At 35.7% G+C, this 72,089-nt stretch overlaps 1 pseudogene; it reads left to right on the forward strand.

Moving 5' to 3' along the window:
* Window positions 1–13,670: 13,670 nt before the first annotated feature.
* On the forward strand, window positions 13,671–59,508 carry LOC136363540 (sodium channel protein type 2 subunit alpha-like; annotated as a pseudogene).
* The last annotated feature ends 12,581 nt before the right edge of the window (window positions 59,509–72,089 follow it).

The raw sequence follows: 72,089 nt of genomic DNA on the forward strand, positions 1-72,089 counted from the left end.
AAATAATAAATAATGATAATGTCCAGGTTTTTCTGTTAAAAATCTGTTTTCAGTTAGGTTGAGGACAATATTCCTCCCATCTTTGGACAAATGTGTCTAACGGCAGTAGCTTAGTACTTTGCAAGTAATTTAAGAGATATAAATGTGCTTACCAGCAAATCAACCTGCCACAAATTCCTTTTTCATGGTTTTTGCATCATGTGTGTGCTTGCTGATATCTTTTAGGTGGAGATGGGTGTTTAATTGAAGAGGTCTCTAGTAACTGTTTTTCCAAACATGGTGTTTTAGTGCCGTTCCTCCAGTTTCTTTCACATTGTGAACTTTCTGGCTCTTTTCTAAAAGCTGTAACATTATGTTTATAATGGGTATTTTCTTCTAGCTTTAGAAAACTGTGCGTGAATTTGCAGATACTAATTTCTTTTTTTTCTTAAACTCATAGAGCTGTTTTTTTGGCTAAGCTAAAAAGAATAATGTACGCTTCTGGGAATCTAAGAGATGCGAAATAGTGAGGGGGAAGGAATGCAGGCACAGACTAATAGGATATTCCCCTCTCCTGATGAATACTTGATTAAATTATTTATTCCTACTCTATGACTGGGAAGGAAGAAGCAGAAGGTTTTGAAGCTGAATGTCATTCTACAGTGCTGACAAAGTACAGTGGCTCTGGTGGTCTGGACTTGAAAGAGCTGTTTTTCTTTTTGTCTGAAGTACAAAATGGCAGCGTAATATGAAAAAAAAAAAAAGAAAATTAATTTCTTTAAACCAACTGCTGCACTTTATATCCTACTTTTTAAATGTCTATTTTCTGTGAATGCCTTGCAATTCTGCTTTATATTGCACAACTACAATATCATTAATCTCTGCTTTCTGCAGCAAGGTAGCAGCTGAGGCAAAGCCTGTTGTTATAGGGAGCTGTGTACTCTATTGCAGATGTATTAAGAGCAGTTGTGTGCCTACAGTGAGGAACAAGATTAGAGTTAGTTTTGGTTGGGTTTTATTGGTTTTTGGGGCGGGTGGGGGGAGGGAGGATTTTTTCACTCACTGTCTCTATATGCTCATGACTACTTTTAGTTACTGTTGCTGTAGGTGTATTTTCAAACATCTGTCTTAAGTTGTCCATACTCGTCTGGTGCTTTGTTGTGCAAAATAAATGATTATCAAGCATTACTTTTAAAAGTATTCCTAGTGGCTCTAGATTTTATGGTGAACAAACACTGATAACTATCAGGCCTTCTTTGGATGTTTCCTGTGCTGATCTTGCAGTAGTAATCAAAGTATTCTTACCAAGTGCTTTCATGTGTGGGAAATGGGGCCTTTAGTGGCCAAAAGGATATTTAACTCTCTGTACTGGAGACAGGGGCAGGCCTGTCATCAGGGGCACCCTGATGGGATCTTTCACCTCATCAGGATGAAAGATAGTTCAAAGCCCTGTCCAGCCTGATGTGTTGAGCCACACCAAGGGTCCCTGTGAGTTTGTTCAGAAGGGTTATGAATCACTGAGTTCAAGGCAGGTGATTCCAAGCCAGTAGATGATTCTGTGGCTTCTGAATAAGCATTATTGGTGGACACATTTCTGTGCAGTTCTTTTTCTACTACCAAGTGGCACGCCCTGATAAGGCAGTGTGAATTTGGCAGATTTTTTTTCAGTCCTGCTGCTAACAAAATGATTGTAAGAAATTTGAATATTTCACAATTTACAAAACCTAGGTCAACAAAACTACCAACTTTGTCTTCTTATTCTTAAACATTGTGTTTTTAAGCACTGTTCTGGAAAATACAGATATCTGGCATTCTAACCTGAGGTGAAAAAGAGATTTTTTTCCCAATTCTTTATATGTTGTCAATGACCAAAAAAGGTGATTGAACCAGAACACTACATTTATCTTTGTCTAAAGATTATAATGAAAAAGCTCATAGAAGTCTATTCTTTTCTTTCTGATCTTCAAGAATCTTTCATATGTAATTGCTGAACATTACTTCTCATCGTACAAGCAGTGACATCCTTTAAAATGGATTTTCCATCAGGTAAAATTGGTTGTAGAATGTATTTCCCTGGCTAGATTCTAGTATTTTTAATGGTAATACATCATTAATAATTGTCAACATTCCAGTATTTTTCAATAATCCAATGTGATACAGTGTTTTACTGCCACTTCTTATTAATTTTTCAGCTGGCAATTGGTATCAGCCAGTGCAGTCGTGATTTTGAAACTCTGAATTTAAATGCAGAGGGTAAAACATGTTCAGTGGGGGAAAAAAAAATTATGAAATTAGATTAATAGTAGATTAATATTTCGGCATTGTCTTTCCTTTTTCATTCAGCAGGATTTGTTTTCTTTTAGAGGATACTGTTGTATCTGTTAATTTGTTCATCATTTCCTCTGCAGGCACAAGAGTAGCAATAACTTGGGAGTTTGATTTTATAATAGCTTAATCTAATCCAGTTCACTCTTCTTGTCCATAATTTTTGTTTCCACAGTCTAGAACAGGAGTAATTTTCAAAAGCAAGTAAATATGGAAAATAAATGAGAACACGAGATGTATTTCCAGCTGTCCTTTAGTCTCCAGTGGTGAGGGTTTTATATGAGAAAGTCTCCTGTTATGTTCTTGCCAACTGGATGCAATGTCAGATACATTTGAATGCAGACCTGTCTCACAATATAAAGCCAAGAATAAAAAGGAATGAAGGATGACAAATACTTCAGAAAATGTTAAGACTTTTGGATTCAAGCCCCAGAGAAAACTACTGCCAAATTTGCCTTGAAATTCTTTTGTTCTGGCTTGTGATCACATGAATGTCTGAAAAGGACTGATAAAGACTAAGAGAATTACTACTGTTTATAGCAAGACTCAGTGCTCCTAAGAATTTTTATTTTAAATAATTACACCCCTGAATAAAACTGAGCAAAACAGACAGTGTAGTAAATCCAGGGATTATTTATTTGTAAAAGAGGCCTGTGGTTATCAAACTAGTTTCACCTTGACACTTTCTAGCATTTGAAATTCAGGTAACCTGTTTTCCAAGTTTCTTTCACAGTCTCTTTTCCATTTGTCTTTCACTTGTGATAGGAAGCAATTCTGTATTAAACTAGTTCTGATTGTTAGAACATGGAGAAAAACCAAAGGAAGTGCTCTCTACCTCTTTACTTCAGTCACTGACAGAGATGTAGATTTAGTTTTGTTAACAGTTGGCTTAAAGATGATGATGAGTGTGCCTGGTCTGTTTGGGGTTTTTTGTGATGAACTTGGCATGAGGAAAAAGGCTATCAATGCTTCCCCTAATTCTGTTATGTCCACTCTAAGTGCTGTGCTGTTTGTAATTTTACCATATTCTGCAAGTTCCTACATTGCTGTTAAGATGTACATGTTTTGTATATATATTTTCTGCTTCAGCTCGAGGAGTTCTTTGAACCTCCAAAACATTTTGATTTGTCTATACCCTCCTGGCACTTTTCCTTGATGGGTATTCCAGTGGCTATTCCATAGCTAGTGTGTCAAAGAGAAGACACGATCTTACATTAGTTTTCATATTTATAAAAACTGTGGGTTTTGTAAATTCACAACAATGCACAGCAAGTGAATTTTTAATATTAAGTGAATTTTTAATAATGTAAGTGAAATTTTAATATTAATGTGACATATAATTTGAATTACTTAGGACAGAATATGCAGATGACAATCAACAAGGTACAAACTTGTAACATACTATGGAACACCAATCACAGGAGGTAAGGACCGAAGCAGACATGTAAGAGAAGCTTCATTCTGTGACAAAGGACTTCCATTTAAAAGTTATCTCCACAGGAATGAGATATTTTGGTGTTTTGCTAAGGCCACTGTTTATACTGCACCCAATCACAGAATCACAGAATGAGTCAGGTTGGAAGGGGCCACAGTGGGTCAACTGGTCCCACCTCCCTGTTTAAGCAGGGTCATCCCAGAGCACATGGCAATATGTACAAAAAACCCCTTCACTTCTGAATAATTGAAGCTCCACTAAAAGAAAAAAAAACAACCAACCAAAAGTGAACAAATGCAGTTCTAAATGCTATCATGGTGTCAGGTGTTCTAGGATATTCTCTCTTTCTCATGCTCACATGTTCATTGGGAAGCAGACAGTGAACTTTGTCAGTGAGGCTGACAGCCTGAAAGTCTCTTGTACAAACACAGCATTGTGTTTTAGGCTGTACTGAACTGAACTGAATAATTGGTATTGAACTCTCATTTCAGTTTTACAGGCTTATTCTGCTTCTGTGGCTTTTTAAATGGATGTCATTAGTAAACAATTTTTTTCTGATACATACCAAAATTCAGTAATATACTGGAAGGAGCAAAATCCTTTTTGAACCTAACAGGTGAACCTTTTCAAGAACATCCTGCCATACATCTCTGTGTTGATTTATGCTGATGCCATTTTCCACTTTGAGTGTGTTTGCAGGAAGCTGTAGAATGGATGTGGGAATTTTGTCCCCATATTGCTATAAATTGAGCCAGGTTTTACCAGACATCCAAGCCTGCATCCATTTGCACAACAGTAGCTGAGTCTTTCTAGGAAATTAGACCAGCACAGAAAGTAGACTCGGATTACACTAATGAGACCATTAAATGAGATATAGGGAGCCTGTCTGGCAGAAAGAAGAATGGAAATGGCTGTACTCCCTGCTTTATGTCTTTTACATTCTGCAGCAGTTTTCACATTCTCTGCGTTTACTTTGGTGGGAGAGTTGCTTTCTTCCTTCCCCTGGCCCCTCTCTTTCTTTTTTCCTATGTTCTCTTATTTGCCAAAAGGAAAAAAATATTTTCAAAAATTTGAGGGAGAAGACCTGACATAAGTGGTGTTTGCAAGCTAAAAGGTTAATGACAAAGCACTAACAAAGCACACTGACTTTCTAAGGTCTTCCAAATTATATGTCTGTTCAGTCATGCTCTCTGACCATTTTAAAGATGTCTTCATTTTCTTCATGGAAAATCAAGGTGCAATGAAATGGCTAAGTTTTAAAATAGTTGTTAGAAATATCTAATAAAATTCCATCATGTTTATTAGGTCATAATACTAATGTTACCCATAACAGCAAATAAAGACTGCTTCATAATTTTAGCAGTTTTCAGTTAATAGAAAAATTATTTTCTATTTTAGGTAGGTATGTTCTTTTCTGCTGTGCTCTAAATGATGATTTTTGGAGCCTTCTGGTAAATAAAAAAGCAGACAGTGTACATTTTACAGATTCAAGAACATTTTTTACTGTTTCAAATCTAGTGAAACATAGGTTTCTGTTCTTTATGTACTAATTTTTTGTCTTTTTAGTTTATTTTTATTCAATAGGACTTTTCTAATATAAAAAATCTTCAGCTTATTAAACTTTGATTTGTGGAAGCTTAAAAAGCTCCTTCAATTGAAGTTCCTTATTCACCTTTGTTGTATGAAGGGAAACTTTCAGCTGCATTTTTTTGGAGGTGTACTGCTTTTACATCGTTCATCACTGTTGCTTTGCAGTGGTGACTTGTGTTAGTGGTGGCCCAGTACTGAAGCTGAACACAGAAAGGAGAATGAAATTTTGATAACAGGCAAGCAATAAAATAACCTGCAGCAGTTATTCCAGAGCTCCAGCTGTGAGCTGGAATGTTGGAGCCTGCCGCTGGTGCTGAGGGCTGATAGCTGGTGTAAAAGCCCTGGGCTCCTCAATGAGGAGTGGGTTGGAAAACCCAGTGCAAGAGTGTGGGGTAGCAACCTCAAACACATCCCTTGAACATACTTGTACTTATTGTAGATTATGTAAGGTAACCTTAGCATCCTTTTAAGCTGGATTTTCAACTATCTACCTTGAAAAGGTGCCTACCAAGCTATGTTTTCCTCTGATATTTGCATTTTTTTTTTTTAATTTTGCTTTCTTTTTTTCCATTTAGCTGCAGTTGATACAAACGATGCATTTCTACTTCAGACACGACATACACATTCCTTGTGTGGAAAAATCAAACAGGATGTTTTTTTCTAACTTTCATGGAATTGGTCATAAATCAGAATAATACTGCATTAATGAAAACTGTTTCTGTAATCACAGTGTTGATTACTTTAATCTGATAGAGGTAAGGCATCCATGATACATTTAATCTTAAATAAATTTTACAGTGAAGTTATCAGAATGATAACCAAACTCAACCATTTTACAGTCTAGTCTAAAAAAAATTATAACAAGTGGTTCACCTGCTATTTATTAGAATAAATAATTTGGAGGTGGTATCATGTACAAGCTTTGAGTGGTTTACATAGAACCTTCTGATAAAAGTGGCTCGATAGATGACACTTGTAAGAGTAAAAGTGATGAAAAATCCCATGTACATGGATGATGTGGTTTCTTTGCTGTGCACAATGTTTGGGTACTTTGTAACATAATTGCGTTTAATTTATTTAGTACTGTATTAATAATTCATTAATACAAACTTATGAGGTCTGAACAAGTTGTGCAGCAGTTCTGATTTGCTACTGAGGCAGTCACTCTGGGGAGTAAATGAACTTTCAGGAGATATGTTTTAATGGTTCAGCAATGGATTCCCTGAGAAAATTCTAGCACCTAGCTACAAAAAAAGTCATCTTTGTTGTCATAAAAAAGTGTTTTGGAGTAAAGGTCACCAAGCATGTATTATCAGGGCTTTGTGATGGAAACTTTAGAAAGTCTTGTTTTGTATTAAATTTGTTAAATGACACATCATAAATAACAGCAGAAAGTTGAAGAGGGAATCTGGGGAAATGAGGAGGAAAAAAACCAACACGTGGATAATGAAACCTTGTGGGACTGAACACCAGGATTTACAAAACCAAATCTGCCCCACAATATAACATAAACACAAAAAATGTGAAACTAAGTTTCAGTGACTGGTATCATTTATGTGACTCACAGAAAAGATTCACCGAACTCATGTCACCAGATGAAAATTCTGAGAGAATTTTTACTATAAATACATAAAGTAAGAAGCACTGATGGGTTATTGAAGTGAAAAACAGTCTTAGTGCATGAGCAAATCTGATATAAACTTGCCTTTAGATTGTAAGAGAAGTTAACAGGCTGAGGCTTTAAATTAGGCTTGTTATGCAGAGAGTTGGCTGCATGACTTATTTGGACCTAACTAGAAGCAGGGTCTTGATATTTTGAGCTATGTTTCTCTGGTCTGGAAAAATGTCCAAGTAGTCATGCAAATAACAAATATCATCCTTGCTAGAATAAAAATATGTGTATATCATATTTCTGGTGATGTGTCATGTTTTTCACAATTCTTCCATGCCTTGCCAGTAGTAAAAAACTCTTAAAGGTTGGTTGTTTTTGGTTTATTTTCCTGTGTGTTGGCTCTGTTCCAAGTTGGTGGCCTGATACATGGGGATTGAATTGCTTGTTTGTGAGGACTGAATTTCCTAGACCTGCACCCAATGAATGCATTTTCTGACATAAAGGAAAGCCAAACTGATCTGCCTCTAAGTGGTTGAAGATTCTAAAAATGGGTTTGTATTAGAGAATTCTTCTTTTTTTAAGATCAGCTCTAGCATCCTCTATCTTTTAAACATTTTTCATTCCTGCAGTGTTAATATTCTTGATGTCTTCTATGTATTACCGTAAGCTCATAAATTGAAATCAGAGGCTATTGGATTAAAAATAGCTGCTTTAGAATACCTTCAGAACTGATACATTTCATATAAGGAGTAGAATCCATTAAACTGAACAGAAATGCATTTTGTCTTCCATAAGCATTAAGCATAAGCATACCATTTATTTTGGTATTAAGAATTTTTTTCATGGAAAAGCTATAGAGAATGAAATTACTTACAGACAGAAGAATGAGATGGTAAAATATTTTCTTTAAGAATCAGCTGTCCCACTTAGTGTTATTGCATTGGCATAATCTGTTGTTGAGAAGTATCAGGGGTGAAATGTAGCATGAGTCTAATCTACTCAGTCTCAAAGCAATAAATAATTCAGAAACCTTTTAGTTCTTATTGATGTTTAGTAGCAGATACTTTCTAGATTAAACCACTGTCCAAAGAATTTTCTGGATTTGTCATAGCATCCTGCTTGTTTTGCAGACAGTCACAGAATTGTGGAGTTCACAAAGCAGTAATGAACCCAGCTTATTTTCTGTAGAAAACAAAGGCTACATCACTGCTCAATGAAAATGTACTTGTTAATGGAGTAAGTCTTAATTTATGTAGTGGAATTAAATATTAGTGGTAAAAACCACCTTTTTTATATACAGAAATGCACAAAAAAGAGCATAGCAAAGAAAATACTTTTAAATTTGTTTATGACTTGTCAGATTTGATCACTTGCCTAAATGAATTTCACTGAACATCTTCACCTGACTGTCATGATGGTAGCTTCTATTTTTAATGAAATGTCATACATGTGAGACTTAGGTTTTTATGAGACATAGTAATTTCAGAAGTATGGCTTCTTTAGTACACCGAAAGCTTTATTAAAGTTACTCAAATAACACTATGCAATATACCATAGCAGAGAGAACATTGGAAACAATACCGTAAAAATTCATAATTATGTTGAATTATTAATTCAACATTATGTAGAATATATAGTAGGAAGAGCAGATGTGTTATTCTATGTCTGAAAAATGTTAAGACAAAAAATATGTTAGGGAAACACATTTTATCAGTATTGTGGGTTTGTTGCCGACTGGTTTGGGTTTATGCTTGACCATTGTTTTTGCAAATAATATAAGAAATATAGAAACAAATACATATATGTTTATTTTTATATATATGAAAACAATAAAAAAGATATATTTGTGCTTTTTTCCATAGTCCTGTGGACTCAAGCTTAAAGCTTCACAGTTAATATAAATTACCCTGATGCTTTTCTTCGTATGTGTATTAAAAATATTTTCTAAAAGATCCTTTAAAAATTAGTCTTGCTCACTCAACCATACTCCATAAGAATATATTTATGTTAACATTAGTATCAGGTTGTTAACTGTCTCATTTCTCCCCAGGAGTTTTTTCCTAGTATTGTGCTGCTAAAGAGTCTGCTGTATACAGCAGTTTTCTGTAATCTTCCATTTGTAATTTGAATTTTCTGTCCTGCTTGATAGACAGTCTCCAATCAGGCTTACATGCACAGTGTAGCCATGAAATATTAGAATCCTCTTTCTTAACAGTAAGCTGAGAAAATGGGGATTTATATGTTGGGTTTTGTTATTTACTGATGGTTGATTTTTTAATGTTGGGCTTTCAGAAGGACTGTAGTGGGATTTTTTGGATGGAAGGGAAACAGTTTCTTCAGGATTCATATTAAGTATTATCTTCTGGTTTGATTGTTATTACCTCTTAGTTTGTAATACAAGCACCGTCAAAATTGCAGAAAAGAGACACATTTAAGTCATTAAACCAATCCATCCTTTTTTTTTTGTTTTTGGTTTTTTTTCGTATTGTTATTCCATTTCTTTCTTGGGTAAAGTGATTTCCATGAGCTAACAGTATAAGCAGCATCACTTTGTTCCACAGTGTTACATCATTTATATATTTGCAGTACTTTAAAAAAGTCATGAGAAGGAAACAAACAGTCACTGAACTGTAACTCAAGAAATGTTTAATAGGTGTGGGGGTTTTTTCCAAGCATGAGCTGTGATTAGGCTGCTAGCGTAAGACATTCACTGAAGAGATTTGTCATGTAGTGGAAAATAACTTTTTTTTTTTGTCTTGTGTTAACACTGAGAATTGTGCTGCAGTCATTGGCTGTGGTGTCTCCAGAGAGAAATGCTGGAGTTCATCTCAGCCCTAAAGGTGCCACTTAAACCTTGCTGAATAAACCAGTGGAATATGAACATGCCAGCAGAAAGATTGGTTTTCATTCTGATAACAACTGCAATAATTTAGAAAAACTGTCATAAGGCCATAGTGGCATTTGGTAAAATGGACAGTCATGAACTTTTAGTTTTAAGCATTATAGACTTCTGAAGAGTAAATTTAGCCAAAATACATAGACAGACATCACAGTTAGTGACATTTTCAAGCACCTTTGATAAAAAGTACTTTCTGTGGACATCGCATTCATCACTTTCCAAGTCTATATGCCTAACGATGACCAGAAAACTATTTTTAAAGTTTTGTAGTGTCTTTATCCAAGTAATGAGTACGTCCTCTACAAGACTAGCTGAATGTTATGGTAAATATTTGCATTCTCATCCAGTATCTCACTTTTTTTCCCCCTGTTTGTTTGTTTGATTGGTTTTTGTTGTTGACATGCTTGTTTCTGAAGATAATCGTTGAAACACAACGTTTCCTAGCTATTTCTTAGACTGCCACTGTCCTGCTTGTTCATAGGTATATACGGTCATAGGACTGGTCAGTGGTGTGTAGATGTGCTAAAAAGTTTGTATTTTATTCAGTCTGTAAAGAGCAACATTCCTGTGACAAGGCAGCACCGTATGTACAGCTGCTGTTTTATTTGCTTATAAGGTAGAAGTTGGTCTAATAGCTGTAGATCTTGCTTTCTTGTCTCTTCAGACTCTAAAGGACTTTGTGCAACCATCTAACCATTTTAGATAATAACTGAGTGTATGGACAATTTATAATGGCATTAATTGTTTCTATCAATCATGAAATACAAATTGTATTACAAGTGCTAGCCTCAGAATCTGTTACAATACATGTAGTGCTGGTATATAAAAAGTAATTCCTATATGTTACAGACCTTGGTGTAGGAAAAAGCCCCTACTAGTAAGAATTTCCCTTGACTTAAAAAAAAAATAGATAGATAGATTCAGATGCTTGCACTAAGGAAACTCTTGTGAATTTTCAGCTTGCAAATGAAGCCTACCCCTCCATTTTTAAAAAAAAACCAAATTCAGAGTTTTAAACTAAATAAATGACCTAAAGATAGCAAATAATACTTCCATTACCTTAGGTCTTAGGTAAAAATGAAGCTTATGGAAAAAGATCCTGGTGTTCTTTGGAAGACAGATTTCTCTCCCTTTTTTGCTGCTGAAGGCTTCCTGGGTTTTAGAGCCATGGGTGCAATTCTGCTTCTGAAGAAAAAGCACCTTTTGTGACACAACTGGTTCTCAGTCCAGGTATGATTGGGCAGATCTTCAGGTTCACTGGTGCTAAGGGTTTGCCCCAAAAGACTAAACAACAATCAAATCTTGCATTTGAAAATAGTGAATCACTTTAAGATGGAACAGATGAGATTAGGCATTTTTAAATAATAAGGAAAGGCTCTTTATTAAAGCATTCTCAGGCTTTCTTTTCCAGAGAAAAAACCTGTCTGTGTTTCTTAAAGTGCTTAAGAGCTGACATGAAGAATGTCTGATTTCTTTAATTATTTATTAGGAAATTTCTCACCTCTTCACTAGTCAGCCTAAAGGGCTCCCTGTTTTTGAGTCTCTTGTGGTATGTGACAAAGGCTTGGAGCCTGTTGTGGCTCAGCTGAAAAAGCAGGGATTTGAAGCCTGCCCATAACCTCAACTGACTAATTTTGAAAAGAGATGGCTTGAATGATGGATTGTTTGTCCATGGCAATTTAGTTCCTGCTAAATTGTTAAAATTCTAAAAACTAAAATTGTTTAGTTCCTGTAAATTGTTTAAAAATAGAAAATTTCCTCAGCTAACATTAAGTTGACGTAATGGCAGCTATCTGGGATTCACTGTGTCGTGGATTATTTAACTTTGCAGCTGTTGCACTTCATGAAAATGTCTGCCATCAGTATTTTTCCTTCCCGGTGCATCCTCAGTGCACACACTGGGGTCAGGGGAACTGGCTCACTCTGTGGCTTTTGTGGTGGCGGGAGCCTATAGCATTTGCCATCACCCAAACGCGCTTTAAGTGTTTTGCTGCTGACGGTGGGGCTGTGGTCACTCTGAGCAGCGGGGGCTGTTTCAGGGCGGGGGCTGCTGCACAGGCTCCGTGTGGAGAGCCCGGGGCAGCCTGGCGCAGCCCGGCCAGGATGGCAGTGCCTCAGGGAAAACACGCCTGGGAAAGAGCAAACCCCCACAGGTCAGGGTGAGCAGCACTCGGTGAGAGTGTGCGAGAAACAGCTCCGGCTCCAGGGCCAGGGGAACAGGAGCAGGAGGGCTGCAGGCGCTGGAGCAGACGTTCCCTGGCAGCCTTGGGACAGGCCGTGTTGAAGCAGGTATTTCCCTGCAGCCCACGGAGGAGAGTGCTACAGCAAATACCCAACCTGCAGCCTCTGGGGGACTCTGCGCTGGAGAACGAGAATGTTCTTGAGGGAGAGGCACATGCAAAGCCCACACTGGAGCAACCTTATTCTGAAGCTTCACAGCCTGTGTGAGGGACGCACGCTGGAGCACGGGAAAAACCAGAGGAAGGAGTGGCAAAGAACTGCAGTGGTCTGACCTCACCTTCCCCATGCCTCTTGGGGAGGGAGGAGGTGCGGGAGTTAAGAGTGAGTGAAGTGGAACAAAGAGGCAAAGGGAGTATTCTTTTAGGATTTATGTTTTTTACCTTCCATTTCTGTTTTAATTTGTCATAAGTTATTTTTCCCTAAGTGAGTCTGTTTTGTCCATGACAGTAATCTGTAAATTATCTGCTTGTCTTTGATACCTGGGCTTTTTCACTTCATTCTCCCCTGTGCAGTTCCTTTTGTGGAGTATGAGTGGGAGAGCAGCCAGCCAAGGTCAACTCGCCATAATGTAGTGTTGATAAAGGCTAAACACATTAATGACTGTCAACAAATGGGACTGGATTCCATTTTGTGTCTGTTCAAAAATATTGGTTTATTCTGAAGATACTGCACCCTTAGGTGTTAACTGTATGCTCACTTTGGAAAATATCACCTAGAAAGAAAGAATCAATTAATGGTTGTAATTTAATTAATTTATTATTTTTAAGTATTTTGAAAATACCCTTGTCTCAAAGACAGTACTGAAATGTTGGTTATGCTGTGCTTTTGTATAAATCTAAAACACTTCACCATCATAACTTCCTTAATTAGAAAGATAGCACCATCAAAGCTACAGATGAAAATCAAGTAGTACGAATCAGAAAGACTAAACTTCAGGCCAGTTGCCCTGTGCCTGTGAATATGGCTTAAAAATACGATGTTCTTGTGCAATACCTAATAGTTTGGCAATCATAGTATAAGCCAGCAGATGGAGTAATGTTGCTGTCAGAAATTGAGAGTAATAAAAATAGCATGTTTTTTCTTTCTACTTTTAGAATTTAAATGCAAGGGGTTTTAAGGTGGTGTGCCAAAAATGTATAAATCTGTATTTAGAGGTTGTGACCATTGACGGTGGTACTTAGCTCTGCTAAAACATGTTTTACTTTTTCACGATAAAGTAACCTAATGTTAGGCTAGGGAAAGTGAGAATGTTTTCCTTTTTTTTGTTGTGAGGTATTAAGCTGAGTTGAGAAACTGTAGGAAATTTTTATTTCTCTTTTTCTTTCATTATTTTTTTCTTACTTGTTAATTTCTATCTCTTTGCCATGAGTAGCTAATTTTCTATTAAATATCTGATTGTTAATTGAAATACTTCTTGCTACAGGACTTTATAAAGAGGAAAAGAGGCAGATGCTGACTATGCCAAAAGCTTTCATTTGGGGATTTTGTTGGTGGTGTGACCTTCTGTTTCTTCTTTCTTTTTCCTACATGCCCTCCTAGGATCTTCTTGCACAAGAGCCAAAAAACATTTAAATTTGCAGAATGAAAAGATGGCGCGGGCAATGCTGGTACCACAGGACCTGACAGCTTCTTCTATTTCACTGAGGAATCTCTTGCAGCTATTGAAAAACGTATTGCTGATGAGAAATTTCCTTGTGACCAAGATGAGCCTACAGATGATGCTGGTCATGAAGAAGATCACCTAGAGCCACTAATGACTTAGAGGCAGGAAAGACACTGCCATTATTTATGGTGATATTCCTCCAGGAATGGTGTCTGAACCCCTGGAGGACCTGGACCCATACTACATCAATAAAAAGTAAGTGTTTTGTATTAAGACTATAATTAGAGCACTCCTGTTTAACTATAACCTGATACATGTTCTGCTGGGGAGTTGGTCAGAAGAACTGTTTGAAAGCATTATGCAGTAGGTGCTATATGTTTATTATTTTGATTTCACTAGTAAAGACAACTAACTCTTGCTTCAGTTGCCTTTTTTTAAAAAAAATTTGCGCTTTTCTTTTAATGTCTAATGTTACGGTATTTTTGTATTAAATGTCTAATGTTATGGTAATTTTGTAATAAATGTATTAAATATTTTTGTATTAATCTGTAGTCTCTTCAGATCTAATGCTGAACCCTTTGCAAACTTCTCATCTCTGGCTATCTCCAGGTTTTTTTTGAAAAACATCATACTTGAGATCTAGTTCATTACACAAGGCTTTAGACAAAGTGCTCATTCAGTCATATGACAGAACCATCACTGTCAAACATTCCTAAAATACCATAAAACATACTTACAAAATTAAAAAAAAAAAAAAAAAGGTGCAAGGACTAAACCCAGTCTTTGGGTTTTGGTGTATTGGGTCTGTGTTATGGCCCCGTATGGACCTGAACACAAAATCTAAATTGATATATACTGATTCAGTTTCATTTATAGATATTAAAAAAAAGAAGAAAGAGCAAGGTGTTTACTTTGGCAAGTACAGATGAAGAAAAGTTACTTTTATATAGGCGTGTGAAGTTAAATTATATCAAGAAAATGGAACTGAGTTTACATTAAAAGGCAGTACAAAATAAGCAGCAAGTAATTATTTATTGTGTAATCAATAAAATGCTTGTTGAACTAAAAGCATAGAATGAGTTCTTGAAATTAGGTACTCGATGATCAAGAAATAGTATCTTGCAAGATAAGAATTTAACCAAAGACTTGTATTGTTTCTGAAATAAGCAGCCTAATTAAACCAGTGTTTTTTCTAGTATATGTTGAAAACTAATAATCAAACGTAGATTAGTTAGTTGTTTTAGTTTTTGTTCTCTTGACTTCACGAACACTATTGACAAATCACCCATTTGTTTTATGATAAAATGTCACTGGAAAACAGAATTATTCAGTGCTATAACCTGCTTATTTCTGGATATTAGATTTTGGGAGAATAATCATTAAATATGTATTGAATTAAGATTTTATTAGATGATATTTTCATTGCATCTTCTATTCAAAATCAAAAATGGTTACATTGATGGTACTAATGCCAGCCGCACAAACAAGGCAGTAAGGGTGAGGATTTTAAAAGTCAAGAATGTCTCATCCCAAAAGCAGTTTTAACATGCTGAAATGGTTAAATAGTTCCTTGTGAGGTCCCAAAAATGGTTACTTAGGTGCTTTGTTTTGCATTGCCAACTTTGTTCTGAAATGCAAGTAAAGGAGCTGCATTAAACTTAAATTTAAAAAGGTCACATTTTTAGTTACAGTTTTATGTAATTACTTAATCCTAGAAAATGAAACCTGAAGTGCAGATTTTAAGAGCACAGAGACAAAAAAAGTATGGTGTAGTATTTTCATTGCTCGTGTGAAAATTTAGAATCTCTTGCTTCCTTCCATAGTTCTACTGAAAATAAATTTGCCTACTGAGATGTGTGTAGGCAGCCTCTATTATTACAAGGTTATTAAAATGTATCCTTAATTTCTAATCCCACTACCCCCCTGCTGTTTTTATTTTTTAAAGACATTTATAGTACTGGATAAAGCAAAGACAATCTACAGGTTCAGTGCCACACCTGCCTTGTACCTTCTATCTCCTTTCAATATCACTAGAAGACTAGCTATTAAGATTTTGGTTCATTCATATCCTTTTCAACTGGTTTGTTAAAAATTGTTAATGATTTATATTACTAATGTTAACACTAGGAATTTTGATTTAGTGCTTGAATGTTTTCTTCCTTTAATTCTTTCAAAATCAATCTGAGCTAAGATTAGTCAGTTAACCTGCTGATTAATTTCAGAAGAAGATAAGTCGTTAGTGGAGTTCCCTAAGGTGCAGAATTGAACCCAACCTTGTCTAAAGTCCTTATGGATGATCTGAATGAAGGGAGTGAGTGTACTCTTGGTAAGTTTGGGGATATTGCCAAGTTGTGTGGGAGCGTTGATCTGCTGGAGGGTAGGAGAGCCCTGCAGAGGGACCTGGACAGGCTGGATTGATGGGCCAGACCAAGAGCATGAGGTTCAACATGACCAACTGCTGGGTCCTTCTCACTGGCCACAAGAGCCCCATGCAGTGCTACAGGCTGGGGGCAGAGCAGCTGGAAAGTGGCCCAATGGGAAAAGACCTGGGGGTGCTGGGGAACAGCAGCTGAACATGAGGCAGTGTGTGCCCAGGTGGCCAAGAAGGCCAGAGACATCCTGGCCTGTATCAGGAATAATGTGGCTAACAGGGCCAGGATGATGACTGTCCCCTGTACTCGGCACTGGTGAGGTCACAGCTCAAGTTCTGGGTCCTTCAGTTCAGGAAGGACATTGAGGTGCTGGAGTGTGTCCAGAGAGGGGTGGCAAAGTTGGTGAAGAGTCCAGAACATGATTTCTATGAGGAGCAGCTTGAGGGAGTTGAGGGTGTTTAGCCTGGAGAAGAGGAGGCTCAGAGGGACGTTATTGCTCTCTACAACTCCCTGGAAGGAGAGCGTGGCTGGGGTTGGGGCAGGCTGTTATCTCAGGTAATCAGCAACAGGACAAGAGGAAATGGCCTCAAGCTGCACCACAGGGAGTTCAGGTTGGACATCACGAGGACTTTCTTCACAAAAAAGATTGTTGAGCATTGGAATGGACTGCCCAGGGAAGTGGTAGAGTCACTATCCCTCTATCAGTCAATATTCCTCTACCTCGGGAAGTGACTGGATGTGGCACATAGTGCCATGGTCTAGTTGACAAATGAAGAGTCAGAAGTTGGACTTGCTGACCTCAGCAGTCTTTCCCAACCTAAGTGATTCTGTGATAGGTGTATAACCATCATTCTTGTGAAATATTTTGCAGTATTTAATGCTAGGGATAGTAAACTGATTCGTATAGTATGTGTTGTCAGTATTTTAAATCCTGGTCACTTCCTTGTATTTTGTGTTATGCAAATTTGACTTTTAGAACGGGTATTTTCCTTAACTATGGTCAACATTGTTCAACAAGGTCATTATGCTCACTATTTGGCAAATTGTGTGGTTATGACATGGAGGAATCTTCCAGAATGGGCAAAGAATGTAGAGTAAGTATTTGAATAGTCTAATAATTTTTAAAGTGCTTTAAGACTGAAAAGCAGATTAAGAGCTAAACCATGCAGTTTTACTTACTTGTGTAATACCAGTGTTGTTCTTTTTCCTGTTCGGAGTTTGATGCTAGCTGCAACCCAAAGCAGCACAGTCCTGCAAGCTCTGTGAAGGAAAAAAGCTGTGACACTGTTAACCTTTTTCTGAATAAAATGCTGATAAATACTTTTCCTCAGAATGTCCGTACAAGCAATGCTTTCATACATTCTCCCTCTTCAGCTGTTTTTTATCAGTAAAAAAGAAAAAAGAAAATGATCATTTAACCCAAAACTACTGTTTGTCAGTGTGGAAGATACTTTTGACAGCCCACCTAAAACACCTTAATGCAGCAAAATCTAATTATGGATGCACTCACTCTTTAAAGAAAATACCTCTGCTGAGGATTATTGTTTATCATTCTTAAATCTACCTGGTCAGCCATGAAGTACCTTCAGTAAATACTAGGTTTCACTTACCATGGACTTTATTTTTGATGTGGCAATCATGCTCAAATGTTATTTGAACAAAACAAATTTTTCATGTTGTTTATGATTGTTATTATTAGTGCTAAAATTAAAGAATCTTATGTGCTAAAACTGCAGAAATATTTTCAGACAAAATAAAAAAGTATAATCCTATTATTTCACAGAAGAATGGTGGGGAAACAGTTATAGTTCATGTCAGTTTATAACTCCTGTTCAGTGCATGTACTAATTACTGGAGTTGAGTTGTTTCCTCTGTGCTCATGATGTATCACTGAACAACACACAATCTTTAACTTTTCCTTGGATGTTTTCTCACAGGTACACTTTCACTGGGATTTATACTTTTGAATTTCTAGTAAAAGTCCTTGCAAGAGGCTTCTGTATAAATGATTTTACTTGCCTTCGTGACCCTGGAACTGGCTTGATTTTGTTGTCATTTCCTTTGCGTAAGTATTATTTTTTTTTAAGTAAAATAACAGATTTTTTTTTTTTAAATCTGTAATCGTTTATTTGGCTTATATTAGTTTATATGAAATAAGGTGGCTGAATTGTGTTTCAAGTTTTTCCACTTGAATATTTTACACTAATGTAGCACATAGCAGAATTAGTGGACTATTCCACAGTACAGAAGATACCACTGAAGAAACAATTTAAAATAGGATTTTAAAAACAAAAGCAGGTCTATAGGTTTCATTTTAAATTTTTGCAGTTCATGGAAAATCTTAAGGGTGAATTTCTTAGGGAAACCTTAATTGAGAACAGGAAAATATGAATGCAAGTCTTTCAAAACTTACTCCTTTGGAAAAAAAAAAAAAGGATTTCTGGATTCAGGTCCAGGTAAGTAGTATAGCTCTACCTCAGTTCTGAATAACTGTGATTTAATCCTACAGGTATATAACAGAATTTGTAAACCTAGGCAATCTTGCAGCTCTTCGAACTTTCAGAGTATTGAGAGCTTTGAAAATTTCTGTAAGTCCAGGTAAGAAGTAACTGTGTAAAATAGTTGACACTCTACATCACCTCTGTTTAATTTTGTGTGTGCTGTCATTGTGTTGTATGTGGAATCCCTCGCTACAGATATGTGACAGAGTTTGTGGACTGGGCAATGTCTCAGCGTTGAGAACATTCAGAGTTCTCCGAGTTTTGAAAACAGTATCAGTCATTCCAGGTGGGAGAGCGAGGTTCAACACTGAGGCTGACTGAAACTGCCAGAGCTAACGGTGCTTTCACCAGCAGCCTCCCGGTTTTGTCTTACTTTCAATTTAATTTCCTTTTCCTAATTCTTTCAAACAGTCAGCCTCAGAGTTTAATGGCAATTGCATGAATACCATTACATAGCTTATATTCCTCCATTTTGTTATTTTCTCTCCCCCATTAGGGATCATTCGTCTTTTCAATAATGGTTACTTACACGTATTTATGAACAGCAATTTGGATTCCTAGTGTTTTGTGAAGTTGATCTCTGAGAGAGGAATTCAGGGATTATTACTCATGATATGAGTAGCATGGAAATTGCTGTTGTAGTTATTAGCTTGATGCCTATTTACCAAACCCCACCTCCAGCAAAGATGATGCATTAGAATACAGACTAAATTACTACGAAAAAGATGTGGTCTTTTTTTGTTTGCTGGCTCGAACCAATGCTTTGTTATTGGAATAGTACTGGTAAAGGTTGGCGACGAGGCATCGAAAGAAAATGAACTAACTCTTTTTCTTAGATGTACTGTGTAGAGAGGGCATGATTGCGCTTTGATGTGAACAGCGGGCTTTGAAATGTATGCCATTCATATTTTCCAAATTATTTTTCAGAATGATGAAACGTATTTTAGCTTTTCTTTGAAAATGCTTTCGACTTTTTTTTTTTTTTTTTTTTTTTTTTTTTTTTTTTTTAAGCTGTGCATGGTATTTAGTAGTGTGCTGGAGATGTTTACATTGCATTTTAGTTAATTACATATTTATATTATAAAAATCTGCCTCTGTTTGCAGGCTTGAAGACTATTGTTGGAGCCTTAATTCAGTCTGTGAAGAAGCTCAGATGTGATGATCCTGACTGTGTTTTGCCTGAGTGTATTTGCACTGATAGGGCTGCAGCTGTTCATGGGCAACTTGAAGAATAAATGCCTGTTCTGGCCATTAAAAATACAACAGCTTTTGAAAAATATGTATTTCCATACTTTAGTGGTACAGAATTTAACTGGACAGCATACATTAATGAAGAAAGTAAGAAGTACTATTGTACTTGCTAAATTTTTGTCTATAAACCAACCCCCAATCACAAGATAACTGTTTTATTTATACTGCGATAAAGATAAAAACAATTAAATTGATGGCAAAGAATAGGAATTTGTATATTGCATCCCAGACTCCTGCTGATGTGATTCTTCTTTCCGTTAACTGCACTTAGAAATGTATATAGAGACTTATGTTAGTTTCAGAATCACAGAATCGTGCAGGTTGGACAGGATCTCCCACGTCTAGACCACTGCTGCTAGCTGCCGTTCCAGTCAGAGCAGACTGCTCATCCCTTGTTCCGTCATGTTTTTAGTGTCTCTAAGGTTGAGATGCCACAGCTGCTTCTGGGCAGCACATGCCAAGAATGCACAGTCACAGAAATGTTCTTGAGTATCATTTCAGAACTTCCTATACTCAGCTTTCATTAGTTGCCTCTTATCTTTAGGAGTACTCTCGAGATGAGTCAGGCTCCATCTTCATTACAATCTTTCATGTTATACTTTGTGTAGAGTGAAGATCTTTGCAACTCCCTCCCTTCCTGCCTGCTCCCTCTCTACTCTTCTCAAGGCTGAACAAAACACAATCTTTCAGGCTCTTTTTGAGAGCCTAATTAAGATGTGCTTTTATTAGGTACAGTTAACAAACCATTGCTTTCAGTGATATACGCTCCTCAGCAGGCCAAGATCCTAGTAGGAAAAGAAATGGTATTCAGCCTTAGGATTTATTGCTTGAGACTGAAAAAACATTTTTACCCTATTTTCCATGAGTCGTCTGTAAACTGAAGAGACAAGACTGGTTCAGAAACATGCAGATGCTTATGTTTTGTATTTCTGTCTTTTTAAGTGATAGCATCAGTAATGTTATGGTACACAATGTACCATGAGATGTGTATAATACTTCTCTAATTGCCAAAAATCAGTTTTCTGTGTAGGTTTTGTACTAGAAGTGGATTTGCAGGGCATTGCTTAGTGATTAATTGCAAAAGTAGTGTATTTAAGTAAAAACAAATTTGTAGGATATGGATACTAGCATTCTTTCTCAGTGACTCTCACAAAAAGTAAGCAGTTGTTACAGGCTGAGTTTTGATGAACCAGATTTTCTCCCATTTTTAACACTGGACAATAAAGTTGTCTTCTGTTTTCTGCATTTTTGGATTATCTTTCTATAGGTCTGAATGTTGAAATCCTTTTTTTTTTCTGTGAATAGATAATTTTAACTAGTTTATTTATCTAGAAGGGATGGAGTGACAGTGGAGTGGTGATAGTGCTTTTTGGGCAGTTTTGGCTGATCGTTTACATGCTGCAGAACATTTGTGAATTCTCACTTCAGATACAGGTTACACAGTACATAGATTCTCTATTTCCAGTTTGCACTAGGTGGCAATCTCAAAGAAATAAAATTTTCCAGAGTATCAGTTGCTTTCTATGCTGCATGTTTTGTCTTTGCTGGAATCTACAGAGTGCTGATGCAGGCAAGGCTATTTGGTCTGGTTGTGTTTTTATTTCTCCTTTGTCATATAAGTATTCTTAATGATTTGTATAATGCAGTGTCAGTTGCATTATAAGTAATGGTTTTGAATGGTAAATTTTGGCATCACTATATTTAATGCTCAGTTTAGAGTCCTCCTATGTTCATATATTATGAGCTGTTTCTGACTATTTAAGTACAGAAAGTTTTTTTACCCTATGAAAACCAAAACCTTGTCAACTTGAAGGGTACATTGACATCATCATCTGAGAATGACAGTAGATTGATTTAGTTGAGATGAGTGTTTTTCCAGATTTCTGTCTCTTTTCCATATCTCAGTGCCTGCTAGCCTCATGGTGAAAGTTTCTCCTTACATTTAGTCAGAACCTTCTTGTTTGTAATTATGCCTGTTGTCTGTCATTGTTCTGCCATGCACAGTTGAGATGAACCTGTCCCCTTGATAACTTCCTTGTAGTTACTCGATGCTTTCTGCCAACTCCCCTCAGAGCCTTCCCTTTGCCAGGGTGAACATGCATTGCTTCCTTGTCCCTCAGCCCCCTCATGACCTTGGTGACCTTGTGCTCAATTTTATCAACGTCAGTTTGCACTGTGGTGCCAAACCTGTACAGCATCCTCTGGGTATGGTCTAAGGAGTGCAGAGCTGAGGGGGCAGTCACTTCCTCTCTCTGTGTCTTGGCCTTCTGTTCCTGCTGCCCTGGAGGCTGTTGCCCTTCTCAGGTGTCTGCTGACTCAGCCTCTCCTGGCTCTCTGTCCTGCAAAATTCCCAGTACGTTTTCTGCAGAGCTGTTATCACCAGTCACTTCCCAGCCTGTATGACTGCAAGGGGCTCTTCCTTCCCAGATACACAGCTGCATTTGTCTTTGCTGAATTTTATGTGCCTCCTGTCAGCCTGTTTCTCCAGTTTGCCTAGGTCCCACTCTTATAAACGTCTTCACAAATTCATCATTATTTTTCTAACTCTTATTATTTTCTTTTCTTTTAAAGACAGCATAATTTTAATCATTAATAACAGTATATGTTTCTCTTTTTCCGAAGGCTATCATCTTATAATTAAAGAAAAAGTTGTGAAGTTGTTTATAGTACAGCAGCTGTTCAAACATTGTAATTGGAACACCTGTCTTCTTTTAAATGTTGCCTTCATATTTTCCCAGGATGTGAAATAGTCACAGGATTTGTGAGTTAATGCTCTGACTTTAAAACTGCCAGAAAGCCATTATAAATATTCCATTTTAAAGGAGATAGGCTATGTCTGTTTACAATCTTTTTACTGAATAAGAGGATTTTTAAGTTTTATATTTTCTATCTCATGTATTTTGGAAGGGTATTCAGTGTGCAATGACTAAAGAAAAGAATATGCAATTTATGTTCTAATCATTGTTCTAGGATTTTATTTCTGCAATGTGTTTATTTTGTTGCCCAGAGAGGTTTGTGGATGACCCACCTAGAAGTGTTCAAGGCCAGGTTGCATGGGGCCCTGATCTATTAGTGGCATTCCTGCCCATGGCAGGGGTTTTGGAAGCAGATGATCTTTGAGGTCAGTTCCAACGCAAGACATTCTATGATTCTGCCAGTATTTGAACCCACTGTTGGAAAAACATTAATGGGACATTATGAACATTCAAAACAAGATGACTCGAACATAGGTTCATCCTCACTGAAATAAACCCTAGCAAAACTCCTTTCATTTGTAAACATATTACTTTTTTTTTTCTTTAGGTCATTTCTATCGCCTAGAAGGAGCAAATGATTTTCTGCTTGTGGCAATAGCTCAGATGCAGGTAAGGTACACTGAAAATGACATACTATCTGTCTAAACAACATGTAAAAATATCAATCTAAGCTTTAAAAGGTAATTTAGTTACCTAACATCTCAGTCAATGATAACATGGTCATGGTTCCTAGTAGCCAGACGCTTGAATGAGTAAAAGTGTTAAATGACAAAATACTTTGCTGGAAATTTGTTTTAAAACTCATATGAAAGTAGAAAATTCCACTTATGACCAGATTTTAGGACATCTTAAGGCTTCCTCTGTCTGGCACCTGCTGCATGGCAGTGTCTTGCTCTCTTTCTTTGTAGTTTTGTAACAAAATCACATAATTCTGTATGCTTATGAATTATCAGTCAATCCCTTGGTTTTGGTTGGTAATAGCTTTAAAATACACATACTCAATTATTTTTGTAAACCTTTAACTCATATATGTACTATGAGATTATTTTGTATATGTGTATAAATGCACATCAAATAGACATACATACAAAAAGAAATCTGTCCTAATTGAAACAGTGTACTTACACTTGATATCAAGATTGCATCACCTAGTCACAAAACCAGTATGAAAAGTTTCATGAGATAAAGATCCCTATGCTGGTTACACATTCTTGACAAATCAATAGAATTTCTTAATTAGGCTCACAGATGTGAAGAAGCCAAGAATCTGGTAGCCAGCCTCTCTGACAGACAAGTTCAGCAGAAAATATGTATGCTGGCTGAGTTTTTTTCTGCATGGAAGAATCCACTTTTTGAAATCTCTGTTCTATGTACATATATTATTTTCATTTAGGAGATATCTGCAGAGGTAATATCAAACTGTTGATAATAAACTTTATTTTGTTTAAATGGTGAAAGGGATAGAAGGAAATATTACATCATTACTTTTTTGCTCTCTCTAGATTATTCTTTAAAGAACAGACTTCTAATTTCCTCTAATTTTTGAATTGTTTTAAGCCATAAATGGCAGCACCTTCACAGATGAAGCTTCGTAAGAAGCTCAAGAAACAATAAAAAAAGAATAATGTATGAAATTTGAGTATGGAATGTTTTAACCTCTTTTTCCTTTTTTTTTTTCCCTCTCTTCTAGTAATGCCCAGAAGAGTTTATCTGTGTGAAAGCTGGTAGAAACCCCAACTATGGATATACTAGTTTTGATCATTCAGTTGGCTTTCTTGTCACTGTTTCGACTGATGACGCAGGACTATTGGGAAAATCTTTATCAGTTGGTGAGTATATTTCAAAAATTGAGGTAGTGTATTACTGGCCCCAGATCAAGCATGGAAAGGCCACTCTTACTTGTATTACATATCATTGTATGTATTGTTAGCTATTAAAATGTATCAAGGGAAGCAAATTCTGTTACAATACTGGGTAGACAAACACGTCATACAGAATCTCACATCATTTCTGAAGAGGCACATGAGGGGTTTTTTCCTTAATTTAATTTTACAGTGTATGTTTCATTTTGTGCCTCATGCTATTTTCAAAAATGTCAGTATTGAGTTTAAATTGTAAAAAAAAAGGACAGCAAAACCTGAACCTTAATTTCAGTATTTTTAATCCTATTTTTATAACTTAGAATGCATGACTTGATATAAATTAACTTTTCTACAGTAGCTTTTCATTATATGGTGTGTGTGACTATTTTAATTATAATAAATACTACCTTCTAATTATCTAATCAATTGTGCCATTTTTAATTCATTTGGTTATTTCAAAGGGAAAGCATGCTAATACATGGTAAGCATTCTAAGCCTCCAACCTGTGATATGTGACATATTAAAACTCTGATCCCACATACTTTTCAAGATTATTAGGCATTAAAGAGGTTTGTTGCAAAGCAGCATGATCCTTAGGCATGTTTTTCATGGACAAGAATGCTTTTTTTTTTTTTTTTATTACTTTGTAATTCAGAAACTTGTATGATTTTAGTATAGAAGGAAAACCAACTAAGTATTAATTTTGCACTTTTCAAAGTCATTAATGCTTATGAACTCCAGAACTAATGCATTTCTTCACCAGCTGCTTGATTTCTCTTCTCCTCTTATAGACACTACGCGCTGTTGGCAAATCATACATGATATTTTTTGTTGTTGTGATTTTTCTGGGTTCCTTCTATTTGATTAACTTGATTTTGGCTGTGGTTGCCATGGCCTATGAAGAACAAAATCAGGCAACTATTGTTGAAGCAGAGCAGAGGGAGGCAGACTTTAAGCTGAAGCTTGAGCAGCTGCGGAAGCAGCAAGAAGAAGCTCAGGTATTTTCTAACAAGAGTCTGGGCCTTTGTGTATTCCTTTGCATGCTATTTGTTAAAAGAAAATCAATAATTAAATTTGCATATTAACAAAATCCATTCTTTAACATACCTCACAAATACTTTAGACTGCTTTTTCTATGCTTATTTGTTGCTTTTTAAATATATAATATCTAAAGTGTTAATGAGTTTCTGAACTGAGAACAAAGAGTAGTCTCCAAATCAGAAAAATAGTTTTAAATAAATCTCTCTTATCTTGGGATAGTATCTTGTAAACTGTCATGATGATTTTCCAAATTCTCATCTTAGAAGTAATTTCAAGCCTTGATTAGAGAGCAAAGTATTTTCATCTATAAATTTCTGATTCATTTTTGCTACCTGTGCTGCTACCAGTGAATCAAAGACTTGAAGCAGCTTAAGGAAGCTACTTCAGTTAAAAATTATTAGTTTACTAAATTAATACAGACTGAAGTGTAATTCTGTTTAGTTCTTTTGTTTGTTGCACTCTAATGAATAAATTTATTAATTTTCAAATATTTCTAAAGAACTTTGTGGCTGTAGAAGATGTGGGCTGATTCTTTGATATGGATACAAAGTAGAACTTCATTCAAATTCCATTCATACTGCAGAATTTCATTTGTAGTTTTGCACAAATCTTAACTGCTCTGTTTACTAGAAGTAATTTGATGCAAATCTTAGGAAGAGCTATATCCTTCTTTAATAATGGTATGATTTATAAAGTGTCTTGTTAAATAATTGCTGTGGCAGGCAATAGCAGCAGCTGCAATAGAGATGACTGAGTACAGCTGTGAAAGTGGGAATGCTGCACCCTCAGATAGTTCTTCAGATGTATCCAAGCTTAGCTCAAAAAGTGCCAAAGAAAGGAGAAATAGAAGGAAGAAAAGGAGGCAGAGAGCGCTCTCTGGAGAAGAGGATGCCATGAAGGATGAGAAGCTTCCAAAATCTGAATCAGATGGCAGTATCAAGAGGAAAGGTTTCCGTTTTTCTTTTGATGGAAACAGACTATCTTATGGGAAGCCATTAACATCACCCCACCAGGTACTGTGAGTAATGCAATTGCCGTTTTTGGAATTTATGAGATTACTGTCATATCCAACAAACTTCACTGCAACTTTGCAATGTAAGGCAACAAAGGAAAAACAGTGTAGCATTCTCTTAAATACCAGCTTATTGTTGGTATTATTTTCTAGAGTGTACCTTAAAAAAAAGTGGTTTTTTCTCTCTCATTTTATTATTTGATACCTTAACATGCACAGCAGCACTGCATTTTCCTAGTTAATCTGAAATAGAAATACCTTCTTAATTCATAAAAGGAAAATTTAAGTGTAATGTATGAATTTAGAAGACTAAAGGTCTAGATATCTTTTAACATAATGCATGATCTGTGGGGATCATGGAGTTTATGAAATCTGGTCTTTTCTTCTTTAAAGCAAAGATGGACTAATATGGCCTCTATGTGTTTTTTTTTTTTTTTTCTTTTGAGTTATTGTTTTGGTACACTGTAAATCTTACCCATTTAGTGACTTTCATCTGTAATGCATCTTGAAATCAGCCTGAGGCAGTGTATTAAAGATAACACTGAAAAATTCTTGAGGAATATAAATTATTATTGTTTTTCTTATACACAGACATGCATTTTGTATGATGTAATCTTCAGACTGTCATTTTTTGTTTCCTTTGCAGTCTTTTGCTGAGTGTTCATGGCTCCCTGTTTTCTCCCAGGCTAGTAGCAGAACAAGTATTTTCAATTTTAGAGACTACGGAAGAGAGAAAGGATCTGAAAATGAATTTGCAGACGATGAGCACAGCACGTTTGAGGATAGTTCGAGGCAGAAGAGGTTCTCTGTTTTTGCCGCGCAGACACAGCGAACGGCGCAGCAGCAACATTAGCCAGGCCAGTAGGTCATCCAGAAGGCTGACAGTCTTCCCAGTGAATGGGAAGATTGCACAGCACTGTGGATTGCAATGGAGTGGTTTCCTTGGTGGATGGACCTTCAGGTCTGTTGTCCCCTACTGGACAACTTCTGCCAGAGGTGATAATAGATAAACCAACGATTGATGGCAATGTAAGAAAGTTATAAATTACTACAGGTTTTTGTGGCATTTTCTTTGTTGCGTAGACAATGTTTCAATGAAATTATTGCTTTTAAAATGGTCAGGAAGTTGTGAATGCTTTTGCAGATCTTACTGTAATGAATGGGTTTGAAGTGATTAGACAAAAGTGAGAGGCTGAAGCATGAAAGAGAACAAGTAGTGAGGTTTACATACCTGCAAATCAAGGATATGCATACATCTGCTTAATGAGTCAGATTAGTAATGTTCCATTGCTAAATCTGTTCTAGAGCCCAAAATAAGATGTTCAACTCTTAAGCTTCCTGTACATTATTAGATTATTTAAATTTTTTTTTCTTTATGGTTTTAGCCTCCTTTTAAGTGCATTTTCTGATTCTCTGTCAGTAATGTGCTCGTTCTGCTTTCCTCCTATCTTCATACATTTGGTATTGTGCAAATATAGCATAGTCTTCAAGATTATGTTGACATTTTAAAAATTCTGAAAGCATTTTTTCCTCCTGGGTTTCAAAGAGCTTCTCACTGCCTAGGATCAGGGTATAATTAAAAAAAAAAACCAAAACTCCAAACCAGCCAAACATGTTTAATTTGCTTGGTTTTTCCTTTTTCCCTCAGTCTGCTTCAGGAATGGAGCAGAGACATCTGCATGTTTTTTTTCTAAAAATGTTATTTTACTGGAACAGAAATTTCTGTATGGGTCACAGTACCTGAAAGTATATCTGCCAGCTTCCTTGTGGTCATCGGCCAGATGCCTTGCAGTTATAATCTTCTTGCAGTTTATTATACTTTTATTTTCATGCATTTATTTAATGTATTAAGAGAATCTACCTATCCTTATGTATTCAAAACATCTTCGTAACTGAGGTGAGCTCAATACTATTGTTATAACACAATTTTCATTTTTTAAAATAAAATCATGTAAAACAGTATTCATTTTTTGATCAAATAAGTCAGACCTATGCCATTTCTTCACTTGAAATTCATAAACTAAATCAGAGTGATAACAATACGTTTAGGAAAATGTAATTTAAATCAGTTTTGAATGGGTATAGAGATCAAAACTGATCTTTAAAACTTACTTTTATGGGATAGTTGTTGATGCAGAATTTTTCTACCATTAATCACATATTTGAAGTATCTTGTGAATGAACTAGTTTAGAATGGAAATATTGGTAGAGAAAGTATGGAACTGGGAACTCGGAATTTGCTACACAAGTTCTGCAGGTCTTGCTTTGTTTTCTTGGCTTTAGTCCCCTCCAAAATTTCTTGGTGTCTAAAGTGGAGTGGTGTTATTTGAGTATAATGCAGTGGAAATACGGGAACTAAGTATCCGAATGTTTTTTCTTAATGTTTAATAAGTATGAATAGGATTAGAAGGTATATATGAAAAGAGTGATTTAAAAAGCATCACAGAATTTCTAAAGTTGAATTTAATTTACACACCTTTTTTTCTATCTCTCTCTTTTTTTTTTTTTTTTTTTTTTTTTTTTTTTTTTTTAATAGAGCACTACCACAGACATAGAAATAAAAAACAGACGTACAAGTTCGTATCAAATACCATTGGAGTTGCTGGAGGATCCTGATTTAAGGGAAAGGGCCATGAGTTTAGCTGATGTTATCACAATAGAATGGAAGGTGTGTTATAACTGTAGATACTTGAACTTTCTTGATATGGTCTTAGACTTGCTTGAGGTATTATATCACCATGCAAATACAAAAGAGAAAAATATGTAGCCATTGCAAATACATAAACTGAATAACAGGGGAAAAAAGCAAGTACATAGTGAAAAAAGAAAGGAAGGAATCCAATAAGCAGGCTGATGTAAAAAACTCATTCTGATTAAAATAGATAATGTGTATGTGTTTTATGCAGTTATTCATGCTTAGCAATGGAGTCACTGGAAGAAATGCCTCGTGATACATTTTGGACTAACTCTACCATGAAAATATTAGAGAAAATTAAAGTCCAGGCTTTAGTTAATAAGGAGAAGAAAATTTCTACAGGGATTCCTTGGAACTGTGGAATGACTACTAGTGAAAATCATGAAAAAATCTAGAATAATTTTCACAAACCCTATTCAGGCTAAAATTAATGTTATTTTGTCCTGAAAATAAGTACTTAAACATTTAAGAGGGACTTTTAAGTAAAGTTTTACTGGAAGAAGATCTTTAATCCTAAGCATAGTTTTTATGGCTTTTTACACAAAAATGTCATTAAAAATAGACAGTTTTTTAAATTATTTTGTCAGAACACGTGAGGTTTTTCATCTAGTCTTCTAAAACCTTTTGTGTCAGAAACAATAAGTTAAGTTCCTGAAAATCTGAGGTTCCTCCAACTGGCCTTAGTGGTTCCAGGTATAAAGATTAAAGCCTGAAAAAGCAGATAAAAAATAATCTTTTTCTCCAAAACTTGTTCATTATAAATTTTTCTTTTTCTCCAGAACTTGAGGATCCAGACAAAAATGTCCACCTTGTTGGGATAAATTGCCCACACTTTCTAATTTGGGACTGTTGTGATCCCGGTTAAAGTAAAGAGTCTGGTTGAATTGTCGTAATGGATCCATTTGTTGATCTGGCTGTCACTGTTTGCATAGTTTTAAAACACACTGTTTATGGCCATGGAACATTATCCAATGACTGAAAATTTGAGACTGTACTTAAAGTAGGAAATCTGGTAAGTCCTTTGAATGATAACAGTTTATACAGTTGGAACCTGGTTCTCTTTGGAAAGAATTGCTTTTTATTGTTTTTATTGTCATCCTGTAAATAAATGTTAAAGGTTTAATTTTACCAAAAATAGTCTAAAAATACACCATTTGGAATATATTGTATATAAAAAGTATTTGGGAGATGTTGTATCTTCAATTTGATTTCTGTCTTACAACTTCTTCAATAGAGTTTCCAAAAGCCAGAGTTTGAATTACATGAAACTGAAAGAAATCTGACATGCTTTTGTTTAGTATTACAAAATAAGTGGGAACCAGATTAGATTCTTTTAGTGTAGGTACCCATTAATAACACAAAAAGAGCTGAATGCCAATTTAGATTATTATTTTTCACTGCCATTTCTGTGTATTGATTTTGTATTTCCTTGAAGACCATTTATTTGATTGGACCATAACAATTTGAAAGGCAGAGAATGTGTGACTTATTCTAAGAGTATCTGTTGATACAGCTGGGTTTTTTTGCTTAGTAGACACAGTCTGTGGGTCAGATATGGTGAGGTAGCTTTGTTTGGTTATAACAGCAATAATACAAATATGTTATACTTAACCTATGCTTATTCTAAGTGGTTATTCTGGTGATTCTGATGTAGAAATATAATAAAACAATTTGGTTATTAGAATATGCGAAATTTTACTACACGTTGGTAACATACTCAGACTTAAGTGCAGAGTAAATGTATCAGCAACATTTCAATTGTATGCTGATATTTTTAGCCAATACTGAATAGCGTTCAGTGTTTTCACCAGACAAACATCTCATTGCTGCTGTTTAAAATATATATAGGATGTTTTTGAGGAAAAGATAGGAAAGACAAATAGATGAGGATTGGTAGCTGTTTCAGGGGGCTGTCATATGATTGTATCTGTGTTTTACCCAGGAAATTCCCATTTCTACCTTTCCTATGCAATGGAGTCATTTAGTATGTGTGAGTATAAGTGTTCCTTCATGCCAAGAATTTGTGTATGCTCCCAGTCAGCCAATATGCTGTTATGACACTGGTGTAGTTTCAGCAGTTGCTTTTTCCTTTTTGGACTCTGTAGCTCTACATTTTAAAGAATGTAAAATGGTCCTGATTTTTTTGAACTCATTTTCATCTTTCTGATGAAAGACAGTAATTTACGCAGTTTTATAGATACTAGTGATCATACATCTACAATAAATACAATGAATTTATTTCAGAGGTGTTCTTGCCTTCTGCTTCAGAAGATATCAGAGGCATTCAGAGTCAGAAAGGAGTTTTACTTAAAAAGCAAGCCTTAGCACAGTTGACTTTTTTTTGGCAGTTAGAGAAGCTTACTTGTGAGTTCTTATATAGACTTCATTAATAGTACATGACTCCATTTATGTCCAATCATTGTTTTCACACACGCCTTTGCTAAAGCGGCTTCCATTCTGACAAGAGCGAGTGTATTTTCTTGCTGGAGAGAGTTCCTCTAATTAGATGATGGCAGATATGAGGAGCAAATTTGGAGGCATGTTAGGAATAGCTTATTCTTCAGCAGACCCTAAATGTATCTTAGCTTTAACTGACATTACGTATTTATGCTACAGCTCATTTTGATGTTGCCACCTACCTTCTTTTGTGGGGTTCAGCTTGTGATAATTTTACGTAGTGGCATCCTGCTCTAAGAGGGACGTTACTTCTGTTTCTTATCTGCTGGTTCGATTTCTTTATATTTATCCATAAAGTAACAATAAAATTTTTTTTCTTCAGGTTTTTACTGAATTTTTGCAGCAGAAATGGTTCTCAAGATAATTGCCATGCATCCTTTCAATTATTTCCAAGTTGGCTGGAATATTTTTGATAGTTTTATAGTTACTCTTAGTTTGGTGGAGCTTTTTTTGTCAAACGTGGATGGATTATCCGTTCTCCGATCATTCAGATTGGTAATAAAACATCTGCATTAATTAATGAATTATGTTTGTACTTCAGCTCTATTCATATAAATAAGACACCTTTTAGCATTAAGTATATACTTTTTAGTAAGTCACAAAGGATATCTCTGTGGGTATGTTTTTAAAAATTATTTATCATTGAATACTATGTGCCATTTAATTGTTTAGAAGCAATATTTCCCTAAAAAGGGAAAGAGCTGTAATTTTATTGATTAAGCAGGAAGGATAAAACTCAGTGAAATGTACAGTTTGTTCACTGTATTTTGAGAAGTAGAAAACATTTGTAGTCTTGTTGACTTTCATATCTGGAAATAGCAAGAGGGGTAGAGGTGTTCTTTTAAAATGCAGGAATTATAAAATTCATGGGTTTAATAAATTTTAAGAAGATTGATTTTTCTTTTCCCCTTAGCAAAAAAAAATCTTTATTTTATTAGAAAAATATTTTAATTTTAGTTTGTTTCTACATTTAATGTCCATGATGTATAACATGTTCAGAATCCTCTATCTGAACAAATACAACCATTGTGCTGTTCCTTTCATGTGGAAAAGAATAGATATGCTAAACACCCCCCAAAAACAACAAACAAACAAAACCCTAGGAATAAAAAGGGCAAAGTCTACAATTTATTATGTTTTAAAAGTGTGGGTTTCATGAAACCTATGAAAGTTATGGTTGTTGGTATCATGTTGAAGCTGCTTCTTTTTGCTGTCGCTGGGAGTCACTAGTTTGTAATACTCTGTCATGTCTATAGCATTTTTGTAACTACTGCAAATAATGCCTGTATGTTTTTTTTCCAGTTGCGAGTTTTCAAATTGGCGAAATCTTGGCCAACCCTAAATATGCTGATTAAGATTATTGGCAACTCCGTGGGGCTCTGGGGAATCTGACCCTGGTGCTGGCCATCATTGTGTTCATTTTTGCTGTGGTTGGGATGCAGCTATTTGGAGATACTACAAAGAATGTGTCTGCAAGATCTCCAGTGACTGTGTGCTTCCTCGCTGGCACATGCATGACTTTTTCCACTCTTTCCTGATTGTATTCCGAGTGCTGTGTGGAGAATGGATAGAAACCATGTGGGACTGCATGGAGGTTGCTGGCCAAGCCATGTGCCTTACAGTCTTCATGATGGTCATGGTGATTGGAAATCTAGTGGTATGTAACAATTAATTTAGAATATGAAGGCTATGAGAACCACTAATTAATTATAAAGTATTATTATATGATTTTTGAATATAATTTTTGTTATGGTGGATGTATTATGAGTGTGGGTTTTGAAAGGGAGTTTTCTGTTTGTTAGATTTCTGATCCTATCTAGAGTCCTCAGCTTGGAGTGTGACCCCGTCAGGGTCTGGAGTGCAGTTCAGAGGTTGTGGATGAGATTGTGCAGCAGCGGGTGTTCAGGGTATTGTGGACTACTCCTCGTTACCTAGAGAGGGAGAGAAGAGCAAAGGCACTCTCAGTGTTGGACTTCCAGGGTGGAAGTTTTCCATTTGCTAAAGAGGATATAGCAGGGCCTTTTCTCCCTAACCAATTTAGTCATTGCTTCCAGTCACACATAGGCAAGTTATCAGGCCTTTTTTAAAAACTTTTTCTGATCTCTCCTGTCTAAATGACTGCTATTGCATTCTTAAGACTCTGAAAGGTATGCCATTTGAGACCTGCCTGCTGTACAACCAGCATTTTACATAAAATGGAGTAAGGAAACTTGAATTAGAAGGAAGTTGTTATGCAGAAAAAAACCCAGCTTCAATTGGTTCAGGTTTTCTTTTGCTTCTTCACTTTTTTGCTTCCTATTTCATAAGTGCTTTCTACAGATACTTCTGACATGGCCTGTATTATAACTGCTTTTTTTCTTTTTCAGAGGAAAGTGTCAGATTTGCACTAGTTTGTATGAGAGTATATATATATATTAAATTTTTTATATTTTATAACTTTCTGGTATTTAAGACATTCATTGCTCTGCTTATTGATCTGCCTTTTTCATTTCCTCTGTTATTTTATGTCTCTACTTGAAACAACTGTCAGTAGCAGAAGAGATTTTATATTAGCCATCCTAGAAGCATTCCTTAGGAATAAAATTTCTGAGAGGTACAAGATAAGTGTCTTTAAACCAAGCCAGCACTGCTTCTAGTTGCACAGCCACTTCAGGATTTTCTATAAATCTGTTGTCTTATAATGAAGAGAACTGTGAAGTTGTTTGATTAAACTCCATAAGTATTTTTCTAAACCAGAAGTTTGAACTTTGTGCAATGAAGTATCCGCCTATGTGAATATTTCCACGGTGTTTATTATATTCTGATTTTATTCCATAGCTCTAGGAAGACTTTTTACATGAGCAGACATCCCTGCTGTATGTTCAGGGCTGTGTTCACACTGAATTTTTTTTATCTTATCTTCCAAGCTGATAGAAGAGCTGATTTGAAGATTTTAAGAGCTGGTGCTCTGCTACTTTGACATTTGAATTCATGGTAACCTCTGTGATTTTATAACTGATATATGTTTTATGTTTCTTCTTGCTGTGGGAAAAGTATGACTTGGGGGTTAAAAGACAGGGTGCATTCATCATTTTTTATGTCACATACAAAAAATATTTGTGTGAATTTGGACCAGCATGTAGAAAAAATGTTTTCTGCTCAGATCAAAATGCTGCAATTTGCCGGAAAAGTAAACATCTCGAATCTGTTCAGACAGTACTGAAGAATCATTAATTTCTGACCTTCTACAAACACAAGCAATGTAAAGCCACAAAATCCCTTTGTTGAGATATAGGAAGGTATTGTGCTCGAATTGCATTTACTTTTATTTACTGTTTACTTTCAGAACCATATACTGTAAATGAAAACATGATTCATAAGAAGCATGTGAATGAAAAATGAAATAAAGTCACATCTGTTGTCTTGCCTTTTTTTTTTTTTTTTAAATTAGGTATTGAATCTTTTTCTGGCCTTGCTGCTGAGTTCATTTAGTTCAGACAACCTTACTGCTACAGAAGATGATAATGAAATGAACAACTTGCAGATTGCTGTTGCAAGAATTCAGAAGGGAATATCTTATGTGAAGAAAAGAGCAGGTGAATGTGTCCGAAAGTCTTGTTTGGGAAAACAAGCTGCTGTAAATCAAAGAGCAACAACAGATCAGTTGAGTGATGAGAGAAACCGTTGCATTTCCGACTGTCCTGAACGAAGGATAGATACGAAGTATGGCAAAAATGAAAATGGAATGGCCACTGTTATAGGTGGCAAGGATTATATATCATTCGTAAACAACCCCAGCCTTACTGTCACAGTACCAATAGCTGTTGGAGAGTCTGATTTTGAACATCTGAATACAGAAGAGTTTAGCAGTGACTCAGATTTGGATGAAAGCAAGGAGGTAAAAATTAAGTATTTTATATTTTGGATGAACAAATTACACTAACTGTCTTGTTTCATAGTGTAATTCTTCCTGCTTAGAAATGCAAAGCACTTTTAACTCAAGATTCTTGAGCTGTACAGAGAGTGAATAATCTGAAGTGGGAAAGTGGAGTTCCAGAGAGTGGGAGGTCCTGGAAGAACTGTATAAATTTATGTGAACCCATTTATAAAGATATTTGAAAAGCAAACTTTACCAATTGTTAGTTGAATAGAGAAATTAGTATATATGTACTGAATAAACAATGTCAAAAGACTGGGGGGTTTATAATTTTAATGTTTCTGTGAACTATGAATGTAAGTAAACTCTGATTTAAAAATAATAGAGAAGATATTAATAAGAATATTAGTACTCTTTAAGGAAAATCAGCATTACTTCTACTGGATAAACTTGACAGAGGTCCTGACTCAGGCTAATAAGAGCAGTAACAAGTTTTCATGTTCTGAAATCAAAATGATGGGGTAAAGCCAAGGGACCAATGTTTATATTATAAGGTGAATATATCAATTAAATCTCAGGAAAAAAAGAGAATTATTGAATGAAAAAATACTAATTTCTTACTTGTTTTGGGGAGTTTTAAACCAGTCACTTATAAGACAACTGCCTGTTTTTAAACTGGGTCAGCTCTAGGACTGTAGTCGTTTGTCAGCAGCTTCAGTCTGAGGGGAAAAGCAAAATCATGGATTTCAGCAGGATTTTGAAAGACACTAAAAATTCAGATTGCAGTCTGTGGCTCGAGCAGACTGTGTCTGGTATCACCACCTCTGGCACCTGAAGATGTGAGGACATAAATAGAATATCGTCGCTCGTGCAGACAGCTGTACTCCAGTCTGGATTGCTTTGTCTGGATTGCTTTGGTGTTTTTTGGGGGGGAAGGAGGGTTGTGTGTGGTTGGTTTTTGGGCATTCTGTTAATGAGTCTGAGACATTTTTGATTGGTTGTGGGCTCTTTAGGTTTTCAGGTGTTTTGATTTGAACTGACAATTAATTTGCCAGTATTACTTCCAAAGTTTAGAAAATAAGTTCTTTCCAGCGAAGTGTAGTGAAATTAAATTTAGAAAGGTGTAATAAGGTACTCTTTAGGTGTTTCTTTTATTGCAGAGTACAGTGTTCAGTATTACACTTATTTTTGTTGTTTCAGTAGCTTGTTTCCTGCTCCTTGATTTGTCCCGTCTGCTTTTTGAAGATTGTGTTACTGCAGATATTAGTTGAGAAGACCGTAGATTACTTAAGAGGTTTCTTTAAAGCAAAGCAAACAGTATTAATAACCTGTTTAAAATATTAACTGCTCTGTGTAATGAAGCTATAATGTTTGCTGGATAGCTACTACAACTTTTGCATATTATTAATCTGACTGAAGAATACTGGATTTCTTAGTGTTTTAGTAAAATTCGGTTTTGTGGAAGGAACATTTGATGAATCCGGGTAATATATATCTACCACTTGCCTGGAAATTAGCCTTCAAGATGAAGACACCTATTCTTCAGCATTTTATGTTTTAGAATTGAGTGACAAAATCTATGCCTTCTTACCTCTGATATTCAAGATGATACATGAGCACTAGCTGTTTATAAGATACTGTCGTCTAGTATCAATTTGACTTGCTCAGATTTGAAAAACTGGCTAAGAATTGGCAACCACAGGAGATACATAAACTAACACAACCCCCCACCCCGATTTTGTGTACGCTTGTTCAAAGTCAGTTGTAGATTATTTCAGCCCTTTATTTCAGATTTCCCCTTCAAATGGAGCAGTTAATGTTGGAGTTGTTACATAGCTACATTATTGGATAGATCCTTGACAAGTCATTGCTAAGAAGTGAGATCAGACTTTTACCAGAAGACAAATTGAGGAACTTACAGGTTTATTGCTAAGCATGAGGTTTTGTTTTTCATTGCTATATCTGCTACAATCCATAATGCACCTAAAACTATTTGAATTTTTTTTAATTATTCAGCTAAATATTTAAATATTGTGGGAAAATTTTCTTATGCAGAAGTTTCCATGTTTAACATGGTATGATTTATTTTTTGTTTTGCCTGCAGCTTTTTCTGAAAGAAAGGACCTAGATGTATCTTATTTAGCGTCTAGTGAAGACCAGAAATAACCTTGAAAATGGAATGCAGGGAGAAATATATTTCTGTTATTTTAATTGTTTAGTTAATGCCAATTAAAGGATAGCTAAAGCTGAAACACACCTATTGTGGATGTATCTGTATGTATTTTTTGTTTTGGGCCTTTTTTTTTCTTTTTTTTCTGGAGGAGGAGGATTTGAGGGTAAAGGAATTTTTCGTGGTGGTTTGGTTTTTTGTTTGTGGGGTGTTATTTATTTATTCAGGCACAAGTCCAGTATATGTCTATGAACTACAGGTGTTCTGCTGATCTTACCTTTTCCATTATATGTTTGGATATGCATCAAGCACTTATCAACACCTAAAAATTTTATGTTTTGCAAATGTGTGACATATCTAGAAAACATATTAAATAAGAAGGAATCCACACTTCTGTTTCCAGTACTCAAACAACCTCAAGGATACCCTATTTTAATTTCATTGCATACCATTCTTCTCACAGGAGTAAAATCAAGCTGGATCAGTCAAGACTGGTGCTTTTAAACCAGGCAGAGCAACGTGTCAGCATGTTTACACAGGTTACCTAAACCAATCATACATATTTGATCACTTCTGAGATTGATTGGCTGCATGCTACTCAGCTACAGTACCTTCTCCCCCATATGTTGCAATGTAGTGGGAACATACTCAGCCACCCTGAGTCCCATGACTCACATCACAGCATGACTCAGGGCAACACCAACATGTTCTTCTCTCCTTGTTACATCTTTGGTATTTTCTGTACTATTTCTGTGGCATAACCTGCATGCTTTGAAAGTTTTATTATTGTTAACTGGATGATTAGGCATCAGCATTTTTTAAGATTAAAAGAGGTTAACAACCTTAGATTTTATGACGATGGAGAGGTTGTCTTCACTTGATGTTTTCTGTTCATCTGCTGTATCATGTTTTTAGCTGTCCTGTAATTATGAACATTTTCTGATCATGTTCATTTTACCAATGCCTCTGTAATATTACATATATACAGGTACTTGTATGCTAAAATGTTTATATCTTTGATATAAATTGTTTTGTGTTTGTTCACAACATTTTTGTAATTCACATTTCAGTTTTCCCATATGAGAGAAGCTAAAATACAGGATGAAAGACACGCTACTAGGAACAATCAAATGTATTTTTTTTATACATGTGCATAGTTCCTTTGAATATGGATGTAATGATTTAGTTATATTCTAGTCATGAAGTTTATATATGTCTGCAAGGTTGGAATATAGGGAATCATTTATGTAAGTTTTGTTCTTCATCATAAATAATTGTTTTTTACTGAACTTAATCCAGTTGCTTTATTTTTATAAAGACAAATATAAAACATTAATCAAAATTTCTATGCATGTGTCTAAATAAATCTGAATGGTTTAAAACTATATAAATAAGGATGTTCAAACAAAAAAAATTCATATAGGAAAACTCACATAAGGATAAAATTAAGACTTTTTTAAAAAGACAAAATAGAAACTACTACACTCCCACACTTCTAAATATAGAAGCTCTAGAGCCATAAAACTCACAAAGTTTTTTATTTAGCTTAATTGTACCAAGCTATGCATTTCTTATTCCTGATAATCTCTTCTCAATGGTTTGACAGTTCTGCTCTTTACCATTTAGGGATCATTGAGGTAATGCTTTTGCAAATACAAATTTTGTTTGTATGGTTTTGTTGTGCAATCTTGCATTATATTCCATGCATTCTTTTGCACTGTATTATATATTGGAAGTATTTAGGTTTCTCTTTTGTGTCTGAGGGCATGGTAGACTGTTCAGAAGGAATGGAAAAATATCTTTCTAGGGATTTTTTTGAAGCTATTTTCGAAAAGGCACTTCGGTAGGGAGAAGTAGAATGTGGTAATATCCCATCCTAGTGGTCCCAAGTATGAAGGGATGAGACTTCTTTGATGGGTATTGATTATGTGACCCCGCTCTTAACTCAAGTTTCTGCTTGCATGAGTCTTGACAAGCACAGAGCAGCATGCAAACCAGTCAACTGGGAGCTTCCAATCATTTGACTGAAAAATGCACCAGTCTTTTTCATTTGGATGTCACTTTGTCTTACCCTTCCCTACATAATAAGGCAATGCTTTTTTTCAGTAGATATGTGTGCCTTTTTTTTCCCTAAATTCATCTATTTAATCTAGTGCTTAGTATACTTACAGATTGGCCTTCTTACCTTTGTTTAGTAAACTGAATGGCAGCTAATGGCCCTGAAAGTTGAAGGATGAGCATTTCTCTTCCTGGAATGATGCCCCAGATCAGTTAGACTCTTGCAAAGACTTCTGTTGTAAATAGCAAAGAAACTAGCTTGTCAATTTTTAATTAGGGGGAGATACTCTTCTATGCATATTGATTTTTATGATCACTTTTCATGTTGTTGTTGTTTGATACCTGCATCTTCGTGAAAAGTATGAGACTCTCACATAAAAAAAAAGAACCAATGTTTGATTAAATCTATAACTCTTCAAGCAGTAGGATTATGCTCAAGACCATCTGTGGAAGAAAGAGGAAACCAGACTACCTGGTTTATATCAAAATAGTCATGGAATCTCTAGTTTTATTTCTAGAGTAAAGAAAATTGCCTTTTGTAATTAAAAATAAATTTTGAAAAGTTCTAATCTCTGATTCTACTACCATGAATTATATAATTTCATGTTCTAAACACATTGATTCTTTTCAGTTCCTTTTGTGTTTGTGGTTGTTCATCTTTTATTCTTTCATTTGAACTAATGTCATCTGCTCAAACGGTGTACTAACCTTACATTTCAAATTACTCAAGGTACTTCACATTGCTTTAAATTTTTTATTAGTAATTTCACACAAAATTCCTTTATTCTTAAAAAGTATATATTTTAAAACTAATAATTTTACTTATTTAATTAAATATATTGATTTACTCACCACCACTACAACATTTTGCAATATATATGCTATGTCATGGAATGATGAAAGCAGCATAATAATAGAATGGTGGAGGGCATATTGTGCTATCCTTGGGTTCAGTAGAAGTGATTATAGGAAAAGTTGTTTGCTGTGAATATTGCTATTTTGAAATTATGTTGCTAAAAAAGAAAAGACATGTTTGCCATAAACATGAGTAATGTGGAGATTCTATTCCAGATAATCTGTTTGTAAAGTAATAGCAAAGTAGGCAATATAATAAAACCGTTTTAAATAAAAGTTAATGCAGAATACTGGGTTATTTATTGCTGTCATATTGTCTGTCTTTCACAAACAAAAACAAATTCAATACCAAAAATAATCTTGTCCTTTCACGTTTTACAATTGAGGTGTAAATACAACTTGGATAATAACTTCTTTGCATTTATCTCTTAAGTATCTCTTAATCAGAAAAATTAAACTCAATTAGTAAAAATGATGTTGATTTGACAAAACCAAGGTTGTTTTATAAACTATGCTTACATCATTCCCTACAGACATTACTCGTGTGACTTCATTACTGATGTTTGTACTTCTTGATAATACCATTGTAAAATGTCAGAGAATGCTGTGACCAAAACTACTCTGATTTAGTTTGGTACTCATACTTAATTTAAGTGTACAGGACACCACATCTTCCATTAAAATCTCCAGATCTCTGCAATACACAGGCAGATTACAAAATAATACATCAAGGCTTATTCTTGTATTGGATGGGGTGGTTTTGTGTGTGTTTGTGTTTGTTTTTATGTTTGGGGATCAGTTAAATAATGGGAATTATGTAATATTAATTATTTTTTAAACCCCTCCCAAAATTATTTCTGGGTGTTCCCTGTACAGGTATGTGTACCAGAGTAATGGGTAGTTTCAGAATGCACAATGTATTACATATGTGCATTGACAGAATACAACGTGAATTAATGCCAGTTGAAATGTATAAAAAAGGAATAGTAGGAAGCAAAATAAATAGAATATATATCAACAAATCAACTTGCTGACAGTTAACTTTCTAGAAATTCTGAAATTCCATGTTCTGCAATCTCTAGATAGAAAGTGGATGATTTATGCACATTTCAACAGCATTGACTGCTATATGTGGGTGTCTTTTTGTATTTCTGGTGAAAAATATCGTTCTTCTTATTACTGGCACATGGTGTTGCATGCTTAGTGAATTACACTTCTAAAATATAAATAATAACAAAATTAAAATATAATTGAATTTTATTTTCAGAAGCTAGATTTTTCCAGCTCATCAGAAGGAAGTACAGTTAATTTAGCTGCCTTTGGAGAAGAAAAAAGTGAGACTGAATCAGAAAAAGCATCGGAACTACAGGCTTGCTTTACAGAAGGTATGGAAATAAAATCTTGGCCTAGCAATTTAGTTTTGCTTGGTTGCAACAGACATTGGCAGTTCAAGGAAGCTATTTGCTACAGCAGCCCTGGATCCTAGTTCATCAAGTCTAAGGGTATGATAGTTTAGCCTGTTGTAGATAGCAATACTGATATCTATGAAGTACTATTTGTTAAAGTAAAGTTCAAAATGTGTGTATTTGATCATTTATAGTATTTTAAAATAATCACCAGGCCCAATTCTATAAACTTATTCTCAGCAGACAGTAATTCTTTTGATTTAAATTACTTTGCCAGTAGTAAAATCTGCAAGATCAAACCCTACACTAGGCTCACTTTACTGAGAAGTTTAAAATGGAATCATGTGATTATTCATGGTCAATTCCTAGTGCAAGAAAGCAATTGTGTTTGTGATTCAGATCATCCACTGTCCTTCAATGGAAAGTTTGACCCAAACAAAAAGCCTGCTTTGTTGACATTACACCATTAATGAGGGGAGAGGGTGTGTAAATATACTGTGAGTTAAAACTTGCATGTCCTTAACTTTTTTGGGTTATTTTATTTCTGTATAGCTATATCTTCTAGAGGACTACTGAAATTTACTATGTAGGAAAGAATTTCTGGTTTTCTGTGATGTTATAGATCTTAATTTCCTTTCAAATCATGAGTAAAATAACTCAGAAAAAAATATGGTCCAATATTAACTCTCCTATCCTGTCCATACTTTTTAATTTACTGTTTTGGAGACATCTTTGATTTAGGCTAAAACTTTTGTCGTTTGAAGTATTATTTTACTCATCTTAATAAAACAAAAATTGTTTGTCTGTGGAGCTGTATTGACTATTGCAAGATCTTAATTTGAAAAAATTCAACAAACGTACCTTTCTCATGTGATTTGCCAATGTATTACAATTTTTTTCTTATCCTTGTGCTATGTGATACCAGTTCATTCTTGGGCATAAGATTCATTTTTTCATAATGTAAACATTTTGAGTGGTTGAAGGTAAGGTAGTTAATGTTCTTCACAGTGGCAACTGTTTCACATAAGATAATGAAATATAGTGTAACTTATTTGTAACATATGAACTTAATGACACTTAACAGGAAAACTAGAATGCCTTAGGGACCCCTTGAGGTCATGTCACCTTGGTTTTGCTTCTAAGTGATTAATAAGTTTTAAAGAATTAAGGGGAAATAAATTTGGCTAGGCAGATACTGAGGTTCATTGCTAACAATGCCTTGAGGCCCCGTGGTAAAGTAAGGAGGTCTCCAATGTGAGGCAAATTTCTGTGGACAGTTGCCACATACCTATATCACATTGGAAGAGCTCTCATAATCTCCTGTTAAAATATTTGTTTATGTAAAGTAGTATTCTTAGTCAGCCCTTGGACCATTGGTTGTTCCTCAGCATAATAAAAATAGTATTTATGTCTGATTTATTTGAACCTTTTCTAAAAGGCAAAAGCTCTTTCAAAAGAGGAAGCTTTTGTATTCTTAAACAAGTTCATGTGAAAGTTGATATGTATGCTCTTTGTTCCTACTCCCTGACAATTTGCAAATGTTCTTTAATTATCTGCATATAAACTGAATAATACATATTTTAAAATGTATTTGTAAATGAAAATTAGCTCAATTAGATGACTGTCCTTTACTAATAAGCTTGATGTAGCATCAGAGTAGAGAAAAAATTGCAAACACTCAAATGGTCCTATATCCAAAGTATAAAATTGGAACCATAAGTAGCATGAAGTAGCTTGATCTTCATGGAACAGGAGCTAGCTAAGAGTGATTTGATTTTTCAGGATAATGAAAATCCTGCCATATAACAGTTTCTTAATTTTTGTGCTATTAGGCTGTGTACAAAAGTTTAAGTGCTGTAAAGGCAATAGGGAGAGCACACAAGGAAGAATCTGGTGGAACCTTCGAAAAACCTGTTACAAGATAGTAGAGCACAACTGGTTTGAATCATTCATTGTCTTCATGATTCTTCTCAGCAGTGGTGCTCTGGTAAGTAGAGCTCACACCCATAGAAACTGTACCTATAAAATGTTTAATCAAAGTTAATATTTTAACACATGAGTATTCATTTGTAATAAAACACAAAATTGTCTTTGAAGAGAACTTGGAACTAAATTCCCAGAATATTTTGGGTATTACATTTAATTTACTTTACATTAAAATTTTGATGAATTCAAGGTGATGTGTGTGTTTATGAAAAAGATTATGCTAAAAATCTTGTTTAAGAAATTATAAAAATCATGAAAAAGGAAATGTATTCATGAAACAATTATTCTACTTCAGATGAAAATTGTCCCCAAAAGCAGATACTGAATTAATCATGTTCTTAATGAATATTTTGCTACAGTTTTAGTTGCAGTATTTCTGGACTGTTACATAGGAATTCTTGAATTCCTTTATACTATTCCTAGTGACATTTAGTGCTTCACATATTTGGGTTCATTTTGGTTGCTGATTGACATGGGATTTGCTCTGTATTGTCTTGGTGTCAGCTCCAGCACCTAAAGCACCTTCTCTTCCTTCTTCTCTGACCTTGGCATGTACAGAGTAGTTTCTCTCACTTTTTTCCTTTAGTGCTCATACTTGCATGCAGTGTTTTGCCCTTTCTTAAATATGTTTTCCCAGAGGTACTGTCAGCTTCATTGTTGTGCTCTGCGGTTTCCTGTGTGGGATCGATTGTGGAGCTGGCACAAAGCCATCCCCTGGTCTCTTCTAACAGAGGCCATATCCACAGCCTCCCACTACTAAAACCTTGCCATCGGCACCTAAAACTGAAATTCACTAGAGATTATCAATGTAACATCTGCTCTCTTTTGTTACTTGGAGTTGATGTAATGATGAGACGGCCTTCTGACAGAGCCTGGCTGGGTTTTTCAGGCTGAAAATTTTTAATTCTCTGTTGACTATTATTGAAATTTCTAAAAATCTTTTTGGCAACCTCAGACTTTATATTGTAATCCCATTTTCAGATCATAATAAAACTCTAAAATGCAGAAAAGAATCTAATTGTAATTTCTATTATTTTGGTTTCTCAAGGTAAAACATCTAGAGTTGACAGTGGTTTTACTTTGCTGTTTTCATTTTGTTCTGGCTTAATGTGTAATTTTCAAAGATTTTTCAATATCTGACTTATATGTAACCCTTTCGTTACAGGCTTTTGAAGATATATATATTGAACAGCGCAAGACTGTAAAAGTCCTGCTGGACTATGCTGATAAAATCTTTACTTATGTCTTCATTCTGGAAATGGTGCTAAAATGGGTGGCCTATGGTTTTCAGACTTACTTCACTAATGCTTGGTGCTGGCTGGACTTCCTGATTGTTGATGTAAGTACCATGCTTTCTAAGTAGTCTGTTTCTGTTGTTTAGGCAGGTTGTCTTTTGTAACTTTCATCTGATAGAAATATATGCAGTGAATAATAAAAATTTGGTTTAAAGGAACAGAAAATTACATGCTGGTGAATAAGGTCCTGCTGCAATTATCCAGTGTGTAACTAAATCTGCTTTTGTGTTGTCATTGACACGATGTGTTCTGTGTTTTACTGTGTTGGGTCCAGCTGGTGAGGAAGCACTTTTTACTGATTTGACTTCAGTCTGCTGGATGTGGCGACAGGGAACAAGGAGGATGCAGACACAAGATAAGAAAGGGAAATTTAAGTGAGCATAAAGGGTTGGGCATTTGGTTGTGGGCTTAATGAGGCACTGACAAGGACTGCAGGGGAGAATTTTTTCAACAATGACATTAAAAATTAGTGTTGATATTGCACTCCAAAGAAACTAAATTAGTGACATTGCATGATACGTTCATTTAAAGGAACATCTTGCGTTTTTATGAAGATGTTCAACAAATGAACAAAAGAAAACTCTTGATTGGTTTGTATCTGGAATCTAGGACAGAATCTTTGTCCCCTACCAGTAGAATTGAAACTTGCCTAATGCTCTTTTTAAGTAGATTTTTTGAAGGGAAAGACACAAGTGATGTTTGTTATTTGTCTTCCTCATTTACCTGTGCTTCTCTTTCTGTGAATCCCCATTCTTAGCAAACGGACTAACTCAGTGACACGAGAAAATGTGATAGGGCTTTTCTGAGACACGAAGTTTCCTGCTTTTTACTTTCACGCCTCTCCATTTCTCCTGTTGTGAACTCCCGGTTTATACTTAAACCAAGTACAAAGTCAGCACATTCCCAGAACATATGTACTGACTTGTAGGGAACTTAGCAAGTATGAGTCCTCCTCTAAGTTTAAATTTTCCAAGACTTTTTAAGTTTAAATTTAAACAAGATAACCTCAGCACACAAAAGAAAAAAAAGTTAAGACTGTCTTTGAGTAAGGCTGAATGTATAATTTTTGTATATTTGCTGTCTTTGTGGGTGCTATAGCATTCTGATTTTTCTTTATTATAAATTAATGTTAAGTGAAAATTATGACAATTTTATGATTAATGTGAAATTAGCAGCAGTCATCTAGATAGATTCTATCACCTTTGCATAAAAATGTTGATGCCATGTTTTAGATTCTTTTCATATTATGAATAACCAGACAGTATGTTTTCAGAACTTTGTCATACTTAAATTTGTGAATGGTAAATGGTAAAAAAGAAAGAAAATTAAACAGTAATAAATAAATCTATTGCTATTTAAGGAGTATTCAGAATTAGTGTCTCTGTACAAGCCTGTATTGGGAAAAGTTGATTTTGAATTGAGTTTTAAGATCAGTTCTTCTGATTATCAGTTATTCTGATGTATGGCATACCATACATCCATGTGGATAGGTATGGGCTGTAGGTTCTTTCAGTGATTTCAGTGCTTGCATGTAGCCATTTTAATCTTTTGTTTAAAGTGTCTGCATTTTGTGGCCTGGTAGTAGCAAATTATATAACAGTTCCTGTTGGAGGGCACACTGGAGGTGTTAAATTAGCTCTGACCTCAAGGTTGCATTGGACAGCTCAGACTGATAGTCTGTTTTGAATGGAGAATGCCTTACTTAGCAATCCATTTCCAGTGTTTGACCTCCTGTGTTGTAAACCCACTCCTTCCCACCCCTAAAGTCATGGTGATCTGCTTAGGTTTCCTGACATTATTGTTAGATTTACTTGTTATTGTTTTCAGCCAATAATAAGGAATTTTAATGCCTTCCCTTCCTGCTGCTATTTTACCTGCTAGTTAGCATGTGGGTGTTGTCCTCCACTGCTTAAATAGAGATGTTTGTTTTGTCTTTCTGTCCTATGCCTTTATCTAGCTAAACATTGAACAAATTTGCCATACCAATATCAATCAAATTAAATGATCTCCGTGACACATTTTACAGAATCTTTGCAGGCAAACTGTTCTGTACCTGTCAGCCTAAACTCTCCAGCTGTTCCCTGCTTTGGAATGAACTTACGTATACAGAAATTCTAACCCATTGTGACGTTTACAGTTATTTCAGAAACAGATAATAAGCCCTGAAACCAATAAAAATGTTCGTTTTGCTCGGCTTTCCATGTGCAGGTAAAAATGGTATCTCAGAACAGAGCAAAGATGGGATTGTATAGTATTTGGCAGTTTGCTTGAGCTACCTTAGAAGAAAGAAATCTGCAGAAGACTTCCTTATGTGTAAACACAACAGGAAACAGCTGTCTGGAGTGGGAGGCTCAGTGAGGACACAAGTCATTGACTTTCACTGGAAAACAGCAGGAGAATCATCTTCTGAGTTGTTAATCCAGCTGTACTGAGGGTCTCAAAAATTCTTGTGGATTAAACCCTTTTTTCCACAAAAGTAATAATGTTAAAGAGGAACTCTCAAGGCACATTATTTTCCAAAATACAAACAATTAAAAAAATTCAAAGTAAGATTTTTCCAGCTTATTATAACAATGTGCTTTTCTGCAGTTAGACTATTTAGTAGTTATAAGAACAGAAAATTGAAATGAAGCTGAGGTTGGGATTCTGTCTCATGTGCATCATTGCAGGGTGTTTTGTGATACTTCCCGTTCTTTTTTTTGCAATACCTTTTGAATTTTCTAATGTTATATTTAGAATTTCTATATGTTTATGGCTAGTATCACAGGTTGTCCAAACCACAATCAAACATGTGGAGGGAGAGGAAATTACTTTTTTTTTAAATAAAAATGCACATACACATAAATCCACAGATAATATTATGGATTAAGGTATGGTTTTGTTCAAACTGTTCTGAAATCTACATGCAATATTAAACTAATTTTTTTTATTTTTTTTCTTTGTCTTCTTTTTTTTCTTTTTAAATTTATTTTCACTGAAAGATTAGGGATATTGTAAAAATTTTTCCCAATATCCAGATCAAAATTTTACCTGTCAAGACATTTCTATTTTGAAGCTACTTAAAAAAGAAAAGTACTTTTGTTTTGTTTTGTTTCCTCTAGGTCTCGTTGGTTAGTTTAGTAGCTACTGCCCTTGGTTTCTCAGAATTTGGTGCAATTAAATCCCTCCGAACTTTAAGAGCTTTGAGACCTCTAAGAGCTTTGTCACGCTTTGAAGGCATGAGGGTAAGGGAAAAAAAAAAGAGGAAATAATGTGTAAAACAAATCCTTAAAAATATGCCAAATTATAAAATGATGGAAGAAGACTAATTGCATGTCTGTTAACAAGACCAACAGTAGCATGTTTGGTTATATGACATGCATTATTCCTTTTCTATTTGCATTACTTAAATGTAATATAATATTTTACATTAAATCATCTTCTAGATTTATTAAAAAATAACCCTTGTGTTGTTTTTAATTATTTTTTTTCTGTATTTATTGACTAGGTGGTTGTTAATGCTCTTACTGGAGCAATCCCGTCCATTATGAACGTACTTCTGGTTTGTCTTACGTTCTGGCTAATTTTCAGTATTATGGGAGTAAATTTGTTTGCTGGCAAGTTCTATTACTGTGTTAACACCACAAATAATCTGCGGTTCTTATCAGAGGAAGTCAGCAATAAAAGTATGTGTGAAGATATGAACAGGACTGCTGGAAATGTTCGGTGGAAAAATGTGAAAGTAAACTTTGATAATGTTGCAATTGGTTATCTTTCTCTTCTTCAAGTGGTAAGTGCATAAATTTTCCAGCTTTAATTTTAGTAGCAGTGTAATTTAATTCCATAATTTTCAGTGTTACTTTAAAATAAATAAATGGATATGTATTTGACTTTAGAGTTTTGTCCTGTTGAGCTAATTAGTCTTGCTTATGGTAAAAATGCAATACGCTCTCTGCCCATTTTGGGAGAGGAGGAATATCTGATATTTACCTGATGGATATAAAGTTCCTTGGCACCCAACTGCAAGTACCTTTTCAAGTGCTACAGAAATACAGTATGTAGGTGAAATATCTGGTTAAAAACTGCATCTAGATTTCATTTTCTTTTATTTTCTTTATCTGTTAAGGCACATTGACTAATATTTTTACCATGGTTGTCATAGATACCATCCAGGACTTATCTGGTATTCAAACAAGAATAGTGCTAGATTTCTGGGCATGAGCCTTTTTTAGAGAAAGTGTTAGTAAACTGCTGATAAGACAAACATACATTCGTAATCAGGTTCATTTGACAAATTGCTTCTGGGAAATTATTTGTACTCATAAGCAGTTGGTAATTAATCTGTCTTTAAAAATTTCCAACTGGTAGAGTTTAGTAGTTAGTACTGTGCTAGCAGGCTACCATCTGATTGCTTCAGGGGGTGATAGTAGTTAAAGAGTATGGGCAATTGCATAAATTACCAGCTTAGAGAGTGGCTCTGCTTTTAGCATTTGTAGCATGTCTTGCTCCTACAGTTCACCTTTGTAATGATTGCAGTAAATATATCATTCAGACCTTTCATGCCCTCAATATCATAGCTTAACAAAGTGTGATGAAGGCCCTCTAGAGGCATAAGGAAGTGGTTGGATGGGTGTGTCAAAAGATTTAAAGTGAGTGGCTTAATGTCCAAGAGGAAACCAGTACCAAGTGGTGCTCTCAAGGATTTCCTCTAAGACCAGTACTATCTCATAACATCATCAGTGACATCAGTAGTGGAGCTGAGTGCACCCTCAGCAGTCTGCAGATGACACTAAGCTGAGCTTGTGGTAGGCTTAGAGGGGATGCCAGCCTGAGATACCTCAGCCACCTGAAGGTTGAACTCCATGAACATCACACAGTTCAAGACCACATGCAGGGTCCTGCCCTGATTCAGGGCAATCCCCAGTATCAGTACAGACTGGAAAATGCATGGATTGAGGTCAGTCCCGCAGATGTGGTCTTGGAATACTGGTGGAAAAAAATTTAATGTGAGCTGGCAATGTGTGTTTGCATGTAATTGCACAGGGTTTGACTGCAAAGTCAATCCTGTTCTGGGCTGACCATAAGAAGTGGGGCCAACAGATAGAGAGGTGGTTCTCCCTGTACACTCCATTCTCATGAGACATCACCAGAACAAGAAGATATGGACCTCTTAGAGGTCCAGAAGGCAGCCAAGAAAACAATCAGAGAACTGGAACAACTTTCCTTTGAAAAAAGGCTGAGAGAGTTGGGGTTGTTCAGCCTGGAGAAGAGATGGCTCCAGGGAGACCTTATAGTGTCCTTTCAATGTTTGAAGAGGGCTTATGAGAAAGACTGAGGGAAAATTTTTCTGATGGCCTGTAGTGACAAGACAAATGGCAATAGTTTTTAATTGGAAGAAGATAGGTTTATATTGGATATAAGGAAGATTTACTTACTTCTTTAGTGATAATGCATTGGGACATTCAGGTTGCCGGGAGAATTTGGATGACCCATCACTGGAGGTTTTTGATGTAGTAAATGTCGTCCCTGCCCATGGCAGAGGGTTTAATCTAGATAATTTCTGAAGGGCACTTGCAAGGCAAACCATTCTATGACTATTATTTTCTTAAGATTTCTTGGGACCGCTTACTTACCTTTTAGTTTCTTCTAGGACTATTTCCTTATTCTGTCTGAACAACACCAATAGATGGTGGCTGATTGTTTTTCCTGGAGATGTCGTCCAGTGTTTTGGTAGTCAGAAATTTAGTGCTGAAATCCTTATTATAACACCGTGAGGAGAACCAAGCAGTGTTTGGGAAGAGCTGGTGTTGGCAGCCTGTGCTGCACTCGGGGCAGAGGAACAGTGCAGTTCAGAATGGTTCCATCAATAATGCGGTTACAGGGGGGCCAGAGAGCTGGGACATGTTCAGAGGAGGTCCTGGAGGGAAAGCCATGGGCTGGGTACTGACTCTGGAAGGAGCACAGAGCTGTGTGTGGCCCACTGTGAGCTGCATGGCACGCCAGGGCGGTGGCCCCTGTGGCCCAGTGGGGCCCAACAGGCCTCCCATGGCTCCCTGTGGACACCGTGGCACACACTAGAAGGATGGATGAGCTACTGAATCCCTGCGCAGCTTCACTCAGTTTCTTCTTGGAGCTCCAGATTTCTAGTGGATTTGAAGCAGATGCCATCCCAGTGCAGATGGACTAGCTGATGATGTAGGTTCCCTGTATCCTGACATCAGGGACTCGGCTTTACTGGGATGCCAAATAGCACAGTGCCTTTCCTGTTAAGGTAATGCTTTACAGATGGCAACCAGCACATCACATTTCCCTGAGAGATAAATTGCTGAATATCTGCTATGGTGATACTGATTGCAACTCATCTCGCGGAGAGTTTATATGAATTTCCATGAAGATTAGAATTTATTCAGTGTTTTAGGAATTAGGGGAAAATATTCCACAGAAGTGAACTTCCTGTGTATGCTTCACCTGTAACTCACCAGACTTTTAATATTTTCTTTATTGTAGTGAATACAAATACATTGCAGAAAACACTGTTTAATTTAGAATGTTTTCAGAACTGGAACTTTGAAAGAAAATATTAACAAATTTTATTTTTAGGCAACATTTAAAGGATGGATGGAGATTATGTACGCTGCAGTTGATTCTACAGAAGTGAGTGCAATATAAAATCTACAGAGTAAAAAAAATTACTGGGGGAAAACAGATGTAAGATTGATGTAATGCTTCTTGAATGGCACTTGAAATGAATGTAAAAAATTAAATGCAAAGCTCTGATGAATTTTCTATATAAATCTATGCTCATAAAGTGCTTATATTTTTAACAGGTAAAAAAATTATAGCTGTAGAGCTACATAAATTATTACTAATTTAATAATTCTTCTGTAAAAATCCAAACTAATGAGTTGTGGTTTTCTATTAATTTATGTCTGAGACTGTACAGATCAGGAAATAAGGAAGTAAGTTTTTCCTGTGTCTTCAGAATTAACCCAAATAGTCAAGAGGCATCACTGCAAAAGCTAATCCAGAGCTGTAGACTCTGATGATCTCAAAAACCAAATTTGCTAAATTTTGCCTATTTTTCTTTTACTCATGATATTTGTTTGCATCTCTCCTCTCCAGCTCTTGATTCACATATAGTCTATAGGAACAATTGCTTTTGAGATTTGCATATTTCTGTCAAATATAGTAGGACCTACATGAGATGTCAAATGCCATCAAAGAGAACAGAGAGAGAGGGAAGGAATGGCAAGTCCTGCAATGTGTGTAATTACAGAAACATGTATTTAATAGATTGTTGAGTTCAAATATAAGGCAAGTGCAGTGTGTGCTCCAAAAGAGTTGGGTTTACCCCCGTCCCTCTGGATGCAACTTCTCTTCCTGCTCGGGAATCTTTGATTTGTCTTAACTGTTATTTGTGATGGTTTGCTGTTTTTCTGTGTTACATAGGCAGAGAAGCAGCCCATTTATGAAGAAAACCTGTACATGTACATTTACTTTGTGGCCTTTATTGTCTTTGGATCGTTTTTCACCCTAAACTTATTCATTGGTGTCATCATAGACAACTTCAACCAACAAAAAAAGAAGATAAGTGCCACATGTTTTATTTTCACAATACTTCATTGTTACTTAGCATTCAGCAAATGTATGCAAGGATAAATAAGAGTTTCTGAAATTTCTTGTAGTAATAGAAAGAAAAAAAGAAATCACATTTTAAGATTTTTGTTTATCCAAAATAATGAAATAATTGATTTTTAAGGCATTTGAAGTAATTTAAACTTAAACTGAGAGTCTGAGTGTTCTCCACATCCCTGTATAGCCCAATGATATTTTGTCATCAGAAAGTTGTCTTTTTTTTCCTTAAACTTACAGTGCTGTGACCAAGCTATGTAAAAGTGCAGATAATGCAAGGCAAGAAAGAAGAGAATATGCAAAACTATAAATGTCAAAATTGATGAGGAGGCAAAATATAGCAGTATTGTGAATTACAGAGATTAATACAGACAAGTTGTATGCTGAAAATACTGCTATGTATTGTAGGATTAGAGACAGCTGGGAAACTGTCTGGAGTTCGTGAATTTGCAAGAAAAAGAAAATGGGTGTCATTTGAAAATAACGTAGGTTTTCTTTTCAACCTAAGCTGTTTCTATTATTTAAATGAGCACAGGATTTTTTCAGGATCACTAGGAACATTTAAATAGCTGAAAATACAGGCTATTATGGCAAATTAAAAGATACTTATTTAAACCATAAATGGTGACATCTTCGTCCTTCAAGGTATATGCAGCTTCCTTGGATTAAACTTCAGGGGCATGCAGTACTTAGCAGGAAGGTGGATCCATTTCTCATCCTTGGAGAGCAAGGCTATATACAATATTATTGGCGGTTTTGCCAGTTGATATGTAAGAAGGTGACCTTACTCATTAGCGAGGTAATTATAAATTTTATTAAGTTCACTTGGCAGACACTGTCTACTGGAATCATCATGACTCAGAAGGCAGATAAGGGTTCCTTCTAGAAAACTGCTTCCAAAAGCCCTTTGGCTTTTTCTGACAGGGTGGTATACACCCCCTGTACATTTGGAAGTCACCAAGAAGGTAAAATACTGGACATGCAGTTAAGCTGGGGAAAATTCTATCTGTACAGTATTCTTCAGTTTTATGTAGCAAATTAGCAAGCATTAGCTGTCTGTCTTTTGAATTTATAAGTGTACCTGTGTTCATAGAAATGTGCAAATCACACAGTCCGTGGCTACCCAGCAGTATTTTTCTTGTCTTTGTTCTTTCTTAATATCACTGACATTTGGGCATGTTGGGATAGGAATGGAAAAAGACCTCATGTTGCAATATACTATCTCAGTGTAGTTAAACTGTGCTTCTCTGTGGTTCCTGTGTGCATCCTACTTTCATTATTTAGTTCCATGAGGGAGGCAACGTGGTACTGTCAATTTCCTAACTGGTCCTTAAGGGTATCTTGCCTTGAGGCCTATATTCTCCCTAGGGATGGTACACTGATACAAGGATGACTTCTTCACTTTTGGTAGCCATTACACTGGTGAAACAGCAGAAGAAATCCCCAACCCAATCCCACTTTCTTTATGGCTTTTTTGTTTTTATTATTTGTTTCTCACTGAGTGAAATCTTCCAACAGTCACAGCACATTCCTCCATAATTACCGAATCAACTTCTTGGTTTTCTTCTTACTCTCTAAGAAGTTTATTTTCCTTGAATCTTTGATTTATGAGGAGAGTTAGTTAAAGACAGTATCTTCCAACTTCTAAATCTTCATGTCAATATATAGTCACAGCTGAAAGTTAAACACACCTTCAGACTTATTATTATATTGTCTATAAGATTGACACTACATTTGACAAGTTCACAGAGCAAAGGTGAGAGAAAGTCATAGAATCACCTCTGACTCTGAAGTTCATTTCTAAATGCCATTACTTTGTATCATGCATACCGGGAATGTAATTACAAACAAATGCATGAAAGTAAGAAAACAAGTTACTTGTCAGTATAAACTGTATTTCTGAGAAGGTTTTCCATATGTGTATTACACATACCAGTCTAGAAATCCTTTTATTCAGACAAGAAACCCTAGAGTAAACCCATGCTTCTGAGGTTAATAGTACAATGTAGGGGGATGATCAAGCTACATCTACACTGTTAATATATCATCCGAACTGAGATACCTGTACGCAAATGGTAAAATACACATCTTGAAAAGTAGAATCAGTAATTTCTTTCTCCTCGTATATTTTACCTGAAGGCATATCTGCTCACAGTTGATCTTTTTTTACCTTTGAAGCATTTTTATTTCTGGTAGATTGATTTGCAGTGTGAGGTTTATGATGCTAGATTTACAAGTGTCTGTGAAATGTATATTTCACAAGTTGTTTGGTTTTAAAAATTAATTTAACTGAATTTATCAGGTATGTATTGTTTTTTAATAAGAAGTAGATAGAAGCTCTGGGGATTTTCTTTGTTCCTTAATTTCTTTCATTTTTTCCTTCACAATTCATCAAATATTTTAACAATCTTTGAAATAATTATTATGTTTTGGTTTTGGTAACAATGTATAAGGATGAATAAAGGGTTCATTAAAATCATGCTCTGCAAAGCTGGGAATTAATGGATGTAAAGGCTTGGCTGTAATCAGATTTGGGGTTTCTTTTATTAATTTACCTTGGAGGTCAAGACATTTTCATGACAGAGGAACAAAAGAAGTACTACAATGCAATGAAGAAGCTGGGATCCAAGAAACCACAGAAACCTATACCTCGACCAGTGGTAAGAATTGTGAAATTCTTATGTCATCTGCATTTGGGGAGAAATCACAGCAGTACATTAATTATAATAAAATTTCTCATTTAACTCTGAAGTGGTTTCAGCCTTTTTGAAATTATCCCTTCACTCTGAATTGAAATGTATATATATCTGTTCTGCACGAAAAAATCTCTCAATTTTTTATGCCTCAAGAAGCAGAGAATCAAAGATGTGAAGAAATATAGGCTTGTTGGGTTTTGAGGGGAAAACTTTGAACTGGCATATATGTTACTGGACAGTGGTTTTCTTAGATTTTTGAGCCTTTTGCTTGGTTGCATATTTTGGGAGAGGAAGAATGAAATGGGAGGGAGGAAACAGATGTTTATTGCATAAAAATACTATAACCTTTTCTTTTTTCTCCCCTCAGAACAAATTGCAAGGCCTGATGTTTGATATTGTAACACAGCAACTATTTGACATCACTGTTATGGTTCTTATCTGTCTTAACATGGTCACAATGATGATAGAAACAGATGACCAGACTGAACTGATGCAAAATATTTTGTATTGGATTAACTTGGTCTTTGTTGTCCTTTTCACTGGTGAATGTGTCTTCAAAATATTCTCACTCCGTTATTATTACTTCACCATTGGCTGGAATATTTTTGATTTTGTGGTTGTTATTCTTTCAATAATAGGTAAGAAATTCTTACATTCAAGATGAAATATAATTACATATGTATTTAATGCTTTATCTCTGTCAAGTTGTGCAAATTAGAAGAGTTACTTAATTTCTCTTGATTATTTAGGAAATGTAATGCATACTTGAGAAATGAAATGCTAACTTTCTTAATAGTTCTATATCAGTTGTAATACTTTTAGGTTTGGGGTTATTTTCTAAAAGTGTGGGGAGAAAATTCTAAAATTATCCACAGATAAAAAATATCTCCAATTATATTTTCCACTAATTCCACAAATAGAGTTGGGGAGGGTGTTTCTACTTTTTTATGGAAAATGTAATCTGTGTTATAAATTTACTCTCTTAATTTATTTTTATGTTTCACAGGTATGTTTCTAGCCGAGGTGATCGAAAAGTACTTTGTGTCACCCACTTTGTTCAGAGTTGTACGGCTTGCCAGAATCGGTCGAATCCTGCGCCTCATTAAAGGCGCCAAGGGAATCCGCACTCTGCTTTTTGCTTTGATGATGTCTCTTCCTGCTTTGTTCAACATTGGGCTGCTGCTCTTCCTGGTCATGTTCATCTATGCCATATTTGGCATGTCCAACTTTGCCTACGTCAAGAGGGAAGACGGGATCGATGACATGTTCAACTTTGAAACCTTTGGCAACAGCATGATCTGCCTGTTTCAGATCACCACGTCTGCTGGCTGGAATAATTTGCTCAACCCAATTCTCAACAGTGGGGAGCCAGACTGTAACCCTAACAAGCCTCATCCAGGGAGCTCTGTGAAAGGTGACTGTGGCAACCCTTCTGTTGGGATTTTCTTCTTTGTCAGTTACATTATCATATCCTTTCTGGTGGTGGTGAACATGTACATTGCTGTGATTTTGGAGAACTTCAGTGTTGCTACTGAAGAAAGCGCTGAACCCTTGGGTGAGGATGACTTCGAAATGTTCTATGAGGTTTGGGAAAAATATGATCCCGATGCAACACAATTCATAGAATATAGCAAACTGTCTGATTTTGCAGCTTCTTTAGAGCCTCCTCTTAATATACCAAAACCAAACAAAGTCCAGCTTATTGCAATGGATCTACCTGTGGTGAGCGGTGACAGAATTCACTGCCTTGACATCTTGTTTGCTTTCACAAAGCGTGTATTGGGGGAAAGTGGGGAGATGGACGCCCTCAGAATACAGATGGAAGATCGTTTTATGGCATCCAATCCCTCTAAAGCTTCCTATGAACCAATTACAACCACACTGAAACGAAAACAGGAAGAAATTTCTGCCACTATCATTCAACGTGCTTACAGACGTCATCTTCTAAGACAGTCAGTAAAGAAGCTTTCATTTGTGTATCAGAAAGATGGGGATGATCAGCTTATAAAAAAAGATGTGATTGTTGGTAAACTGAGTGAAAACTCATCTCCAGAAAAAATGGATATGTCTGCATCCGCCACAGCTCCGCCTTCTTATGATAGTGTAACAAAACCAGAAAAAGAAAAATATGAAGATGACAAATCAGAAAAGGAAGACAAAGGAAAGGATAGAAGAGGAAACAAAAAGTAAAAGGCAGAAGTTATCCATCATAAATGTTTGCGAGCTTGAGAATATGATGTTTTTGTCACTCTTACTGGAAGATTATGCCAAAATTATAAGTTTTTACATATTTACCCACTGCTGCAGTCAGTGCCTGTCCAAGACAACAACCCTTGTCCAACTAGTAAACTCTTGGTCTGTTACAGGGAAACAAACTTGCAGAGCAATAGTTTTGATTATCAGCTGTTACTAATTGAGAGGAGACACAAAATTTCTACTCGGACTACTGGAACCCTTAATGGGTCGTAATAAGCCACTACTTTTGTGGAATAAGTGTGTCCACTGTGTACATTTCATCTCCTATCTGTGTTCCATGTGTGTCAGTTCTTTTTGATTATCTTGTTTGCTTTAATAACATGCTGCTTTATTAATTCTGCTGTGCTGAGAAAGCAACATCTAAGTGCTATTTATTTAGATAAACACTAAATAATACTCTTCCATGCAGAGGAACACAAACATCAGGTATAGGTATATATAGGTAATTTTGGCATCATAATATGAATGGAATTCTCTTCAAGCCACTTCTAAATGCAAAAAAACAGGATTCTAGATTATTGAATCAAGCTGTAGATCGAAGAAGCAGCAAACTATTAAAAAATCAACTGAGCCCAGATAGAGAATTTGTCAGTAATCAAAGAAGGGAATAATTCTCATAGAAAGGAGGTTGGTAACTTAGTTTTTTAAGTTAAATATATTTATTTTTATTACCTTTTAGTTGTTCTTAATTTATTGTACTGTCCATTTCAGATACAGTGGTTTAAATAAATGATGCTGCATGGAGCTCTTGTTTGGAAAATTGTGAAACTATGAAAAAAATTACTTTCAGAGTACAAGATAGCTCATAAGTCCTGAAACATTCAAACAATTCTTTTCAGAGAAAAGGTGCAAATGCCAAATTCTGCCTATAGGAAATTATAAGGGTTTTTTTGTGGTATGTTTTGACCCTGTAATATTATGAGTAGTTTCCATACTTTATTCCAAAATCTGGTGCTACACTTCTTATTTCTCGTGAGTGTATCCCACAAGGAAAATAATCAAAAGCTATGAGAATAAGTTGATAACAGAGTACCTTTGGGTACTATCTTAATATATACCTCAGATTTAAATTCCCCTGCTTTGGAAGGATGGATCATAGAAAAACAAAACATGTACATGAGAGAGGTGGTTTTGACACCCCCTTGGCAATTCAGTCAGGTTCCCAATGTAATGTAACCTTCTGTAGAGAGCTGACATGACCAAAAAGATGCACTGAAATCAGCTTTGTCCTGCATTGGGGTTTAGATGAGTTTTTTTGCATTCAGGCTGACATTATACATGTAAGTAAAATACCCTCTGTTATTTAATCAGTTGTTTTACACAGTGGTACCTTTTTGAACCAAGAGACAATGACCTAATTACCGTATATGTGTCAAATATGTACCATAGTAAGTTAGCTTACAACATTTCAATAGATATTATGATATACTCTGTGATACTTCAAATAATTGGAAGCTCTAACTGATGCATGCTTGCTGCTATTATCCTACAGCTGTTAAAGTTTAACATGGGAAGAGATGTGAGTGGTAAAAAGAAAAACTGCTTGACAAGACCATCATTCCTCATACCAGTAAGCAATAGTTTGCTGCTTTTAAAGATCTTATTTTGTGTTGTAGTCAGCAAATACGCAGTAAGGAACTGGACTATACAGGACAAATAGATGGCTTAAAATATGGAGCTAGAAGAAAATTATATAAATATATTTTTTATTTTAAAAATAGTTTTATTTTATAATGTTTTATACTTACTATAAGACATTACACATATTTCCCTGTTGTTATTAATTTCTATTGCTGTTTATCTTTGACACTTAACTGTTCAGAAACCTGAACAGTTTAGATACAAAGATACAAAGTGGAACTGAAAATTTGTGCTAATTGCTTTGAACTGCTTTTAATAAGGAGTAATTTAAAAACAAATGGACAGTACAATTCTTTTTCTGATCCTTAGGTACGTCTTTTTATGTGAAACAAGATAGAAGGCCTTTTTTATGTTATAATCCTGTCTTTTGATTTTCAGGGCAATCTTAGTTATAGGAACACTGCTTTTTCCCCAGAGTTAATCTCACACTGTCTGCTTTGCTTATTGGTGCATGCTGCAGTAGAAACACTTCCAATATAATTTGTTATTCAAAAATCTTCCTTCATGAGGATGAATAGTGAGCTTGTGCAATGGGCAGTGAAATACTTTGCATTTCTTACAAAAGAACTAGAATATTGATGAGCTCCTGCTTTAGTAGAAATTATTGGCTCATAGTGTACTGATGAACTGCATGCAGGAAGTTGTTTTACCAAAAATGACTACATTGCTAACAACCTAAAAGAATAAAGATAACCTTTTTATGTAATTATTTTAGTCTTTGTCTTTTATTGTATGAAGTTTATAAATGTTAGCAAGTAATGGTTGGTAAAATTAAGGGGGAGGCAGTTCAGCAGTGAGGTGATTTAGACATCTAGATCACATGTTGCTTCATGACTTAGATCAGTATCAACTTGTCACCATCAAGATGAAATGAAATGCAGATGTTCACCTGACCAGAGGAGTTTTTCTATAATTCAGAAAAAAACTCCACATTTCAACTGTGTGTCATTTTGTCAAATTTTGAGTTGCCCAGGAAGAGATCCAGTGATATTCTCTGTTGGGCAAGTCCATTGCGGGATGGCTCCACAGCTGCTCCTGTAGACACTGCTCACCCTGGGATAGGTGACCGGGGATCTGTCACCAAAATAACCCCATGGGAGCACAACAGAGTTCCGTTAATCCCTTTCCCTCTAAAAAAACCCGTGCTTGCCAAGAGAAAGGAAGGAGGTCTATTAGAGTTTTAGTGGCTGTGTCACAGCTGTCCCCAGGAGCTGATGCCTTCACTGAGGCTCTCGGACTGGTCCTTGGTAAGAGGTTGCTTCACACAGGTGGCAGGATAAGGGACACGGTGTGTGCAGTGGACCTGGGCATGGGGTAATTAATCCTTTTTGTCTTTCTTTTTTTGTGTTCTCGTTTCTTTTGTGAAGAGTAGCTTCTGTATACTTGGGCCAATATAACTAACAGGAAAATACCCTGAACTATGCTGTGCTCTGAAGGACCATGTGTATGTTTTTAGTAACTATACCTGATTTTAATTAATGTGAATGTTTTTTTCAATCCAGAATAGTCAGTGTTTTAATATCTTAGTTGTTAACAGTAATTATGTGTTAATGTAATAATGCAAATGCTTTTAAAAAATATTGGTTATACTCTTAAATTTCTATTAAAGAATAGAATTAAGTCAGTGCTGGACAGGTCTGTAGTTAACTTGAAAATCCTAATTGGATTATTCCTAATGTGGAATAATCATAAAATATTTTTGTCATAATTTTTCTACAAATTTGATAGTGCACAGAAATATATAAGGTCATTTGTAAAATAATTTTGCCCTGTAAAATTTCTATTATTTTTAAAATTTTGACTATTGAACCAGTAATCCAGCTGGAATAACTCCATTTTTAATATCTCAAATGCAATATCTTACACCTTTACAAAAAAAAGTAATGTCTTTTTGGATTCCAAGTGTATATATTTGAATAAATTTGGATACTTCTATATTTCTTTGAAATTATTCCACTGTACCTTGGAGGTAAAAAGCTTATGGAAGACACAATTGATTTGAGACTTCCTCCTTAACCTGCACATATAAAAGAAATCTGTATTTTAGTTTCGATATACAACAGTGGTTTCAGGTAATGGGTCAGCCATATAGTATGCAAAACATTAAGCAAAATTCCTAGAGCAGTATGACACTGCACTCTCTTATTGTCCCAGCTCACAGAGAAGGAAAAATTAATATGAAAAGCTCCCTTAAAATTGCCTAAGAAATGAGCTTTGTTTGCTCTCTCTTACTAACCCCAGAGAGCAGGCGCATTTTACTTTGTGAAGGTGTCATCAACCTTCAGCTCCTCTCCCCACCATCCAAAGAAGCCCTAACTGTACCCCAAACCTGTACAGGAACATAAATGGGGAACAATTCTGGGATTTTTCAAATCCTGGCCCAGCTCAACCCTGTAACAAAACTCTGTTTCGCTTCTAAGGACAAGACTAGTCCCGCATCCATCATGCAAAATCACTTGTAAAAATGAAAAAGGGAGAGATAGCAAGGGGAGTAGATAGGATATCGCTCACTCTCTTGTTTTCATAAAGAGGCCTTAACTAGGTCCTGGGGTAGTTGGTATTTTCAGGCAGGAGTTGTCTGCGGGCGGCAGGAGCATCCCCCGCTGCCGGCGCGGCTGTTCCGGGGCTGCACCCGGCAGAGGGCACAGCTCCGCGCCGCAGCCGCCGGCAGCGCCGGAGACACCGGCCACGGCCACCGGGGACAGCCTGGCCTCGCACAGAACGGACACACGGGGTGCTTGGTACAGCCTGCTAATTCGTCTGGCTCTGTAAAGATACTTCCGTGACTGAAACAGCCGCTTCCTGGATTTCGGTTCTGTACCATGTAAGACGTGTGCACCTGTGTCCAGACCTGATACCACGTTGGTTAAGAATTGCCATAATCATCTGAGCTTTCTAAATTACAGCTGAAGGGTTTCGATGCAACGGAATTCCTCAAATACCTTTAGGTTTATTTTTCTTAATAGGCATTATTTGTCTAATCCCACGGTGCAGCCCTGAAACAGCCCCAGCCTTCTAAAAGAATCACGTATGAAAGTATTTGTGTTGTTTGCTTGGCAAACAGTGACATTATATATATATATAATGTTATATATATATATATATATATATAAACAGTGATATATATATTATGTTTTATCTATATATAACATAAATATAATGTTTTATATAATATTTATAATATAATAGATATATTTATATATATATATATGTATAATGAAGTTTTATTAAAAATGCAGGGGGTTTTTTTGGCAGATAAAATCCTTATGATATTCATTCTGTGGTATATATTCAAAAAGGCTTATCTAGCTCAGTAAGGCATTAGGAGAAATAATCTGAAATCTCTGCAGTGTAGAATATTTAATGTCTCACAAACCTCTGCATTAGCAACATCTTTTCCAGTGGGGGATGGTTCCATTTCTTTCATTCTCAGAGCACAACTAGGTTTTGTCTATGTGATACAGCATGCAGGCTCTGTCACTCAGCATATTTATTTTTCCTCGTTGATCAGTGGGAGCTGTTGCACAGTGGAAAGAGACATATTCTAGTGCTTGCCTTAAAAAAAAAAAAAAAAAAAAAAAAAGACACTGCAGTGTAACCCAAGCAAACTGCGGCACATTTTCATCCCTCTGGAGAGGGAAAATTGCATGCTGAAGCACACATGATGTCTGCTGCAAGAAAAGCTTTTGATGAAAATAAGGAATGACGCTTCATAAACAATTTATAACAATCAAAGCCTGCAGTTCCAGACATGCTCTGCACTTCCATTTTCTATTGTTTTAAAAGCATGTTACTTTCTCTTTAACAGCAGTCTTGATAACAATCTTTGTGGAATGTGACAGCTGATTAAAAACTAGCACAATATATTTTTCAAAAAATGTGTGTCTGAAATGGAATGTAATAAACTGTTTTCATTTCCGAAGTGGTAAGTATCTGTAACAGTCATGTTTAAAAAGGGTCAGAGAATTACATGCTGTATTGCTATTTGCAATATTGCTTTATAAAAAAACCATGCTTGCAGATACCATAGCAACCCATCATGTGGTACTTCTTGATTGCCAAGCTGTATAGTAGCTTTATGCTCATATCCTGCAGCCATACTTGCATTAATATCTCTGTATAGTGTTTAGTAAAAATTGCAGCTGCATCCACAACATAATGCAAACTGAGCTATGCCTGCAGTGGTCTCAAATTCGTGGTCTCAATTTCATGGTCTCAGGCAGGCAAAAAGTTAAAATATTCTCTCCAATAATTAACATTGTGAATACCCTTTCTCTTATCTTAACTTCTTCGTGGCCCTGGTCATTGTCAAATGTGGTCTTAAAATGATTGCTGCAGCATTGCTGCAAATTCTAGTAAATTTATTTATATGGATGGAAAGCAGCTGCTCATGCTTTGTGTAACATAGGAAATTGGATGTGATTTATGTGATGCTGAATAGGAGGGCAGATAAATGCATGCTCCTGATAGCCTCCGTCTGGAACTGCATGTACATCCAAGGAAAAAAAAATTTAGACTAATGCTAAAGAGCACTGTGATTTCACCAGCTCTACCACTCTTGCTTTCTCATTTATTTGTAAAGCGCTTACATGAAATTTCATTTATCTATACTGCATCAGTCTTTTAGAATTCTGTTATATTTGTATAAATATTAGAAGAACAAGGAAAGGAGGATGTTTGCTTTGAAAAGATAGTAACCAATGACATATGAAGACAACATAATACAGTGTTGACATGATTTTTCTACTTGTATTTCAGGACTTAGACCTTTTTTTTCAGAGTTTAATTCTACTACATATAAGGAGAGCATCCAACAGGAAATTTCAAAAGCTACATAGAAGAAGTGACAGGAAAAGAAATTACAGTGCTGGTATTACTGACAGGTTATTAATATAAAGTCTTTTGTAGAAGTTAATTGGAAATTGATGAACTCTGAAAATAAAAGATTGTGCCACAGAACATGGAGTAAGAAAAATCTGCGGCAGAATATGATTAGAAATAATTGTCTTACACATGGAACTGTTTTACTGTTGTGATCAGAGAAAATACTTCATACTAAAAGCTAGGATCAAAAAATACTTTACATATCAGCTAATATCCAAAACACATCTATGTCCATGTACCCTATTTATTCTAATGTATTACTATATAAATGTGTTTAATAATTTCACAGTTTAAAAAGTCTCAAAATTTTCATAAGAAGAAAAAAGGCGTAATAGGAAGGCATGTGGGTTCAACCTTTATGTATTACTAGGTACCTGTTCACATTCCAGCTTCCCTTTCTCTGTTCCACTATCAATCCCTTTCCATGAGATGAAGGTTTCACATGGCGATTCAGGCTGATGTGGTGGAATGCATTCTGCTTAAAAACCCATGATGAAGTAGAATAAAATGCCTTTTCTCCTCTGAAGGACAGAAAAAAAGCTGAGTTTGCAGGTCTCCCTAGCATTGTCAGTAATATACTGTCCAAAAAGCACTTGGGCAATTCTTGGCTTTTAAAAAAAGTTCTGCATTGTTAAGTCGAAGGAACTGCATTTGAAAGGCTTTCTCAGTATTTCTTCATACATAGGACATAGAATAAAAATTACATCTTCAGAGCTTCATTTAGCCTACAATCTCTTTCATCCTCTGGTTTTATGGAAGTATATTTGTGGAGGTCTAAAGGAAGAGAATGTAAGTAGGTAGGTAAGAGCCTATACCTGTTCCTCTACACATAGCTTCTTTTCTGACTTAAGGGCAGCTCTAGTAGAGCATAACTGTGTCTTCTCTTCTTTTCCTTCCTGCTCTATTCCCAGTCTGGAAGACAGAAGAGTTGCTTTTCAAGCAGGAGGGCCACAAATCAATGTATTGATTCAAATGGTGGAGCTGAAGAGTAACTGGATCAGCTGCAGCAGTTTTTTCACATATGACAGCACCAGCAAATGATGGTAGGTAACCTCATTAGCAAATAGACTTCAGAATTGGAATAAATGTTAAAGAGTGAAGAGAGAAGACAATTGGTGTTTAAAAACAAAAATTAGAGACAGTGTCTTTCAGGTTTTATAGGTAATTTTCTTCCACATAAAATTACAACTTTGTGTATGAATTCTTAAAAAAACAGATGCACAGTACTCAGACCTCCCTTGTGGAGCTGAAGGACATTCAGAAGTGATTTTAAATAATGTTGAAACATGGCAAAAAATACCACCTTAAAATGTTGCATTTAACTGCAAGCAGAGGCAGATAAATTTGATATTCAGCAACTGATAAACAACTTACTTCTTCCTTTTACTTATATTTTTCATATAGAGAACTTGGTTCTGTCTCTTTAAGAAATGTCCCATCAGATGAAAGTCATGTAAGGACTTTTGTAAAGTATCTGGTTTGTATATAACCTTGTGAGAGTTTATTGAGTTGTGACTGCATTTTCTTAACAGTATCAAGCCCATAGAAAAATGTTAGGACAATTTCAGCTGTGAACTTCCCTCACTCTTTAAAAATTTTCTCATGGTGCTTTATGGCTTTTCTGATATCTTGCTAGTCTATATCCAATCTGGCAGAATGTAATCTAAATTTCTGCTAGATTTCTAGGCGTTTTGAGCACAACTGGGATTCTGGTCTGGAAAACCTTCCTTGAATATTACTGGCTCCTGGTCATTCTGCCAGTGAAAAAAACCCATTAATGCTAAAAAGTCACCAGAGGTATTACCAAGCTAATTAAAGGTTTATCGGATTCCCAGGATGAGAGACTGACCAATGAATTGCTTTCCGATTCTTTCCAGCCTTTGATTGTACATACGCAAGTCATGGTAGTTACCAAGCAGGAAGAAAGTTTTTTCAGCATGCCACAAACAGCTGCTCAGCGTCTTAATGCTTCAATAAGTCTGTAAAAGCACAATAGTCAACAATTCCCTTCTCTACCCTGCACGCTATGGTGAGAGCATTGAGTGCATAACTGGCCATCTCTGTTGTAGATGAGGCAGGGCTTCTCCATCCCATTTTTTTTCTGCTGTTTACCAGGCTGTGAGATGAGGGAAATAAGTGAAGGTATGGAAAGGAAGAGGAGAAGCAACTCAGTTCAGAAAGCTGACACGGAGCTGAAAAGAGTAGGGGTAAAGATGAAGGAAAGAAACAAAATGAAGTGGAGCTGTAACTTCTGTTACAGACTGTCAAAGACTGAAGTAGCTTAACTGGTTTAATTTGGTATTAAGGAAAAAATATATCAGAAAATCCTGAGTCCACTGAAAATATGAACCTGATATCAGAGAGGAGTCTTTAGCATAAGAGGCATTGAGCAATTGCACAGCTTTCTTTGTATTTATAAAAAATGCATGGTTAAGAGTTACTGCCTACTTATGATCAGTTTATATATTAAGAGATTACTGCAGATTTGTCTGAAACCATCTAGGTCTTTTACTGTCAGTTGTACTGGCATGTTATGAAGAATTTTTACAATCACTGGTAGTCAGTGTATTTCAATTACCATTCCATATCATTACCCTTTCCTGATCTTAATTGTAGCAGAGGAGTTGGTTCAGCTCTTTGCTTTTATCAATGCTGTCCCCTTTTAGAAACTGCAATAGTTTGGGACTTTGAAAGATGTTTTAAAAACATGGGCACATTTATGTTCCAATATAACTGAAGAATACTCCAAGTGGCTCAGAAATTTGCTAGGATATAACCACAGTTTAGCAATTCCTTCACAACTCACCTGTGAAAGGCATTGCAGGAAAGCAATGTCAGTTTATGAAAAGAATTTGTTATAGTGCTGTTAGGTGTTTCCAATGTTCAGGGTTTATGTAAGAGATATATTAACACAGCTGCTGGATAGTGAATGGGCACCAGGAAGTTAGGATCAAATTTTACTAATAAGTGAATTTTCCTGATCTTGAGTGATTTAGAAAAAATGTTATTCTTTACATATCATTAATGCAAAATAGTTTTCTTATTTTGTAGACTTAAGTCAAATTATTTTCCAGCATGCCAGTTTGTTTCCCTAAAATACAATGCATCAGTCTTGACTCTCTTGATTCAGTGTGAATATAGTAATACTGACAGCTATAATGTTTATAAACCTAGTTATCATACAGTTAAAATTTCATTTAAGTAGGTATATTTTGTATCTCTGTGGCTTTCTCTTTCCCTCCTTGGGATTCTTGACATCTCTGGCAAGTAAGCTCTGGTGCTGGTGACTCACTGTGATTTTTGTTTCAGTAGCAGTTCTGGCAGCTGATATCTCTGAAGGTGGCTTATCCTTACTGATTGTCAAGTGGAAAGTCTAAATTAGGCCATAGTTTCACAAACATATTTAACTGCCATAAGGTGGCAATGTAAGTGAAAGAAGTAGTCCTTTCCCTCTGGCTAGACCATTTATACTTCCTACAGCAGACTGGATTGGAGAACCAAAAACTCAGTGAGAACAGAAAAAGTTTATCCTTAACCTAGATAATTTGTCCATTTAATTCACACTTCTTCAACTGCTATGGTGTGTTATATCTTTCTGATTCATTTGTCTCTACCATGGTTTCTGCATTACAAAATAATGCTTCTTAAAAAAACACCCCTACAACAAAGAAACAAAAAGACCAACCCTAAATCCCAGGAAAAAAAACCAAAACAACACCTCAAAAAACCCACATGTGAAAATGCAAGAAGACATGTATGGAAATTCAGAAACTCAACACCATTATATTAGAACTTTCATTCTTTCTGACTAATGGAGAACTTGTCTGTGTACATCTAATAGTTCAAGTTTCAGTTGATTTATAACTTTTTGTTCTGCTAAGAAGATTTTTTAGAAAACACCACTGTCTGGTACTGAATTTCTCTAAGCTGTGTCTGTAGTTCAGATGTGTCACCTCATAGCAAGTCTTATTTCTTCCCTAAGTTTAATCATAATATTTAAAATATACTCAGGACCAGCTTTTAATCACATAGCTTTATTTTCCATGCCTCTTCTGCTGGTAGTTTTGTAGCCTCAAAAGTGTGATGTGAAATTTCTGAATTTTGTCTTTCAATAGTTGAATTTTCAGTTCAGGCATTACTTTCTTCAAAGTTTTGCCCAACAAAAAACTGCTTTCTTGTTCTTTCAATGTCTCAGTCACAGTCATTCTTAAACTTCTCACCTCCAAAGTAGGCTATTCCATGTGTAGCTGCTGATTTACCAGCAGTCATTTAATCTGTTCATAAGAGAAATAAAAGTTGTGTAGCTGATCAACTTCACTTCTGATTGATGATTTTTAAACCTGAATCCTTTGTAATCCTTCCTGGGAGGTATCTCTCCCTACCCAATATTGCCACAAATATTTAGGCATAAGTATGACTGCAATGCAGTACATACTTCACACAAAGTGCCACCTCTTGAAATGTGCTCATTCTGGTTATTCCAGCTTCCAAAAACAGTCTTCTACCAGTGAATGTTAAGGGGTGTTGAGGTAGACTAAGTCAGCACAGAATACTTCTATTTCAGAAGAGGGCTGTGCTGCCGTTCTTTGTAGAGGAATTCCATCTGTTACTCTGTTGTAGTATATTCAGATGTATTTTTGTCTGACATGAAAATGCGCCTTGGCAGAGGCAAAGTGAGATGGCAGCAGGGTGGGTGTGTTAAGGCAGAGGCAGTGACCTGCTGAGGTAGGAGGAGGACCCAATATTGTGGTTTGGCAACTACCATAGAAAAGGGATATGATAACTCGGGTATGTGGGATTTGTATAAAATCTGGAGTAAAGAACAACATCCACGTAAAGGTTGACTTTCACCTTTTGGTTGCGTGTGCCTGTTTTATTATTCTTTGAAGATCTGTGAAGTTTTAGACTCAAAAACAATTTTAAAAATTTTTGTGGATGCGTTGCTTCCTGTATTTTGAGTATGCATAATAAGTGATTAGTGAAGAATGCATAGAATCTGGGGATTAATATTATTTCCTCTTGAGGATTTGCATAACTTGAAAGTGCTTCACGAATAGCTGCTTTTGCCATAACCATGTTTTCCAAGGATCAGAAGAGATTTTTTTAAGGAGTCTTTATTCAATTAAAGATAAATATTTGAACTCCAGAGATCTTTTTATGAAGCAAATGACTCCATGACTTTTTTTTTTTTTTTTACAAAATGGGCTGTATACATGTTTATTTCCATGCAGTTGTATTTTTTCAAGTTCTGTGCTAATTTTTCATCAGATATTCATAGTCAAAATTAGGGATTTTATCTTTTCGATCACGTCCTAATGTCTGACAGGACATACAATAATAATAATAATATGAATATGAATATTAAGACATAATCTCCCATGAGGTAGGGTTTTTTTCATTCTAGCATCATTCCACCCCACCTCTAATGGCTTTTTATCACTTTTGGCTGCCTCAGTTTATCAAACTGAGTCATGCCATCAGGAAGCAAACTCTACCTAAGCTGCATGGAAGGATTCCCAGATGGTGATTTTTTTGCATCATTGTGGTATAGTTATTTTGCATTTGTGAACAAATTTGAGAAATTCTCCCTGTCTCAAAACCCTTATCAATCATTAAATTCCACAAATGGAGCTTCTATCAGCAATATACCTTTTGATAAAGAATATACATTAATTTGCTTCTTTGAGTAACCATTTTTTCTGATACGAATATGTAAGCCATAAATTTCAAAATACTTGGTTAACCTAATTCATACATATGTCCTGTAATTATACATGCCTCAGTAATAGAAAAAAGGGATAATTTTTTAGCTTTAAAGGATTGAATCAGAGCAGGACTCCCCTACAAATGAATAGAATGATCCTTCTTCATCTTTGGGCTCTCTGCCAAGATTCATGAGTATGGCAAAAAAAATTAGACTGAAGGCTTTAAAATTAGATCTCACCTGTCTCTTCACAAATGCTAATAAAATGGAAGAAATAAATCACTTGTATTCTGGGCTCAGTGCCAAGATTTTGGGGGCTAAAATGGGGAGACTGGCTTGATTCTGCACTATGCAGGCTGAGCAGGGGTTTAGCTTTTGGAAGCAGGCTGCCAGCATGCTCTGCAGTAGTTTGCAGGTGTAAGGATAGCAACCTTTTGCAGTTTATGCTCTCAGAAATCCACGGATATTGTTGATGTCTTTAAGAGAATATTGAGAAATTTAATACATTTCTGCTTCCTTAGAAGCTTTTGGAGTAAATGAACTCTCTGAAGTCCAGAGGTATGAACTGACTAAAATGTCTTCTTCATTCTGTATCTAATAGTAACAAACCTACTAGTGCTATTTCTTAGGTATGTAGGAACAGATACTGATAGTGACTCTCTGGCTTTTGTGGGGTTTGTTCCAAGTGCAGAATGTAGACTAATTGAATAATGAACTTCAATAATTAAAAAGAAAAAAAAAAAAAAAGTAATAGTATTCACAGTCACAGTATTTTGGGGATTAGATGGGAGCAAAAAAAGACTCAAAATAGTACCTGTGAATTTATTATTTCAAGGTGAATGGTAGACATCTGCTTATTGGTTGTGTTTTGCTGATTTTTTTTTCAGGGCAAAATTGAAAGGCTGATTTAAATGTGTCATGGAAAGCAATGGCTATCCTCAGTAACTTGAGGAATAGCTGGGAATGGTAGCATAAAGCTGCAGGCTGGTGGCTCCTGTAGTGGGTAATTGAGTGAAGTGTGGCATTATTTGCCTTTAAACAAAGCAGGCAGATATTACTTGGAGCCGTGTTTTATTGGTAATTAAAAACCTACATGGTAGATCAGCTGGAGAGGTGTACATTTGTACCTGCCACGTGGGGAGGGAAGCATAAGGTTCAGAGAGACTTGTGTGTTATAAAAACAAGCTGTCTCCAGTAAGATCAGCTATGGGGAGATACATGGGGCTGGCAGCAAGCAGTGCAACCTCTAAAAAGCCAAGTGCAATCAACATTTGTGGCACAGTTAGACCTAAGTGGGTTTGTGTGAATCTGTGCCTGAACCCATCACACCCACAGTACACAGACACATGGGATGAGCAGGAGCTCGTTTCGGTCAGATTGATGTTATTTATCTGCCTCAGTGCAGATGGGTACCTCTACAGAATGCTACCCTACTATTCCCATTTTTTCTGCTATTTGCTTAATGAGAAAGACAGTGGCTTGATTTTGGGGGCTGTAATAGACATAAGCCTGATTTATTAATTGCAGAGCAACTGATGTGAAGGTGAACATGTAGTTCTCTGGAATGATGTAGCCACAGGGAAATAACTTGAGGTTTGGATTTTTTCTTTTTTTACTTCAGCATAGAATTGAAGAAGTTCCTTCTGTCTGCTGACTTTGCCATCCAAAGAATTACTAGTAAGTACAACATTGAATGAAGCACTTTGGTTTTTTCAGGTTTTCTTTTAAAAGGTTTTCATACTTTTCATTTTATTCCAGAGGTATTTTAAAGGGGAAATTCAAAGAAGATAATTAGATATTACATAAGCATTTTACGTACTGTCAGTTATACTATGCCTAGATTCCTCATAATTTCAGAAAATGCAAGACATGCTAAATGAACTAAAAATCATGGGGCTAAAATGCAAACAAGTTACTTCTAATTCACTTACTATGGCACTTAAACAGAGTTCTGGTAAACAGCATTTCCCCTAATACTATTTTTAATACTTCTTGGCATCTCTTAAAAGCCTTTTATCTCCTGAATTAATGTTACTTCCA

This window comes from Sylvia atricapilla, chromosome 7 (assembly GCF_009819655.1).
Source record: "Sylvia atricapilla isolate bSylAtr1 chromosome 7, bSylAtr1.pri, whole genome shotgun sequence".
Lineage (NCBI taxonomy): Eukaryota > Metazoa > Chordata > Aves > Passeriformes > Sylviidae > Sylvia > Sylvia atricapilla.